This window comes from Tenrec ecaudatus, chromosome 7, assembly GCF_050624435.1.
Source record: "Tenrec ecaudatus isolate mTenEca1 chromosome 7, mTenEca1.hap1, whole genome shotgun sequence".
NCBI classification, from domain to species: Eukaryota; Metazoa; Chordata; class Mammalia; order Afrosoricida; family Tenrecidae; genus Tenrec; species Tenrec ecaudatus.
The window spans coordinates 36,751,406-36,819,995 of NC_134536.1; the positions used below are offsets into that span (position 1 = coordinate 36,751,406).

General features: G+C 41.0%; 5 protein-coding genes and 1 non-coding gene across 6 annotated transcripts; 2 read left to right on the top strand and 4 right to left on the bottom strand.

The window, feature by feature from the left end:
* Positions 1 to 12,873: 12,873 nt before the first annotated feature.
* LOC142452698 (trace amine-associated receptor 4) lies at positions 12,874 to 13,917 on the top strand. Its single transcript, XM_075553920.1, has one exon. It carries the CDS (start codon positions 12,874 to 12,876, stop codon positions 13,915 to 13,917), a length of 1,044 nt encoding a protein of 347 aa, XP_075410035.1.
* A 10,951-nt stretch (positions 13,918 to 24,868) lies between these two features.
* Positions 24,869 to 25,879, top strand: TAAR5 (trace amine associated receptor 5; the record flags this gene model as incomplete). Its single annotated transcript, XM_075553922.1, is given in 1 exon segment — positions 24,869 to 25,879. A coding segment is annotated over 1 exon segment (1,011 nt), but the record flags the coding sequence as incomplete, so codon positions are not given.
* A 10,784-nt stretch (positions 25,880 to 36,663) lies between these two features.
* Positions 36,664 to 37,713, bottom strand: LOC142452332 (trace amine-associated receptor 6-like). Its single transcript, XM_075553715.1, has one exon. The coding sequence runs from the start codon at positions 37,711 to 37,713 to the stop codon at positions 36,664 to 36,666; it is 1,050 nt and encodes a 349-aa protein (XP_075409830.1).
* A 15,338-nt stretch (positions 37,714 to 53,051) lies between these two features.
* On the bottom strand, positions 53,052 to 53,176 carry LOC142454141 (U6atac minor spliceosomal RNA). Its single transcript, XR_012785662.1, has one exon. It is a non-coding gene; the product is annotated as a U6atac minor spliceosomal RNA (small nuclear RNA).
* Positions 53,177 to 64,434: 11,258 nt separating this feature from the next.
* LOC142452700 (trace amine-associated receptor 7a-like) lies at positions 64,435 to 65,454 on the bottom strand. The gene has a single exon (XM_075553923.1). The coding sequence runs from the start codon at positions 65,452 to 65,454 to the stop codon at positions 64,435 to 64,437; it is 1,020 nt and encodes a 339-aa protein (XP_075410038.1).
* Positions 65,455 to 66,517: 1,063 nt separating this feature from the next.
* On the bottom strand, positions 66,518 to 66,991 carry LOC142452333 (small ribosomal subunit protein eS8-like). Its single transcript, XM_075553716.1, has one exon. It carries the CDS (start codon positions 66,989 to 66,991, stop codon positions 66,518 to 66,520), a length of 474 nt encoding a protein of 157 aa, XP_075409831.1.
* Between the last annotated feature and the right edge of the window lie 1,599 nt (positions 66,992 to 68,590).

Sequence of the window (68,590 nt, forward strand, 5' to 3'; positions counted from 1 at the left end):
CGCTTAACCGCAGACAGAGAGCAAGTCATTTTGATGTCTCTCTCACCGTGTCCCCTGGTGCAGCCCACACCCCCCACCTCAGAAGCAAAGGGGAAACAGACCAGATCCTCATATGCCGTTTGAGCCTTTACTCGGAACTTTTCACTCGGGGTTACGTTTGAAGTGATTTCCTCTGCCTCTGGCTTCTCAACATGCTAGGAATCACAGGTCTCTCTCCTTGTGCCCGTTTCAACCGCTTATTCCACACGTTTTGTTTGTTTGTTTGTTTCAGTTCTCTGCCAAATAAATTATATCTATAGCCATCATGCCTATCATTTAATCTGATTGGTGAAAATCTTGCCAGTGAGTTTTCTGCGGAGCATTAAGATTCACACAGAGGTTGGAAAATATCTGAGTACATCTAGCAATCATGTTCACATGCCTTTGGGTCTGAAAATAGGGTGTGGAGGGAGGAGAGGAGCAAAGGAAGGAGGCTTAATCCCTGCCCCCTATCCTGAATCACAGGTGACCATGATGTCAAACTCTGAAAGAAGACATTCTTCCGGTGGCTCTTTCCAATCTTTCTTCAGAGCTGCTTTCCCCAAAGACCCACATGCCCTGTGCCCTAGAGTCAACGAGAACATTTCTTAGAGTCAGTTTGCCTTCTGAAGGGCATCTGAGTTAGTAGGACCTACCTCAACTTTATCTCTGATTAGGAGAAAAATATACGTGCATGTCATATGAGTAGTTGTGAAGTAGATTCGTGCTTACAAGAGGACATGTCATAACCCAACTATCGGCCTCCTGTGAGCAACCTCGGCGCTGACTAAATGGATGCCAGCGAACAGACTCCAGCAGCTATCGCACCAGTTTCTACTCATGGTGATCCTACCTTTGTCAAAGGAGAACTGTTCTTCTTTTTAAAAAATCATTTTATTGACTCTTACACCTCTCATCACAATCCATCAGTTCATCCATTGTGTCAAGCACATTTGTACATTTGTTTTCCTCATCATTCTCAAAACGTTTGCTTTCTACTTGGGCCCTTGGTATCAGCTTCTCATTTTTTACCCTCCCTCCCCATCCTCCTCCCTCATGAACCCTTCATAATTTATATATTATTATTATTTTGTCATATCTTACACTTCCCGACATCTCCCTTCACCCACCTTTCTGTTGTCCATCTCCCAGGGAGGAGGTTATATGGAGATCATTGTAATCGGTTCCCCCTTTCTACCCCACCTTCCCTGCACCCTCCTGGTATCGCCACTCTCACCACTGGTCCTCAGGGGGTCATCTGTCCTGGATTCCCTGAATTTCCAGTTCCTATTTGTACCAGTGTACATCCTGTGGTCTAGCCAGATTTGTAAAGTAGAAATAAGATCATGATAGTGGGGGATGAGGAAGCATTTACAAATTAGAGGAAAGTTTCATGTTTCCTGCACCCTGACTGGCTCGTCTCCTCCCTGAGACCCTTCTGTAAGGGGATGTCCAGTTGCCTACAGATGGGTTTTGGGTCTCCACTCGACACTCCTCCTCATTCACAATGATAGGATATTTTGTTCTTTGATACTTGATACCTGATCCCTTCAACACCTCATGATCACATTGGTTGGTATGCTTCTTCCATGTGGGCTTTGTTGCTTCTCAGCTAGATGACCGCTTGTTTATCTTCAAGCCTAGATGCAATATCTTTTAATAAGGAGAACTGTTCTTCATGGGTCTTTTAATGACTGGTTTTCATAAATAGGTCACTACACCTTTCTCCCAAGGAGGCTGTGATTGGACCTGAACCTCCAACCTTTTGGTTAGAAGCCAAGTCTTTGACCAATTGCCCCAGGCAGGGAACTGAAGAGAGAAATGTAAAGTGTGGATGCTGCTGCCAGGCTCTTCTTTCTGACAATCTTACAGAGCTGGAAGCCCGCTCTGGTCCACGGGCCTGGACTGCATCCCTGACTCACACCCTCTCCCTGCAGAGATGAGGACATCACTTACCTTATGCTGCTGGGCACTTACAGTTTACACCCAGGGATCCTTTTTATGCTCTTTGGTTTCCTCTCTGCTCCTGATTTTAAAATCCTCTTTCTTTCTCTAGGAGCCCTGGTGGTATAGTGGTCACCCATCGAACAGTGATCCTCAAGGCCTGCAGTTCGAAACCTCCTAGGGAAAAAGAAAGGGCTTTCTATTCCCCAAACAGTTACAGTCTCAGAAAGTCATAGGGGCTGTCCTACCCTGTCCTGTAGGGTCGCTATGAGTGGGCATTGACTTGATGACTGTACAAACTTCTCTCTCGCTCTCCCTTTTTCTCTCTCTGTGCCCATATGCCTCTCATGCCAGCACGTTAGTTCTCAGAGGAGGACAGAAGCAGTACAGTAACAACCAGCATTAGTATGTAGGACATTGGCATATGCTTGCTAGAGTGTTGATCTCTGGAGCTATAAATGGGGCACTCTATTTGGATAAATTTTTAGCTAGCTAGTTGCATAAAATAGATAGCTATTGGGTTATAGGAAACCTAAGTGGAAGCCTGGAGATAGGTATTGAGTCCTCAGGAAAGGATTCACCTCTTCATTGAGAGATTTGTCCATAGGGGCTATCAACCCCTCCCACCTATACTGTTACAGTCTGCGTGCAGGGCCTCTTCGTTTCTTGAACAGACCTTAGTATCCCTTTGCCCATGACTCATCTGCACTCCAAGTTTAGAGCCTTCCAATCTACCCCATATTTGAACTAGGCTCTTTACTCTTAAATATGTTACTGTGATGGTTTCTATGCTAGATCTCTACTTGTCTCCATTCTGCTCAGCGCAGAGGGCTGACCTGTGTAACTAGATTAAAGGATGTGCCTGGCTCTGGGGGTTTGGTGGCCTCTTACCTATGGGAAACACCTGCAAGAGAGCAGAGGGTGGAATAACAGAAACTTTAGTCTCTGCTCCCGGGAAAGTCAACAGCCCCGGGTCCTATGTCTACGGAGCCTGTGAGTCAGAACTGAGTCCATGCAAGTGCATTATCTCGGAGTAAAGGGATCATCTCGCTGGTTGTACGAAGTAAAGGTAAGTACTGATTTATTCAGCAGCTTCTGCCAAATGGACAAAGGCCTGACTGGGTTCCTGACAGGTCTCCTGGAGTCCCTCCCCAAACAGCTTCCCTGTGGAAATTCCTGCAACTTCTCCTCCTGCCACTTCTGAGCTCTGGTGGTGACTCCTCCCCGATTGCTGTCCCTGGTCCTTTATCGTTTCCTTAACTACTGCCCAGGCCTTTGTAAATAGTACCTTTGTTAAACTCCCTTCAATCACGGAGTGGATTGTATTGTGCCATCTGTTTCCGGTGGACAGCTGACTAATGTTGGTTTGCAGGGCTCTCAGACCGTGTTTTGAAGTTTTCTCCACGGCATCAAGTCCTAGACAAGCCACACTTGGCCTTCATTCGCATCTCCACAATGAGTCACTCAGTCTCCATGCTCCTCCAAAAGGGTCATTGGTTCCCCAGTATATTTTTCACCCATTTTCTCTATCTCAACAGGTCATTCCTCCTCCACTTGGCAACTTGATTATATTTTTTTTAACAATTTATTGGGGCTGATACAATTCTTTTCACAGTTCATACATATACATACATCAATTGTATAAAGCACATCTGTACATTCTTTGCCCTAATCATTTTTTTCTCTTTTCTTCTTTTACATTTTATTAGGGACTCAAACAACTCTTACCACAATCCATACATATACATACATCAATTGTATAAAGCACATCCATACATTCCCTGCCCCAATCATTCTCAAGGCATTTGCTCTCCACTTAAGCCCCTTGCATCAGGTCCTCTTTTCCCCCCCCCTCCCTCCCCATTCCCCCCTCCCTCATATGCCCTTGGTAATTTATACAACGTTATTTTGTCATATCTTGCCCTATCTGGAGTCTCCCTTCCCCCCTTCTCTGCTGTCCCTCTCCCAGGGAAGAGGTCACATGTGGATCCTTGTAATCAGTTCCCCCTTTCCAACCCACTCACCCTCCACTCTCCCAGCATCGTCCCTCACACCCTTGGTCCTGAAGGTATCATCCACCCTGGATTCCCTGTACCTCCAACCCTCATATGTACCAGTGTACAGCCTCTGTCCTATCCAGCCCTGCAAGGTAGAATTCGGATCATGGTAGTTGGGGGGAGGAAGCATCCAGGATCTGGGGGAAAGCTGTGTTCTTCATCGGTACTACCTCACACCCTAATTAACCCATCTCCTCTCCTAAACCCCTCTATGAGGGGAACTCTATTGGCCGACACTTGGGCCTTGGGTCTCCACTCTTCACTTCTCCCTTCACTTAATATGATATATATATACATATATACATATACACATATATACACATACATACACACACTTATATCTTTTTTTTTGCATGATGCCTTATACCTGGTCCCTTGGGCACCTCGTGATCGCACTGGCCGGTGTGCTTCTTCCATGTGGGCTTATTTGCTTCTGAGCTAGATGGCCGCTTGTTCACCTTCAAGCCTTTAAGACCCCAGACACTATCTCTTTTGATAGCCGGGCACCATCAGCTTTCTTCACCACATTTGCTTATGCACCCATTTGTCTTCAGCGATCCTATCATGGAGGTGTGCAGTCAATGATATGATTTTTTGTTCTTTGATGCCTGGTAACTGATCCCTTTGGGACCACTCGATCACACAGGCTGGTGTGTTCGTCCATGTGGACTTTGTTGCTTCTGAGCTAGATGGCCGCTTGTTTATCTTCAAGCCTTTAAGACCCCAGTCACTATCTCTTTTGATAGCACTTGGCAACTTGATTATATTAAAAAAAATTTTTTTTAAAGATCAGTCTTACCAGTTCAGTGGGAAATTTCCGGAATCCCTAAAATTGTTTTTTGTGTATAGAAAAGATTATTTGAGGAAAGCTAGATTGTAAAGATTAATGTTATATTAACAAAACTGTTTTAAAACCTGGATGTTCCTCAAAATTGTGTTTCCCTTATAGCCTTTTGTGTTAGTCCAGGTTGACTAAAGAAACACACTCAGAGACACTCATGTGTGTAAAAAATAACTTTATATCAAAGTGTAATTGTACAATAAGAAAACATCCCAGCCCTGTCCAGGTCAAGTCCACAAATAAGTACAAAATTAGTTCGTAAATTCCTCTTTGACTCACACACCACATGCAATAATGTTGAAAGCAAGAAGATCACAAACTGCTGGGTGGAAAGTCTTGTGGATCCAGTGGGAGTGGACACATCTCCAAGACTCTGGCTGCCATCAGCGTGGCTCCTTGTGGCTTGTCAACAGGAAGGTCTAGCAGTGAGAAAGAGTTCCCAGAATCCTCATGAGAAGGCCGTGTCCACAAAGAGGGATTGTCAGGCTGTGACGTGATTGACAGGCTAAACTTCACCCCTTCATTCTTTTATTAAGTTGACATGAAATTATGTAACTACCACACGTTTGTTATTCTAATATACATTTAATAACTTTGAACAATAAAAAAGCTGTTGCTGCCTAGTTAATGGAATTCCTTCATACTTTATTGAATTAAAATTTTTCATTAATTTTTTTGTCAGACTAATACATAAAAGCCTCCCCAATGCTTAAACAATTTTTATAAACTTAAGGCATTACTTAGAAGAGTAGTAAATTTTATAATTCATAACAATTGTAATACTGTTTATAAAGTTGTGAACTGGTATGCTTGTGCCTTTCACCTTAGAAATCCTGTTAAAATCAATTACTAGTCATCCACAAGTTACAAAGTTCATCCTTCCCTATCTACACACATTTGCCCTTTAGTACTACGTGTGTTAGTCTGGCGTGACTAGAGGAATATATTCATAGACACTCATATGTGTATAAGAAAGAATTTTATACAAAAGAGCAATGGCATATTAAGAAAAGATCCCAACCCAGTCCATATCAAGTCCATAAGTCTGATATTAGCCTATATGTTCAATACTAATCTATAAATTCCTCTTCAGACTCATGCAACACATGCAATGACACCAAATTCAGGAAGATCACAGGCCAGCCAGTGGAGAGTCTGTGAATCCAGTGGCAGTGGAAACATCTCAACGCTGGCAGGAGTCTCTATGTGGCTCCTTCAGCTCCTGGGCTCTAGCACAGTTCCATGTGTCTTGTCAGCAGGAAGAGGAAACAGAGAGCCTGTGTGTACGTGGTCTCCAGTGAGGCATTTATCTCCTTAGTGCCTCCAAATGAGGTCATCAAGCTGCGACCCGATTGATAGGCTAGGCTCCACCCCTCCACAAATGACACCAGATCATGTAACTACCGTACTTCATGTTGCTATCGCTTTGAAACAATTGCCTCTTGTGTTGAGAAGCTATAGTAGCATCACATTTTGATGTTTGTTTAATAAAAGTTTCTATGATTTTGTAGCAGGACTTTCTGCTTGACCATGATACGATACATCTGGTCTGAACCATTTGAAGTTTTTGTATTATGGTTTAGGTGGTGAAGGTGGTTTACATTTTAGATAATCAACTCTGCGTTTAACAGTTAACAGTTTAACACTCATCAGTCCCCACCCCTGTAGTCTTTCCCACAGCCCCATTCCTGAGTTTTCTTTTCCCTCTTCTGAACCACTGCCTCCTTTACACCCAAGACTGTACCTTTCAACCTCCATGTCAATGGTTTACCCGCCCACCCTCGCTTGGGAACCTACAGTCTCTTCCCTTTGGTATGCCAGTCTTTGTCTGGTTGTTTATCCTTATAATGGTCTCATATAATGTTTGTCCTTTTGTGAATGACTGACTTTGCTCCTCACAATGTTCTCTAGGTCCATCCATGGCTGGGAGTACTTTTTGAAAATCATGTGAACTATCATTATTTAATGCATGAGGAAAATTCTATTAATATTTTAAATTTTCAGTGTACGAATACCTGTTTGTTTTGCATGTGCACTTTGTTATTATTTTAATGAATTCTTTACTTTGTTTACTTTTAAAAATGATCTGTTCACTATACTATTTCTTTTATTTAACATGAGTTTTATTTATACTTTATTCTTTATTTCTTGCTTTATTCTTATTAGATAGTAAACAACTGAGAGTAGTTTACTGGCAAATAATACCCATAAAAGAAAATATTGTTACATCAGAAGAACATATTGGAAGAAAAATACAGAACAGGATTTCAAACTCTCAAGGAATTCAGAACTTGTAGAACCCTGAAAGTTATATGAACCCCTGAAACTGTTGCCCTGGGCTAATCCTTACAGCAAACCAAAAATTATCCACTAAACCTTTTATAAATTAAACAATAGTCTAGTTTGACTCCTAAAGCAGGTCTGTGTTAGGATACAAGAGGAATGTGAGCAAAAAAACAAAGGAGACAGAGGCAGACATGGGGAGAAGTGCAATATTTAAGTCAAAAGAGATAAATGCTGTTACACATGGAATAATGATGCATCTATGTGATGCATATTTAGACGTACAGGCTGAGTGAGTGTGGGCGGGAGCATGGGACGACACTCGCAAATGTATAGGTATGCTTGATAGAACATATGGATCCATGCACATGTACCTTTCTGGCAAATATATCCAAGAATGTGGTGGGGCAGAATGATGAAAACATTTTCGCTATAGACAGAAAGCTTTAAACAATGGGTTACTGGCTCATGGGCTTGGTGGACACCAGGATCAGTGCTCCTAACTTAGTCTACAAAGACAGTGCTCTACATCCTACTTTGATCAGTAGCCACAGGGGTCAGAAATGCTCCTGAGCAGCTACGTAAGACACAACTATTGGTCTTTGTTCTTCCAGCACAAAGGAAAGTGAAGATGATCAAAGACACCTGGAAACAATCAATCCAGATGGACAGATGGACTACATAAACAGTCTCGACGACCCGTGACGAGCACTAGATGGTGTCTGACTACCCCCACCAGGTGTTCTGAAAGGGATTATGTTCATTTGATGGCACACAACTGAGCCATGGGGAATCTAGTGGGGTGCATTTCTACTCTGGCATCCATGGTCATCATAAGTTGGAGTTGACCCCATGACAACCGGCTGCTTGGTCGGTCCTGAACACATGTGACATCACTGATGGCTCTCTGCTAGTAGGAAATGCATGTGAGTCTATTTGTGAACAATTCAGAGCTGGCTTTTTTTGTACAGTAATTCATACCCTACCCTTTAACAAAGAAAGAAATATAAATCTCACTTCCAGGAATGAGGAATCCACAGCAGTCGGGCAACAGCCTCACTTCCAAAGTCTGAGCATCAGCCCTGAGTCCCCATGCTCTATTTCCAGGTTTGGATAGCTTCGCCACCTCTGTTATGTCCAGGTTTAGACGTCTATGCTTCCTGCAGTTACGGTCCCTGTTACCTCAATGTTCCATTTTTGCACTTTCTGTTTTCCATTACCTCTTAAAATAATTTTCCGAATTTCTTTCTGTTAAAATAGCAACTTCCCTTCCCATTTACCTCACTGGATCCTGGCTAATGCATTACAGAGTAGAACTCTTTCAAAGCACTTTCATAGATAGACTCTTTCCGGGGGTGGGAGGGAATCAAGAGATCTTTTTTCTTGTCACTCTACTGGGAGGGTCCTTGCCATTAACCTCTCTCTTTTTTTCTTTTTTAATTCCTTCTTATCTTTGGTTTTGGGGGGCCCCTTCTGAAGTCACTCATGATGTCACAAGACAGAGCTCCTCTCCTGCAGCCAATTCTTGGAGGACTTGCAGCCATCAGGTTGCCAACCATGCACTGAAGACAGGGAAAGGGTGCATCACTGGAAAGCAGGACCCAGGGAGGGCATCCTCCAGAGGCCCGGCGTGTGTGTGTTAAATACAGGTGCGAACACAGCCTGCTGGAGGCCTCCCTCCGAGAGTGTGCCATGGCTCTTCCCAGGGACCCGCAGGGCAGAGAAAGATGCAGCGCACTGTTCACTTGAAAGGTAAACACTGATGATAGCACAACAGATCATTCCTGTCCACATGATCTCGAATCAAAGTTATCTAACCAGGGAAAGAAATCTGGCAAACCCAAAGTAAGTATAGTGGATGAGGATAGGAACAGATTGTGTGTGTGTATGTGTATGTGTGTGTGTGTGTGCATGTATGTGCTGAGAGAAACCACATTCAAAAGAGTAACAGATAATAATTCTAGACTATTTTAAAAAAATACTGAAATTCTAAAGAGATGATGATATGAAGTCCTATAGCAAATCTTCACAAGTCATCTCTTATCTAAGATATTATTATGGGCATCATCAAAGCAAGATGCAAAAATTATTTTAGCTGAAATTTCCCCAAAGGTGGAGTATTTGGAGTGTGTAAACCATAAGGAGAAGAGGAATCATGCCCAATGAAACAATTTTGATGTGTCTTTTAAAATTGCTTACCCATTTAATTTGGTATAAATTATTGAACCTTAGTGAATACTTTTATTTCTTATTTGAGGCAAGTAATTATACAGCAGCTAATGTAAGTTTAGAAATTTGATGAATAAAGAAAAATTATGTAACTTCTTTTCATCTTTTCTTTGGAATCCTCAGGAATTTTACATTTTCAGAATAATTACTTTAGATAAAATTCTTTTATCTGTTCCCTGATTATTTCCAGATTTACATGCTTTATATACTTTTTAAAATGCTATGCAATTTTGCCTCCTATTCAGAAATGTTAACCAATGTCTCGTTCTTCTTCCTGGAAGAAATTAATGACAAATTGATATTCTTTCATGAAATGATGATTTGTGAACCTTATCATCAACTCGGTCATTTGTTGCTATTGGAATTGAAAAGTCTTACTTGATTTCCTCTTAATCTAGCCACTTAATGTTTAAACTGTCCCCCATGGAACAGTTGATGGAGCCATGTTGCAGGGACAGAGAGGATCCTATGTGTGCCTAGCAGAGGCAGCAGACCGTGCTTTGAGATGTTTTTGAGTTAAATTTACTTGGCAGACCTCAAGAGGTACATCAGTCCTTTCAGGAATTAGGTTTTCAAATGCAAAACTTAAAACTTCAAAAACTACACAAAGAAGTATTGGGGAGTGCTATTTTGGACAAATGCTTTTATAATGTGGTCATTGTTACCTGTCAATAAAGATAATATTACAAAAAAACCACCAGAAGTTAACATAAAAAATAGAATTAGATGTCTCATATTTTATTATGGTCAGTATCTTAGAACTCAAGAAGTTATCAAATGATTTGTGCTCACATTTATTCTCAAATACGTGATCAAATAATTTGAAAGCATATAGCCTTCAATTGATGAAGATGCTGATTAAGTGTTTGGATTTTTTACTTGTTGCTTCTTTCTGTTCCCTATATTTGGCTTATCTGAGTTCCACACAATTGCTTAACACCTGACTTGTTGCAATTTAAAATTATATAAAGAAAAATGCTAACTAGAAACATGAAAATTACTATATCCAGAATAGATAAAATGTGCCACAATATTAAGATTTCAAATAATACAGGCATTGGAAATGTTTATTGAATTACTGCTTTCAATGTTTCTTGTATTACAAGTCCATATGGTGAGGACGTGCTTGTGGACTCATCTCTGCGGATCTATGGACCAGTGAGTTTTAATCTATCCTCAGACCAAAGTCCACTTCACCTACCTGGCCTTAGATCTCACTAATGCTTACCGTTGGTCATCGGAAGTAGTCATTCAGACCCAGCACTGGAAAAACAAATCCTATTCATGTCATCCTGTGGATGAGTCAGTCTCATTATTTTTACATCATAAAAACAACAGCATAAATTCTAGCAAATGAAAGGTTAAGCAATGGACACACTCACGTGTCAAATCTGTTTGTGAAGATAGAACTTGAAATCTGTAGACCAGAGAATCTCAACCTAAATTTAAATTCATGAGTGTAGCTGTTAAGTCACAAAATTGATACAGGCTATCACTTGAATTATTTTCCTTCTTTCTGAGATTATTCACGTGTAAATTTGTAACCTTTAGATATTTTTAAGGTACCCTCAGCTGTTCTCAACCTGTGGGTCATGACCCTTTTGGGGGTTGAACGGCTTTTCACAGGGTTACCTGATTCATAACAGTAGCAAAATACAGTGATGAAGAAGCAACGAGAATAATTTTATGTTAGAGGGTCACCACAACATGAGGAACTGTATTAAAGGGTCATGGCATTAGGAATGTTGAGAACAACTGAATTGCTCTAAATCCCTATTTTATGCTGTATACACTAGGGAGAGAAATAACAGTGTCAAAAGAACTTGCAAATGCCCACAAGTTAAAAACAAACAAACAAAAATACAATCCTAAAAAGGTAATTATTATTTAAGTTAAAATCGAATAATAACTCCCCACTATCATGACTCCAATTCTGCCTTACAAATCCGATTGGACCAGAGTATGTACATGTGCACAGGTAAGAGCTGGAAGCACAGGGAATCTAGGTCGGAAAAACCCGTGAAGACCAATGGTAAGAGTAGCAAAACCAGGAGGGGCAGGGGAAGGTGGGGGGGGGGGAAAGGGGAAATCGATCACAATAATCTACATATAATCCCCTCCCTAGGGGACAGACAACAGAAAAGTGCCTGGAGGTATATATTGGTCAGAGTAAGACATGACAAAATAATAATAATTTATAAGCTATCAAAGGTTCATGAAGGAGGGTAGGAGGGAAAAAATGAGGAGCTGATACCAAGTGCTCAAATAGAAAGAAAATGTTTTGAAAATGATGATGGCAACAAATGTACAAATGTGATTGACACAATGGAAGGATGTATGGATTGTGATAAGAACTGTATGTGATAAGAGCTGTGTTAGTTTGTGTTTGTTGATAGAGAAACAAATGCACAGACACTTGTGTATAAGAAAAAGTTTTGTGTAAAGAATAATTGCATATTAAGAAAACATCCCAGCCCGGTCCAGATCAAGTCCATAAGTACGATATTCGCCCATATGTCCAATACCAGTCTTTATATTCCGCTTCAGACTCACACAACATATGCAATTATGCTGAATGCAAGAAGATTACAGGCCAGTGGGTGGAACGTCTTGTGGATCCAGCAGCGGTGGAAGCATCTCAGCCTTGGCGTGGGTCTCCACCTGGCTCTTCCAGCTCCAGGCCTCTGGTTCCATCAGGATAGTTCCATGTGGTTTGTCGAAAGGATAGTGAAGCAGAGAGTGTGTCTCCTGCCTCCAGGGAGAAAGACAGGAGTTCCCAGAATCCCAAGGAGATGGCCATGCCCACAGAGAGGCCTCATTGACAATGACCTGATTGACAGGCTAGACTCCCTTCCTTTGCTCAAGTTGACAGGAGATTATATAACTGCCACAATGACTAATATGTACGCACAACAGAACAGAACATCATCTGAAGCTGCGCAGCCTATTCACCAACCCATCTCATTGCGGACCCTCGACATATCCGTTTCCAGGCACTAGCCTTGCCCCTAATAATACTTCAGTTGCTTCTACTCAAAATAGTGGTTAATAGAAGTGGTGCAGGTACAATTTGTGATTTTTCTTGGGGTTTGGAATGGGAATCACCTGAGAGATACATGTTAGAATAATCAGAGCATGCACTACTTAGGTTACTCAGGTGGCTTTAACTCAATTTTCCTTTAGCGACTAACTACTCCAGGGGTGGTCCTTCAACTAACAGCTTTGGCATCTTCTGGCATACACAGACACCTCAATGCCCCTCTCTCCCAAACCAGAAGCTGGGTTCTAAAATGTTCACCAGGTGATCATGAGTGTCATTAAGGTTTGAGGAGCACAGTTTCTAGCAGGCAATGGATTTGAACTTAGAATCACAGACTAGCTTGGTCTTTGTGTAAAGATTCCCTGCCAGTAGTTTTTCATTATTTGTCCTCTTTCTTTTGCAGAAATAAGAGGAATGCAGAACTTTCTAGAAGGACTCACTGTCTCCATGGAACAAAGAGAATGAATTCACCCGATCCTTGGAACCCACCAGAAACACAGTTTTGCTTTGCTTTTGTTAACAATTCGTGCCCTAAAAATGTGAGAAACGTGTTCAGTGTGTTCGCCATGTATGTGGTCATGATTGGGGCTATCGTCATGACCATGCTGGGCAACATAGTTGTCATCATTTCTATTGCCCACTTCAAGCAACTCCACTCCCCAACCAACTTCTTGATCCTCTCTATGGCCACCACCGACTTCTTGCTGAGCTGTGTGGTCATGCCCTTCAGCATGATCAGGTCCATAGAATCCTGCTGGTACTTTGGAGACCTCTTTTGCAGAGTGCACAGCTGCTGTGATATCATGCTCTGTACCACCTCCATTTTCCACCTCTGTTTCATCTCAGTTGACCGCTACTATGCCGTGTGCGATCCTCTACATTATGTCACCAAAATTACCGTTCCTGTCATAGAGGTGTTTCTATTTATCAGCTGGTCTATCCCTATCTTTTTTGCCTTTGGCCTGGTGTTTTCAGAATTAAATTTAATTGGCGCCGAAGATTTTGTTGCCGCCATTGACTGCAAAGGTTTGTGTGTGTTGGTATTTAATAAGCTCTGGGGCGTGTTGGCCTCCTTTATAGCGTTCTTTCTCCCTGGCACAGTAATGGTGGGCATCTATATACATATCTTCACAGTCGCCAGGAAGCATGCCCAGCAAATTGGCACAGGTCCTAAAGTGAAGCAAGTTGGGTCCGAGAGCAAAACAAAAGTCTCATCCAAGAGAGAGAGCAAGGCCACCAAGACGCTCAGTATCGTCATGGGGGTGTTTGTCTTGTGCTGGTTGCCCTTCTTTATCTTGACGATCACAGACCCTTTCATTGATTTTACAACCCCCGAAGACTTGTACAATGTCTTTCTTTGGCTGGGTTATTTCAACTCCACCTTTAATCCCATCATCTATGGCCTGTTTTACCCTTGGTTTCGCAAGGCCTTGAGAATGATCGTCACAGGGATGATTTTCCATCCGGACTCCTCCACCCTAAGCCTGCTTCCTGCACATGGTTAGGTGATTCTCCCCCACGCCCCGTAAGACTCTTTGGGGGACAGAGAAACCTGGATGCAAAGACGTGGACTAATTTAGAAAAGACACTCTTCTAGTAAGTGTGTAAGCCACCTAAGTCTGACTCATAGGTTAAGAATTCCAGGTCAAAGCTAAGCAAGTAGTTCATGTCTACAGTTTTGAGGAATGGTAACTCCAATGAAATAGCACTCTGTCAAGGCTTACTGGTTTCTGAATTACCCCAATTAGGGATTTAGACTTTCACTCGGTGGTTTAAGTCAAACAAGGGTTTTTCTTCTTTAACATGTAAACAACATCAGAAAAGAAGGTTTAGTAAGTCTTCCCAATAATTGGCAGCCATGCATAATTGAGACTATATATGTCTCTGTTTCATGTGTTTGTTTTTTCACTTTACTTTGTTTTGATTTCAATGTAACATGCAGTAAAAGAGAAAAAAATGAACGGGATTTATTAGCCTTCACCAATCTTTCTTGAGATGGTTTGAAAATATCTTAGAAGTCTGTGTTATGGAGCATGTGATTGGCACTGTTGTTCCTTCCAGTTTTATTGGTTCTGACTTAAGCATTTGTTCCTCCCTCCTCGCCCCCCCAAAAATTATGTGAGGTTTGTGATATTTTGAAAAAATGAACTGTTTTATTTTTTAAAACGAATGAATAAAGAAGAAGTTTAGGGAAATAATTTTCTTTCAGTCAATACATACTTGTCTTCTGTATATAAATTCTGCCTGTGTGTACACATACAGGTGGTGTCCATGCCTAGGAGAGCGTGCACGCACATACTAGCTATCCAAGAAGAGTAACTTCATTCAGAAAACTCAAGTCCTTTACTTCTCTCAGAGTTTTAGGAAAACAGTTGTATTTACTGTATTAATGAATCTCTTATCTATTTCCTTTCCCCCTCCTCATATACCATACATATATTTCATGACATTCTGTCCTATATTATAGTCTCTGAACTGAGAGAATTTACCTTTGGAGCCATCTGGCCATGCCTGCAGACATCTTTGGGTGTGGCTGATAGTTTCAGTGTAGAGGCCAGGGATCATGCTAAGCATCCTACAAAACTCAGAGCATCCCCCAGACTCCCCCACCGACAAAGAATTATTTCACTAAAAAATCTATAGTGCTACAGCTAAAGAACTTTAATCTGATCTACCCTCACAATTTCCTTTGCCAACTCGATGGCACCTAACAACAACAATGAGCCTGTGACGGTAGGGGATGGGAGTGGCGTTGTGCCAATAATTCCCAAACACGCGGGGAAGGAGTGTGTGCTCCTCTGATCACTGAGTTGGAGAGCCTGGGTTTTTCCCACTGGCAACAGCCAGCATTTGAGGCCTTATTTCACAGTGGTTACATATACAAAGTTACATATACACAGTGGTTACATATACAAAGTTACATATACACAGTGGTTACATATACACAGTTACTCTATGTCTTCTTGGGGTTGCCCTGACATTGTCTTCAGGCCTTCTTATTCCCCCTAGGAACATCATCAGATAGAGGATAAACGAAGGGTGAATTTATGCTGTGATCATTGCCAACTCTTATCTTACTAAAAGGCTTTAACAATTTACAAAGAGGGCTATGAACATTAGCTCAATTGTTTTTCAAAACAGCTTTGCATGTTCTTCCTAGGCAAGGCCAAGAAGACCTGAAGGACACTACCAGCTTTCCTAGTCCAATCATCCCATTTTTGAGACTCACCTAAGTTGAATGGAGCGCTCAGTAGCGCAAATTGACCTCACCCCTTTTTGCATTATTAAAAATAAAAACCCTAGGCTACTCAGCAGAAGATATTTTTGGACAAAACAACAGCTCACAGTCATTCGTTGATTCTGACTCTTAGTAACAGTATGGACCATAGTGCAACCCCTCCTGTGTGTGTCTGAGACGGCAATTCTTTACAGGAGCAGAGACCCTCATCTTTTCCCCGTGGGACTGCTGGTGTTTCGAACTGCTGACTTTACACTTAACAGCCCAATGTATAACCACTACATCACCAGGGCTCCTATTTTTGGACAAGGGAGAATAAAATTGTCAGAAAGATAGAAAGGTGGTTGTTCAGGAATTACATCTTTCCGAGATACGAGATGGTGGAGAGGGCATGGCTTTAGGGGTAGCACATATCCAGACCCCAACTTGATTCCTTACTCATTGATGGACGATCTTGGACAAATAATTGCATTTCTAAACCTTCAGTTTCTAATCTATAACATGAGAATAATAGTACTTTCTATGTTATTACAGCAGTCACGAAGACTAGACGTTCAGTAGATTCTTATCATTTATTATACCTCTTTTTCTTAAAGACTTAATAGAGCTATTTTTCAAAGGAGATGTTTTTCCACAGATCCTTACAAAAGTGAGATAAATTGTCAAGGTTTAGTAGTTCTTCTAAAATATTTAACAAGCCATTGAATTAATTATCACTCCCATGTCTCATAACTGATTTTGTGCCTGGGAGTAAGAATAAAAGCTTCTATTTAAACACATATGATTGAGTGGTGTATTCTAAGCCTTCTTAAAATGCTTGCTTATCTAGGACATAATCAATCATATTCAATATGTGATTCTTGTGTGCCACGCATGATTATAATGGCATTGGGTTATAATGGCAAGTCACACAATCCGTCGTTTCAGGAAAATTATAATGGATAGTAAATAAACACACACCTGCAGTCCAGTGTCTCAGGGACGACTATAAAAGTGAGACATACGGAGCATGGCACCCACTCATGGGACTTGTAACCCGTTCTTTGGGAAATAAGGACTGATTATTGCAACATGTGTGTGCAGTGTTTAGGTGCTATCAACATATAGTGGAGGGGTTTTAAAGAGAATTTTTAAAATTTTATGCAACATACATGGTTTTTAGCACACTAGAGTAAAACATGAATTCTTTAAAAGCCACTTAAAGAACATTATGAAAAAGAAACTTAAAATAAGTATATATTCAATGCAGGGTAAAAGTGCAGGAAGATGCAAGATACAGGAAATAGCTAAGTCTGCTAATATTCATTTGCTTTCTACCACATTCTAGGAGAGTGGTGTCATTTACCTTATTTAAAAGTCACAACAGCTCTTACGGCATCTAAATCATAGCTGATGATCCTCAGAGAAGTCAGACTTTTTAAGGATTATACAGCTCCCATGTAAGAAGCAAGATTCAAACTCGGGTCTCTCTCAGCAAAGTCCATGCTATTTGCATTATATTATTTTCTCCATCATTTACATTTATTTTTATCAATATTAGCTTGCAAAGAGATTTCTAGAATCCTAAGGTTGTTTACTCCCCATAATAGTAAGATCTGATACCCATTTGGTGGGCCAAGATTCTCCTATGGAGTGATCTAACATAATGTGGTCTGCCCCATGGTGGGCCCTTCTGTGAAGCAGCCAAGCAATTGGGGGAAGAATAGGGTAGAGTACTACTTCCTTAAGCTGGTCACAGCCTTGATATAATTGAGGGAGGGTTTATTCAAGACATGGCCTACTCTTAGTATAAACTTAAACATACTGGCATCAAGTTGATGCCAACTCATGGGGCCATATGGGACAGGGTATCCCTGCCTCTGTGAGTTCCCGAGGCTGTAACTCTTTACTGGAGTAGAGCCCCATCTTTATTCCACCAGAGAGGCGGGTGGTTTCGAATTAGTGATCTTGCAGATCACAGCCCAACTTGTAATCACTACACTACCAAGGCTGAACATTTTGTGGCAGGTAGCGTATTTCTTCTGCTGGATCTGGACCCTGCATCTGGCTTGTCTACCTCTGCATCTGTCTTGCTTCTTTTCCATCAGCCACTAAACCTCCAGCTTGAACCAGACTGGACTTATCCATTTCTACAATTGTGTAAACAATGTCTTGATATAATCTATCTATCTATCTATCTATCTATCTATCTATCTATCTATCTATCTATCTATCTATCTATCTATCTATGACACTGGCTTTGCTTCTCTGAAGAAGCAGACTAACATACTCCCAAAATAGGATCTGGAATTACTTCCAGTTCTTTAGGAGAATTGTTTTTTTCTCTTCTTTATGTTCAAAGAAGAAGGAAAAAGGAATCCCTTTGTCAACTCTGGGCTGACAAAAGTGGATTTCTGTTTCAGATCACAAATGTTGACAAAGTTAATTATTGGGAACTGAGTCACTAACTGCCTATCACAAATATGATGAGGGTCCTCAGCTACATTTTTTCCTTAGAATACTCCTCTCAAACTTTCTTACCCATGACCAATATTCAGAGCTTATTTCATGGGACTTGGATATTTCCCTGCCTGGAGAAACCCTAAAAGAGCATAAATTAGCCATTTTGCATATCCCGCAAATAACTCCCTTCCCTCATTCCCCATCCCCCACTTGTTGGTCAGTTTCACATACTGTGGTGGCATGTGTGTTGCTGTGATGCTGGAAGTTAGGTCACTAGTATTTCAAACACCAGCAGGGTCACCCAAAGTGAACAGGGTTCAGTAGAGCTTCCAGACTAAGAATAGGATATGAAGAAGAAATAGGCTATTCACTTTGGAGGAAGTAGCTTCTGAAAACTATATGCACAGAAGCTAAACACTGTCAGACTCTGAAAGCATTAGAAGCAGTATATCAGAAACAGGGCCCAAACGCGAGCCCCTCAGTTTGGAAGGCATTCAAAACATGTCTTCAGAAAAGCTGCCTTGTCAAGGTACAGTCCGTAATGAGGTGGATGGAGGAAAGACTCTGCAAATAAAACCTTCGGAACCTTCATTTGTCCATGAGGCACAACTTAAACTGAGAAGAAGCACTTCAAAAATCTACTAATAATCGGAACTTGGTATGTGTGAAGTATGCATCTATGAAAAGTAAGCGTTGTAAAAAAATGAAATGGAACAATAATGAGTTGAAATGCACTGGTGTTGGAAATTTAGTTTCAGAAAATCATATAGTTCCTCTGCTCAGAATGAAGATGGATGAGGAATGGCATCGTACTCATCATCGTCAAGGACATGTCAGTGTCAATCCTGAACTACAGTGCTGTCTGTGTTAGGATAATATCTATCCTCATACAAGGAAATACAATGAATATAATTATTATTTAAAACATATGCACCAACCACTAAAGCTAGGGGTGCAGAAATTGAATTTTACCAATGTCTTTAGTCTGAAATAGATGAAACATGCAATCAATATCCATCGACAATTATTGATTATTAAAGTGCAAACATTGGAAACAAAGAGGAAGGAACAATATTCAGAAAATATGGCCTTCATAATTTAAACAAAACTGGAGCCCTCCTGGTAAAAAGTTGCAAGATCAACAACTTCTTCATTGCAAATACCTTTTATCAACAACACAAAAATTGACTACACAGTGGACTTCTCCAGCTGAAATACAGAGACATCAAATTGACTATATCTGTGAGGAAAGATCATGGAGAAATTCAGCATCAGCAGCTAAAAAGCCAAGAGCCAACTGTAGAATAGATAATCAATTGCTCATATGTAAGTTCAGATTGAAGCTGAAGAAAATTAAAACAAGCCCTTAAGAGCCAAAATATGGTTCTCATATGATATGAGTATATCATATCTGAATTCTGGAACATCTTAGGAACAAATTTGATGAAATGAATATGAGTGACAAAAGATTTGATGAGCTGTGGGATGTCATCAAGTAAATAGAACATAAAGAAATAAAAAAGTTATTGAAAAGTCAGAAAGATAGAAAATAGCATCATCAAAGAGGAGTTGATACCAAGGGCTTAAACAGAAAGAAAATATTTTGAAATTGATGATGGCAACATATGTATAAATGTGCTGATACAATTGATTTTTGAGCGGTAAGAGCCCCCAATAAAATAATTTATAAGTTAAAAAAAATAACAGCAGCATTGGTGTCAGAACAGTCTCTGAAATTTGCTCTTAATTGCAGCACAGCTAAGGCAAATGGAAGAAATTGTGAAGTAAAAACGCTAAACAGAAAAATCTCAAATGACAGCTCAAGAAGACCACATAAAATATTATCATGAGATGTGCAAAGACCTAGCATCACAAAACCAGAAAGGGAGAGCACACTCAGCATATCTCACACAGAAAGAACTGGAGAGAAAGAAAATCAAGACTTGAGTAGTCTTATTGGAAGATTCTAGGAAGAACACCAGTCTGTGTGATCATGAGGTGTCAATGGGATCAGGTATCAGGCATCAAAGACCCAGAACAAAAAATCATACCAATGTGAATGAAGGAGAGGGTAGAGTGGAGATCCAAAGCCCATGTGTAGCCAATTAGACATCCCCTTACAGCAGGGTCACGAGGAAGAGAAGAGCCAGTAAGGGCATAGTGTAACACCAATGAAACATACAACTTTCCTCTGGTTCTTTAATGCTTCCTCCCACCTACTATCGTGACCCCAATTCTAGCTTACAAATCGGGCTAGACCAGAGCATGTACATGGGTACAGAGAAGAGCTGGAAACACAGAGGTTCCAGGACAGATAAATCCCTCAGGACCAAGAATGAGAGTAACAATTTCAGGAGGGGAAGGGGAAGGTGGGGGAGAAAGGAGGAACTGGTCACAATGATTTACATATAACCCCCTCCCAGCAGGATGGGAAACAGAAAAGTGGGTGAAGGGTGACATTGGTCAGTGTAAGACATGAAAAATAGTAATAATTTATAAAATATCAAGTGTTCATGATGGAAGGAGGGTGGGGGAGGGAGGGGAAAATGAGGAGTTGATACCAAGGGCTCAATTAGAAAGAAAATGTTTTGAAAATGATGATGGCAACAAATGTACAAATGTGTTTGACACATTGGATGTATGTATGGATGGTGATAAGAGTTGTACAATCCCTTGATAAAATGATTTTTTTAAAGAAAGTTTCTAAGGGAAAATATTGAATGATGCAGGAAACAGCAAAAGAAGATGGAAAGAATATGCAGTCACTTTACCAAAAAGCACTAGTTCAGATTCCACTTGCAGGAGGTAGCATATGAGCAAGAACTGATAGTACTGAAGGAAGGAGTTCAAGCTGCACTAAGCTCATTAGGCAAAAACAAGGCTCCAGGAATTGATGGACTACCAATCAAAATGCTTCAATAAGTTGATGAAATGCTCGAATTACTCACTCATCTATACCAAGAATTTTGGAAAACGAACTGACTGGAAGAAATCAATATTTGTACTCATTCCAAAGAAAGGTGACCCAACAGAATATTCATATTATAAAACACCAAGTAAAATTACATCCAAGTAAAACTTTGTTGAAAATCATCCAAAAATGATGACAGCAGTATATTGACAGAGAATTGCCAGTTCAGGCCTGATTCAGAAGAAGACTTGGAACAAATGATATCAAATGAATCTTGGCTCAAAGCAGAGAATACCAGAAAGATGCTTTCTTGTGCTGTTTGACTATGCCAAGACATTCAACTGCATGTATCATAAAACAAAAAACTATGGGTAGAAAAATGGAATCCTAGAATACTTCATTGTGTTCATGTAGAACCTGAACTTGGATCAAGAGGGAATTGTGCAAATAGAATGAGGGAATACTGCAGTGTTTACAATCAGGAAATGTGTGTGTCAGGGTTATATTCTCTTACCACACTTAGTCAATCTCTGTGCTGAGCAAATAATGAGAGAAGCTAGGTTATATGAAGCAGCGTTCAGCATCAGAATTGGAGGAAGGCTTATTAACAACTTGTGATATGTAGATGACACAACCTTGTTTGCTGAAAATGAGGAGGATTTGAAGCACTGGCTGATGAAGTTCAAGGATTTCAGCTTTCAGTAGGGATTTTGACTCAATGTCAAGAAGACCATAATCCTCACAACTGGAGCAATAGGTAGCCTCATGATAAATGGAGACAAGGTTGAAGTTGTCAAGGATCTTGCTTGCTTAGTTTTGCTTGAATTGATTGCTCTACAATCGAGTCTTGAAGAAGCAGCAGTCAAGAGATCCAGCGATGTATTGCACTGGGTAAATCTGCTGCACCTGATCCAAGCCATGGTATTTTCCATATCCTCATATGCATATGAAAGTTGGACACTGAATAAGGAAGACCAAGATTCTTCAATCAATGTATTTGAGTTATGGTGCTGGAGAACATATTGAGAGCACCATGCCCTTTCATTAGGTGATGTTCAACAGATCTCTCTTGGAAGAACTACAGTCAGAATGCTTTTTAGGAGCAATGATGAGGAAACTTCATCTCAAGTACTTTGGACATGTTGTTAGAAGAGACTGGTCCCTGGAGAAGGAGAGAGGCACAGCAAGAGAGAGAAAGCTCTGGACAAGATGGATGGACACACTGGCTGTATAGATGGCCCAAAGAGAAGAACAGGTGTGAGGACGGTGCCGAACTGGGCCGTGTTTCCTCCTGCTGCACAGGTTGGTGCTGAGATGGAGCAGCTTGAAGGCACCTGACAGCAGCAGCGACGGCATTTTTCATTTCTAAACTACATCAATTCCTCGACAGAGGCTGGCTTTTGTTGGTGCATCCATGAATCCCCAGAGTATGGGTGAAAACTTAGCAGATATGGAAGCCAGTTACTCTTCTGATTGTTTTGTCACCGAAATGCATTCCTGAAGGTCAATGGACAGAGGTAATAAGGACCTTCATCTAGGAAGATGAGTACAGGAGACTGTGGATTTGCATGATTCTCTTCCTGGCTCAGTATACTATGGGTCATCATTGTCATCAACAGCTTCTAGCACTTCATGCATTTTAGTTAATGAATCTTCACAATAATCACATGAGACAGTTGCCAGTATGTTTATTTAATGTCTGGACATAAAGGAATTGGGTAATATCTGACAGTGACCATATACTTAAAACAGTTTTATAAAATTCTACATTCCAAAATGAGCTGATGATTATATAATGTATCTAAGGAGGTTTGAGGAAATTCAATCCACGGCCTAAATCACTTTTCAAAGTTTTTATCTTTGGGCTTTCTGCCAATTATAGGACCTTATGTCGATTTTGCACAGATCCTTGGTGAGATTAAACAGCGCCATAGGATTTCCTGGCTGATGGTATGTGGGTTATCAGTGGTACCCTAAAGAAGTGTCACCAAAAAACAAACTCACTGCCATCATGTCAATGCTGATGTATAGCGACTCCATAGGACAGGGTAGAACCATCCGTGTGAGTTTCTGGGACTCTAACTGTCAGGGAATGGAAAGACCTGTCTTTCTCCCAGGAGCTGTCATGGTCCATGATAAAGTGACACTCACCTTTGGACTGATTATGTTATAGAGTCAGAAATGGAAAACATGTGAGTTAGCACACATTTTCCAGCAGCCACTGTTCACAGGATGTTTGTGCAGAAAAGGGGGTTGTCTGCTAACCCCACACAGTCTTTGTGACTTGCCCCACTTCCTCACACTGGCCCCACTTCCAGACGTAATCTTTATATCACCTTACAAAATGTCACTTTGGCAAGTGTCCATTCCCCATGGCCGTGTAGAGTCCTTCTCGGATCTGCAGGCTTTTCCAAGAGACAGAGTCAGCAGAAGAGAATGCATCATTTTTTCTTGGATATATATATATATACCTGTGAGCTGCAGGCAGGTGGGTATAACTGTCTGTACTGTCACCATAGGGGAAAAGAGGGATAAATAAGTTGGCTGATTGGCACAGGAAGTGAGAGGAGAGGATTGTAATGTTTCTGTTCCAGATGGGCCACTTCATCTACTAGGATTTCTTAGAATAGCACAAAACACACACGTTTAAAATGGGTGTCACAGTAACTCCAGTCTGGAGAGTCACACACCTTCCGTTCACAATCAAAAAGGCTCATGACTAATTGTTCTCAAATATTTTTCATGTTGGAAGAAATGATCATAATTAGCCCCCAACATGTAAGGGATATTGGAAACACACTGAACATTAAAGAGATTAGGTAAATCAAGTTGGTGGTGTTTGGTTTTTTATTTCACTTCTAATTAATGGTCAGAATAAGTGATTATGTATTGAGACTACACTCCTGAACAACGGAGACTTGTGAACAGTGCAAACTAGGTCCCTTGATACTCCGTTGATGCACCTTTGACATCACATTCCATGTGGAGCAGCAGTTTCGCTTTAGCGTATAAAAATCATTAACTGATTGCACATCTGTCAGCTCTGTGGATGGAAGAGTCCTCTATAGCCAGTGTGTCCACCTGCTGCGAGAAGGGCTTCCAATGCAGCGACTCTGATTCCTACCTCTGTAAGTAGCTCAGAAACGGAACTAATCCGGGCTTCTCTAAAACTGCACAGACTGCGGGGAAGATAGACAACATGCTGTTTCCCTATCAGATGTGTTCCTCCACGATGTGTAAACAAACATTGATCGCTATCATTAGAATTTGCAATAATTAAATATGCGGCAACCAACATAGAACAGCTCCTTATTATTTTATCTTGGGAAGAGTCTACCTAGTAATTAAAGACTTTAATCTGCTGATTTTATTGTCAATTTGCTTATTTTTTAAAGGGGGGGAGCTTAGAAATTAATTCTTGTACAAGCAATGATTTATTCAACAAAAATGTCTTCATTTATGTTAGACTTAGGACTTTAAAATATTACTTTACCTTGACAACAGGTACCTTATCAAAATGCAATAGACACCTCTCATCATTCTGTGTTGCTGATTGGGACATGGTCATAACTTTCTTTGGAAAAAATTAGATGAAATTGTTTTCCTCTTAAGGAGATTGTCTAAACTAATTTCTAAAGTTCTTAGTTCAGATGAACCAAACTAGCAGAGATAACTCGTAAAATCTCGAATCCCAGGCTGCATTTAATTTGAGAGCATATTTTAATCAGAACCCACGGAAATACTTACTTGGTTCCAAAATGCTCTTGAGTTTTCACCTTTCACCGCATTGTCTGATGATTTCTTTTTCTTTCTTATTTTTGTGAGACAGACGGCCAATTCCCAGGGAGAGGAAGAGTAGAACATATAAATGAACACTGACTCAGGTGCTGAAGGACAGTCCCAGGCATTCTGCTACCAGGTGAATGGGTCTTGTCCCAGGACTATCCATCCCCTGGGCATCCAGTTGGCCATCTACCTGGCCTGTGCAGTAGGCATGCTGGTTACGGTGCTAGGGAATCTGTTTGTGGTGTTTGCTGTGTCCTACTTCAAAGCACTTCACACTCCCACCAACTTCTTGCTGCTGTCCCTGGCTCTGGCCGACATGTTTCTGGGTCTGCTGGTGCTGCCTCTCAGCACTGTTCGCTCCGTGGAGAGCTGCTGGTTCTTCGGGGACTTCCTCTGCCGCCTGCATACCTATCTGGACACCCTCTTCTGCCTCACCTCTATCTTCCACCTCTGCTTCATTTCCATTGACCGCCATTGTGCCATCTGTGACCCCCTACTTTACCCTGCCAAGTTCACCGTCAGGGTGGCCTTCAGGTACATCCTGGCAGGGTGGGGGGTGCCAGCAGCTTATACTGCCGTCTTCCTCTACACGGACGTGGTGGAGAAAGGACTCAGCCAGTGGCTGGAAGAGATGCCGTGTGTGGGTAGTTGCCAACTGCTGTTTAATAAGTTCTGGGGCTGGTTAAACTTCCCTGTGTTCTTTTTCCCCTGTCTTATCATGATCAGCTTGTACGTGAAGATCTTTGTGGTTGCTACCAGGCAGGCTCAACAGATCAACACCATGAGCAAGAGCCTGGCTGGGGCTGCCAAGCGGGAGAGAAAAGCTGCCAAGACCCTGGGCATCGCTGTGGGCATTTACCTCCTGTGCTGGCTGCCCTTCACCATAGACACGCTGGTTGACAGCTTACTTAATTTCATGACCCCCCCACTGGTCTTTGACATTTTTATCTGGTTTGCTTACTTCAACTCAGCCTGCAACCCCATCATCTATGTCTTTTCCTACCGGTGGTTCAGGAAGGCACTGAAGCTCATTTTCAGTCGGGAGTTCTTCTCCCCTCGAACCCCCACTGTCGATTTGTACCAAGAGTGACTCCTGCTATGGCCTGAGAGGACTGGGAGCAGGCGAGGGATGGGCTTGTTGGAGGAGACGCTGAGTGCTGCTGGGGCAGCAGGCTGGGCGTGTCACAGATGGGTCTGAAAGTCATGGTACCGGAAGAAAGGGGAGAAAGGGAAAAAGAGACCGAACTCCTTCATCTGGAAAGAAGTGCAGTACTTTCTTCACTCACTCTTTACGAGCCAAAATGCTGTGTAAAAGCTTGACTCCTCACCCTCTGCTTCTTTTGAAACCACTCTGGCAGATGCAGTGAAAAGAACCCTGGGGAGGTGGGGTGGGGTGTCATTGTATCTGAGTTTCCATCCTGTTCCTCCAGCCACTTGTCAGCAGCGGGGTGAGACTGGAAGAGTGCTGTCCTCCTCCCTCCCCACTGCCATAAGCTTTGCTTATCTGTAAAACTAGGTCACTGGACTGTGTGACCACATGTTGTATCATCTTGCATTGGAAAAGCGTTTTGTTCTTTAATTATAATTTGACTCTAGTCCATAATAATAGTCAAGGGTTTGAAATGTCTCTTATAAAAATGTTTGTTTGGTAATCCTGACTCTTAGAACTCCATGCAGGAGGAAGATTTGTAAAGTAGGTCTGTCAATTTCAAGGATAGCTGAGTAGATGTGTAATATTTTTGAAGGAACTCTTTTTTTTTGTAATTATTAGAATTTGGAAATATTTTATAAGGGGTAATTTTTCACAACTGATAATTTCATTAATTCCTTCTTGAAATTTCTATTATCCAAGTTAAATCATTGACTCCAAGAATTCTAAGCACCTGCCTTTCTTTGGAAGACATGTCTGTGCCACGTGCAGGCTCGGAACTGAGCCAGCATTTCTCAGGAGCCCCCACGACTGAAGGTGTTGACAGCTTTCATGGACACCTTGCTTATTCTGCCAGAATCAGTCCTAAAAGTCACCTTCTATTGACTTCTCCTACTGATCTTTTGCCTCCAAATCAATGCTTGTTTCTTGCAAAATATATTTGTAAATTAATTTGCAATCTCTGGAATAAAGTGTAGAGGAGGAGGCTTCCAAAATTAATGAGAATATAGAATTAAAAATAATTTGAATATATTTTTATGAACCTTTGAGACCCCCTTGTGTATGCACACACACATCAATATCAATAAATAAATGTATACAGTGAATAAGGGAATGTACCTCAGAAATAGTTCATGTACTAACTGCATAAAGTATCACCACTAAATAAATTTATTAAAAGAATCATTAACTTGTGAATTATAATCTTTAAAGGAAGTAAAATTATTTTATTAATTGCATTAGCTAAACAGTGTTTATTTCATTTATTCTTATCATATGTACATATCTGCATATATGTACATTTTTACAGCTATATCTTATCTCATAAATGTTCTTTTTGCCAAGGATGTAACATTTGATGATTCTATATGCTATCCTTTTTCTCCTAAAAAATGTGTGGTAGAATATGATTTTTGTACACTAAATTTTATATATTCCTTCTTCTGCATTTAACTTTTAAGTATTATTGCATAATTAAAATACTGCTTAAAATTAAATATATTCTGGTATCTGCATTTTGGAAACATTAAGGAGCTAGGGACACATCTTAGAAAAAGCAAACTGGAATTATTTGCAAAAGCAGCCATGTATTACTTAAACACACACATACTTTCTGACTTTCCTAGCATTCCCACTGGCCATGGCAGTACGGGAAGTAGGAACACCAGCTATGTCACAAGGAGACAAAACATAACAGTTGCTGTCGCAAAAGCAGAAAACGAGCCTGCCTCATTCCCATCTCAGAGTTTTCTGTCAGGTGGCAAATGTTGCTACCAAGTTAATTCCTTGTAGAAGGATCAGCCCAAGGCTGGTCCCAATGAGGTGGAGGTTAAAGACCTACTCAAGGTTCTATTTTTCCGAAATGCTGTACCATTCCATCAGCTCTGCTATCAACCACCACTTTTCCAATAAGTATTCACTTTTTATATCCTAAGCTTTCAAAATTCACTACAATGTCTTACAGAACTCACAAACTAGCATGCAGTTGTGAATGCTGGCAAGCCCCACATCTGTAGTCAGCCATCAAGCAGAGAACTCGCATGACCCAAATGGCTCATTTAAAACCCAGTAGGATGGAAAAACTAAAGACTTGAATGAGCCATGTCAGGTAAGCCGCTGTGCCACCATTGTATTGGCCAGGATAGGCCTGCACAATGAAGGGAGGGAAGAATGGAAAGGGAAAAGACAAAAGTTCACTGAGGATCCACGGAGTTCTGCATCCCACGTAATGCCCACTAATTCTTCAATCAGGACATTATCAACCCATTTCATAGATGTGGCACCAAGAGATCCATTAATTTGCCAATGTTCTCCCTTATTTGAGAATCATTAGTATATCTACGATAACCTTACTTACTGACAAAAACTGGACCGCCAATTAGAACTGACATTAAAATGAAAGTTAGTGATAGAAGACTTTCACTCGCATTGAGATGTAGGAACACAAGGCATCATGGTATAATGGTTACATGGCTACATCGCCTGCAAACGAGGATGGAATGAGAAAAAAGAGCCACATCTGCTGGGGCCACCACAACGAGGCGCAAGTCCTTATGGGTGCAGAGGTCAGGAGCCTCGCTCAAGGAATCGAAGCCCATCTCGTACATCGCCTTTGGAATGAGGACAGGATGAAAGAGACGAATCTGTTGCACACAGGGCATCTATTCAGATCCTCAAACAAGGGAAACCTGCTCTCAGTGGGATTCCCCTGAGAACTGCGTAGGATGTCCCTACTAATGTGTCTGGGGGGATAACAGCATTCCCTCACTCTTTAAAAAATAATTTTATTGCTGTATACCTCACTATCACACACTTTAATTGTCCAGTCATCTTAAGATGTGCAGCCATCACCACAATCAATTTAGGAATCAATGTTCTTCTCATACTCATTGTTAGCTCCACATTTGTCCCCATCCTGCCCTGCCACGACTGTTACTGCTTCTATAGCTCTACCTCCCCTGGATTTAGAATCTAGATTATAGAAAACATATAGAAAACCATACAAGACACAGATGAAATAAGCAAGCAAGCAAACAAAAACGAACAACAAAAACGACTAAACAAAACAGAAAAATCTCAATCAGAAGAAAGTAGAAAATATGGAAAACTGAAACAACTTTAGAAGGGGTCAAAGGGGAGATCGAGTTCTAACGTGTTGCGTTTTACCCTAGCCCCATCTCCCATAATCGACTTTGCAATGCTCTCTGTCCGACAGCAAGTCTGATCACATCCCTAGAGTATGATCAGAGGGGGTCACTGAGCTCTAATTCACCTGGTGACCCTGCACGTGGATTTGGGGCTCCCACTGCTATCCGTAACTTTTGCAAAGCAGGGGTTCACGATTTATGCTCTGATGCCATTCCCTCCTTCAGATTTGGATTTTGTTATTCACCTTCTTTGAACCAGAGTCTGATATGCTTCTCCCACGTGAACTTGGTTGACACCCCACCTTAATGGCTGCTTGTTTGAAGACCAACCTTTAAATCCCAGACACTTTTCTTTCTGAGAGCTGGGCACCAGCTGGTTTTGTTAGGTAGATAGGCAAGGATGGGATGTCCATTGACGCATGCCCAAGAGAGCCAAGCACATGAACAAAGGGCGGCGCACTGCACATGCTCAAAGGCCTAGGTTTTCCCGCAGTGGGCATGGCATGGGTGGGCGTTAAACCTGGATCGGCCCACCTGGGCCAGGTGATTGCAATTCAGCCAATGGGGTCGATCTGGGGTCATCCACCATGCCTCCCCCTGGAATCCTTGAAAAGGCAGGAACCCAGAGGGAGAGAAGTTTTTTTTTGAGGAGAACTTGGGAGAGAGATCTTTGGTGACACCGAGCAGTCTCTGCCAGGCTGCATGGTCGGGAGGAATCCTATGGGTGCCCCGTAAAACCTGGAACTTCTAACTCTCATTAAACTCACTTGGATCATGAGCCAGTCTTCAGCGTGAATTCTTTCTCGCGCGGAGCCAAGGGCCGAGGTGTAACTATATCCCCAGAGAGATCTTACAGTTTCTTCAGCACATGCTGCTCTAGCACGCGTATCTTTAGTGATCTCTGTATGAGGGCAAGCGGGAGCAGGGCCATGTCATAGAATTCTTAGATTGGGGCTAGAATGAAGTCTTCACTGACTTTTGCTTACCTTCAAAATTGAATAAAACAATGAATTATCATTAGAGATGAATGAAGTCTGTTTTCTCATTGAATAAATGGCATAGGGGCTACATCTGATCCTCTCTGATCTAAGTCGGGGAGGAAAAGCCATTTGCACATCATCCCAAAGTGAATTTCCACAGGCAAAGATTAGATATGCTTCCATCCTGAATCGTTCATTTATCCGACTCTGATACCAAACTTTCCTCCCTCAGCACTCTACCTCTCGGTTGAGTTTGATAATTCATTGCAATGGCCACTGAGATAGTTAACGTTTATTGTGCCAATATAGCCAATGAACACATGTGGGATTAATTGAAGGGCATAGAAATTAATGGCTCAGTGAGGCTCGCCTTTCTTGTCTCTTGCTCTTTGATCATTGGACCAGTGTGCGGCTGCCATGCTTGTTCTGTGCCTCAATTTGCAAGCTACACTACCTGTGGGATGCCTAACCCAGGGACTATGTCACTGTAATTTGAGGTCCTTCAAGACCTGTTTTGCCACACTATTGGAATTTACATCTCTTGAGCTGGGGAATGTTGGACCCTGTCATCTGGTTGACTGTTGGTGACCTACCTGCCTTGCTGTTTGTTGCCTGTGCCTGGATAGCCTGAGTTTCTCTACAGAGGACTACCCAATGGCCCTCAAGATTCGAAGGACTGCCAGTGCCTCACAGGTGTCTCATGGTGGTGAGTTGCACTGAGCCATTTGTACTGCTTTATAGATTAATTAACTTTATTTCTTATGTTATCTTTCTATGTAGCTAGATGAATGTGTGTGTGTGTGTGTGTGTGTGTGTGTGTGTAATTATTAGCATTCTGGTTTTGTTTCTCTAGAGAACCCTGTCTAGCCCACAATGGTGGGCATTCTTTAGAGACTGTACACAGGCTACTGCAAGCCAGGATCAGAAACCATCAAGGACGCAGTCACTGGTTGGCCCACAGCAGCTCCTCTCTTCAGCGGGCAACCAAATCTCTCTCTGACCTGCAGCTTCTCCGTGAGGGGTCCATGCGTTTCTGCCTCGGTGGACCAGGGATCCCATTGCAGTGTGGTCTCAGCAGCACAGCTCCTCTGCTCTGATGCCTCTGGGCTCAGCATGGCACGAGACCCAAACTTCTTTCTCTCTGTTCTTGCTTCTGAGCTGGCTCTCTTGTACTCAGAGGAATGGTGAAACCGACTAGTCCTGGAGTTAGAGCCTGCTACACTTTATTAGCCTAGGCCCACCCAATCATGTGGTGGGCGTTATAAACAAATGGAGAGAAGAGCCATATTTAAGCTCCTATAAGTCCAAATCAATTCAATGGCAGTGAGTTTGCTTTTTAATTTATCTGGTAAAGAAGGTTTCCATGGCTAAGCAAATTTTGAAAATGCATATGTAAACAAAGATACATTTTGTTTAAAATGCTGCTTCTCTTTTTACAAAAAGATTTTATATGCCAGTGTAAACTGTTACTCTCCAAGAGGAAGATATGTAGCAGCTACAAAATATTTTTAATATTTTCATTGGTGAACTGCATATGAATATTAGAAGACCCCACTTGGGAAAATTGGCCTAGAAAACAATGATAGGAGCTGGGAAGCCAAATGAATCCCTTTGATGTGGAATACCAGAGAGGCCTCCAAGAGCAGGGCAGGATACATTCAGAAAACAGCAGACAGTGGGGAATAGCGTGGGTCTAGGAGAAATGACTATAGTACAGGGGAAATGAGAGTCCTGAGCAAGTTGCAAGCCACAGCACCCAGTACAGGGAGAGATAGGAATGCCCAGCTATGGAGAACATTGTATGTACACCTCCCAGGAAAGTTTTAACATGTGGCTACTCTTTTTTTTTTTTAAACATTTTATTAGGGGCTCATACAACTCTTATCACAGTCCATACATATACATACATCAATTGTATAAAGCACATCTGTACATTCTTTGCCCTAATCATTTTCTTTTCTTTCTTTCTTTTTTTTCCTTCCCTTTTCTTTTTTTACATTTTATTAGGGACTCATACAACTCTTATCACAATCCATACATATACATACATCAATTGTGTAAAGCACATCCATACATTCCCCGCCCCAATCATTCTCAAAGCATTTGCTCTCCATTTAAGCCCTTTGCATCAGGTCCTCTTTTTTTCCCTACCTCCCCGCTCCCTCTTGTGCCCTTTGTAATTTATACATCGTTATTTTGTCATATCTTGCTCTATCCGGAGTCTCCCTTCCCCCCCTTCTCTGCTGTCCCTCTCCCAGGGAGGAGGTCACATGTGGATCCCTGTAATCAGTTCCCCCTTTCCAACCCACTCACCCTCCACTCTCCCAGCATCGCCCCTCACGCCCTTGGTCCTGGAGGGATCGTCCGCCCTGGATTCCCTGTGCCTGTGGCTACTCTTTTGATGGTTATTCAGTGGTTTTATTTCCATTTTCCACATTCCCTGGGTCTCGTGTGTACTGCTCAATCTTTGTGCCCATGCCACCTTTCCTTCCTCCCTCTCCTACAAAAAACAAAAGCAAACAAAACTGATCCACTAAGTTACGCCCAACTCAGATGCAAGGATTTACTTGGTGCCTCTTTGTCTTCTATCCACAAGTGGCTTCCTCTGCGTCTCTCCCCCACTTGTTTCACTCTTTTAACCTGCATAGATTCTAGCTTACAGTTGCTGGCATGTTTATTTTTCACACAAGATATTCTAAGTTCCTTATTTTATATAAACCTGATAGCTATAAACCCAGCTGGGGAGTCCTGGTGGCATAGTGGTTATGCATTGGGCTTCAATTCACAAGGTCGGCAGTTTGAAACCACCAGCCGCTCCTCAGGAGGAAGACGGGGCTGTCTACTCCCCTAAACATTTATCAGAACCTCATAGGGCCAGTTCTTCCTTGTCTCATAGGCTTGCTAGGAGTTGGGACTGACTCAATGGCATGGAGCTTGGATGTTTTTGGATAAACCCAGATAGCTCTGAGCTTAGTGGGACATGTTCAATCTTTAAACGTACTTGTGAAATGGGTAAATGGAAGGATGAGTTTAAGACTAAATGCCTGGTTGTTCTCACCGAAGTAGGTTGACAGCTTCCTCAAGCAGGAATTGTATGCACTTTTTAAAATGACAGGCTGCTTTAGAAGAGAGGTAGATTTACAGAGCAGCTGAGCAACATCTGTGGAGGTCGCATACTCCCCACACCCACGCTCCTCTCTGGCTGGTGCACCACATGCATAGGGGTTTATTTACAATGAAGGAACCATTTTATTAATGCACCTCAAACCCACTGCCATCAAGTTGATTTCAACCCCTAGAGAACCTATCCAGGGTTTCTGATGCTTTGTCAATATTTACAAAGGGACAGGGAGCCGCCTCTGTCCCTGGTGGAGTGGATACAGGGTTTGTGCAGTTACAGGTATAATGTTTTCCAACAGCATCACCTGCGCTCCCATGCACCAACATCCTTACTTTCTCCAGGCTTCTTTCACTTACTGTCCTTTCTTTGCTCCCAGATCCCATCTGGAACGCATTAGAGCTAATTTTCAAACTTCTTTCCGCTCCTTTACAATGTGGCAGTTTCTCAGACTTCCCTTGTTTGATGACCTTGGCAGTTTTGAGTATTGGTCAGCTATTCTGTAGGTAGGATGCCTCGTTGTTGGAGTTTATCTGGGAGCTTCCTCGTGAGGAGGCTTGACTTATGCGCATGCTGGAGGAAGACCACAGATTTACTGTGCTGCCTTTCATGATATGGTGCCAAGGACACATGGATATCAACATACCTATTGATCTTAACCTGGTGGCTAATATATTGCTTGCCATGTTTTTATTTCCCATAAGCATTACTCTTCCCAGACTCAATGCTTCTTTAGGGAAGATGTGGGACTTTATCTTTGCATGCCCATCATTTGGCACTGATTGCCATACAACATAGGGATGTACTTTATGTTTGGTAAATGCGGGAAAACCTGAAGAATACCCCAAAGCCTTTATTGAGGTGTATATTCAGGGATAAAACAATTAAGAAGCAACTTTACTTATTTTAATGCATGGCTCCTAAAACTTGTAAGTACTTTGATATAATAATATTTATTACAATAAAAGAAACAAGAGAGCTCATTCAAAAGATATTTTTCTTGGATGAACGAGTGGCGTGTACTCTGTGTGAACAGACCAAGGTAACATAGCATACTCTCCACACCCACGCGGTTTACACAGTTTCAGGAAGAACTCGGTGGCACCAGGAGCTACCCTGGCTTCTACTTCTGAGGTCTCTCAGAGTGAATAGGATCCCATGCCTGGATTGTAGGAAAACATCCCATCTCTTTTCATTAGCAATTAAGCACATTAGATTTAACAGCTACCAGGAGACTCCCTGGGGAAAGCAAGCGCCCACTGAAGGCTGTTCACAGGTGAAAACTTTGACAGCTAGAAAAGATGAGAAACCTGTGTAAGAAAAAGAGTAAAAAGAATCAAGGAACATAGAAGTCACCCCAGGGCAGAAAGCAGTTAGTGGACTAGAAGGAAGTGAGCAAGTCAGCAGTTTGAACCCACAGTGACTCCAGAGGAGATCAAGAATAATATAAGGAGGCTTTCTACTCCTCCAAAGAGCAACAGTCTTGGAAATCTACAAGGGCAGACCACTCTGTTCTGTAGGGTCAAGGTGAGTCCCCACAAACTCAATGGTAGTGAATGCTTTAGAGCAGTGGTTCTCGACCTTCCTAATGTCTCGACCCTTTAATACAGTTCCTCATGTTGTGGTGACCCCCGAACCATAACATTATTTTCGTTGCTACTTCATCACTGCCCTTTTGCTATTGTTATGAATTGGGCGACCCCGTGAAAGGAGCGTTCAACCCCAAAGGGCTCGTGACCCACAAGTTGAGAACCGCTGCTGTAGAATAACTATGTTTAGTAAGTGTCTCAAGTATGATGATTGACTCTTTTGGGATCAGATTGGATAATTAACTAAAGTTATCAAGCCTGAAAACATTGGTTTATACCAGGGCTGCTCAATACCTCAATCGCGATCTACTAGTCAATTGCAAATACAATGTGGGTAGATCACATGACATTGAAAAAATAGACACAAGCCTATCATCAATCCTGTCCGTTAATTGCTATACAACGCTGCCAATCAGAAGCAATCTTAGAGGTCAAACGCATGCACAAACAACTGCGCGAAGTGCAGCAAACTGACAAACTAGCACCAGTTTTTAGACTTTGTATTTCTTTCTCCTAAACGTAAGAAAGCGTGTTAAAATGAGTGGGGGAACTGGACCAAGTAAGAGATAAAAACGTATCACTTTCATATGGAATGGGAGATTTTGACATTACAAGCGGAAATTCAGCTGAAGTCCAGAGCACATGAACAGTTCTGGAACTTACTCGCAGAGGGAAAGTGCCCAAACCTGAGGACATGTGCTACCTCCTTGACTGCATTATTCGGCTCTTCTTATTTATGTGAGTCAGCCTTTTCCCACATAAAGATCATTAAGTCCAAGTACCGTTCCACCATGACTGATGATCATTTGGAAGTGTGATTGAGGCTGGCTTTCAGCAGCTACTGTCCGGACTATGCATCCCTGGCTCATTCCATTCAGTGCAAGTCATCAGAGCAAACTCAGTTAATGACAAAAAATCTACATAATTAATTGTGTTATGTTGTGCAGTATGGACTCATGTGGTTATGCAAGGTACATAAACATACATTGTACATGTAAAGAATTCTCAATGCATTTGCGAATAAATGTATTAAATAAATAAAAATATATGTTTTGCATTTTTGTAGTTGGTAAATCATTTTGACTTGATCATTTTCTAAGTAGCTCACATGCTGACAAAATGTGAACACCCCTGTTTTATACTGTTTTTTGAAGAACAATTCATTTTCTCTTGCATTTTAATAGTCATTTTAAAAATGCCATTTTGCAATTGGACATTCCCCCAACAGAAGGGTTACAAGGAAGGGACAATTCAACCAGGGTGCAGTATAGCATTGATAAAACACACATCATTCCTCTAGTTCCTGAATGCTTCCCTCACCCCCACTACCATGACCCAGTTCTACCTCACAAACCCAGCTAGACCGGAGTACACATATTAGTACTAGACACATGGAATTCAGCACAGATAAAACTCTCAGGAATAGTAATGGGAGTATTGATATCATGAGGGTAGGGGGATGTTGGGGTTGGGGGCGATGAGGGGAGACAGGAGGAATCCATCTCAAGGTTGGCTATATAGCCCACCTCCTAGGGGACAAGTAACAGAAATGTGGGTGAAGGGAGACAACGGACAGTGTAAGACACAAAATAACAACAATAATATATAATTGATCACGGATTCACGAGGGTGGAGGGTGGGAGAGGTAGGGGAAAAAAGGAACTGATACCAAGGGCTCAAGTAGAAAGAAAATGTTTTGAAAATGTCGATGGCAACATATGTACAAGTGTGCTTAAAGCAATTGAATAATGGATTGTCATAAGATTTATAAGAGTAAAATAAATAAATTTTTAAAAATAAGATTTATAAGACCCACCAAGAAAATGAAGGGAAAAAAATTCATTTCATTTGGAAATTATGAGGATGTCTTCAACTTCTTCAATCCAATGGCTTACATTTGGTTAGAAAACAAATTCCTTCTTGCTGAACCATCCTTTAAAACTTGGCCACTGACAATTAATTGTATGGCTTTCCTAAACCATGGGTAAAAGAGAGCATAAATTAGAGGGTTCACAGCTGAGTTATAGTAAGCACACCAGCAGCAGATCTCATAAACATAGGCCGGGGTGATGAAACCCATGTAAGCATCCACTAATGAGTCAATGCTGTACGGCAGCCAGGAAATCATAAATGCCACCACTGTGACCCCCAGCGTCTTAGCTGCTTTTCTCTCTCTCTTGGCAACTCTGGCTTTGTAAGTTTCTGAAGATGACTCTGTTTTGCTACTAGTAGTTTCAATCTTTTGAGCCTGTTTTCGAGCCACAATGAAAATATGACTATAGAGAATGATCATAACAAGGGTTGGTATAAAGAAGGATAAAAAATCTATCACCACCCAGTTTTGATTGACAACAGCCTGACAACCACCTACACAGTTGAGGTCACGGGCTAATTCCTCTAACCCATCATCGTTGGCTCCTGTGTAGAACAGGGCACCACTGTACACAACAGGCAGGATCCAGGAGATGCTGATGCACATTCCTGACACAGACACAGTGAACTTGGTCGGATAGACCAGAGGGTCAGTGACAGCGATGTACCTGTCGATGGAGATGAAGCACAAGTGGAAGAGAGAAGAGTAGCAAAAAGCCGTATCACAGCATGTGTGGAAAGTACAAAAACTGGCTCCAAAGTACCAGCAGCTCTCCACGGACCTGACCATGCTGAAGGGCATCACGGTCACTCCCACTAAAAAGTCAGCACAGGCCAGGGAGGCAATGAGGAAATTGGTTGGAGAATGCAGCTGCTTGAAATGAAGGATTGAAATCATCACCAGGAGGTTTCCAAACACTGCAAGCACCGCCCCGCAGCCAAACACCACGTACAGAAGCACGCGGGGTCCCGGTGAGTAGGGAGACTTGACACAGGATCCGTTCATGTTCTCGTAGCAGAGCTCCAAGGGGGGAGGTGGGGACTCACTGCTGCTCACATTGGGATGCATGCTGTCCTTCTTGATTATCACAAAAAGTATTAGATTCTAATTTTCAATACTCCTTTTAAAATGCACACAAATAGCTGCCAGGTGCTTCAAGACGGAGGCTTTCTTCTTCAATTTTACATTTTAATTATGGAAATCAACTGGTTTCCATAAAAAAGAAAATCTAACAAAATGTATGCTGCATGAGATTACTGGGAATTGTCAACTAGCATATGCTCAGTCATTTTAATTTGATGACATTCTCTTAGCTATAAGTACTTTGTTTTTATTTTTTACCTCTGAAGATCCTCTTTGCCACAGCCACTGATCTGAAATGTAATCTCAGAGCCAAAGGACCACCTCCTTTTAGCTTCACCTCTATGTTTGACCTGAATTGTAGCCTGAAGCTCATAGTCCTACCAGCAAACATAAATGCTACCAATGGGGAAATTCCCTGGGTGGAATCCCCATAGTGTAAGGTGAGAACTGATATGATTATTTTCAACTGTGATTATTAAGAGACTAATTCTGCAAAACAACTTTTACATGAAATTAGACTGGCTGGTATAGATTTTAGCCCAAAATATTCATTTTGCTTTTCAATGTGTTAACTTGAAACATTATAAGACATCATGCCCTCACCCAATTCTGAATCATGAACCCCGCCCCAGTTGTATTGAATGGTGCTACAAAGGTACACGAAATAAGGATTAAGAGTCAGACACGATGCTGTTGTTGGATTGGGGAGAGGAACATGAGCTCACCTTGGGCGCATGGAAGAATTACGACCAGTTGAGATGCATACACGGCAAAAGGAGTTTATTTTTCTAGCTCGAGCTAGGGCTTTTTCCCTCCACTGCCCAGCGCAAAGGGGAATCAGCCCCGAGTTCTTTGTTCCCTGGGCTTTTATGGGGCCAGGGACCGGGGGCAGTCCAGTGTTGCTGTTCTTTAAACTTATTGGAGAAAACTTCTGGCATCAGCGTTGTCCAGTGGTGGTTGGCGAGTAGTTCCGTGCGTATTCTCTTGACTGGTCAATTGGGGATGGTGGTCGCTGCTCCCTACTGGTCAGTTTGGGACAGGTGATGCCTTCTCGGACAGAATTACCTCAGTGTCCAGGAATCTGAAATTAGAGCTTAAGCCTTCCCCAGACATTGGTTTTATACGGCCTGTCATGGTGCTGGTGCCGGCAGTTGTAATCCAGGACCCCACATCCATCTCTATTGTTTAGAATTATTTTAGCTTCTCCCTTGGGTATAAATACACCGAAAATATAACATAGGAGGGGCATATTGAGATGATGTGATACATGAAAATGTTCAGTGTCTAGATGCACCAGCATTTCTGAGACACCTCAACAGGCTTCAGAGTTAGTGAGGTGTCCTAGTGGTGCAGTACTCAGCTGGTAACCACAAGGTGAGTGGTTCAAGCTCACCAGCTACTCCAGGGGAGAAATGGCAGCCTATTTCTGTCTAGATGGACAGCCTCAGAAAGCATATGTGACAACTAGCTTCTGTCTTTCAGGGTCTGGCTATGAGTTGGAATTCAACTTGATGGAATGGACTTGGGTTGGCTTTTGGTTTCAGGCTTGGTAGAAAAGAGTTTCTTGGTGACAACATTACCATTTTATAGATATGTAAATGTTTCTCCACCCATGTGAGGAATCGTTAGTGAACACATGGACAACATATGTATTTGTGGTCTTAAATAATTGCATTGTCATTCCCAGTCATAAATCATGTGAGCAATAATGGAAAAGAAGCTGGAAACTGGAAAGATATTCCTAGAGAACTGACATGCTGGAGGGCGTTTGACACATAACTCAGGGGGAAGAGTTGGAATTTTTCTTCATCCACATCATACAATTCAATAATGCAGTCATATCAAGAAGAGTTGCACAATCATCACCACAATGAATTCTAGAACATTTTATTCTTCTTAGTACAATTCATTCTTATTTTAGGTCCTGTTTCTTGCTCAACCTCATGAACAGATTACTAGAGATTTGGGTGATGTAATGTGTGGTGAAGAAACTAGATAGTGCTTAGCTATCACAAAGAATAGCATCTGGGTTCTTACAACCTCATCTTCAAACAAGCAGTCATCTAAGTGAGGTGTCAATTAAGTCTACATGGAGGAAGTACACCAATCTGTGTGAGCCAAATATTGTAAATAATAAAATTGAAATCCAAAGGAAGGAATGTTAAATTGTGAACACCTATTTTGCAGAAGGCTATGGATAACCCATTGTCCATTTGCAGTGTGCCCACATGGAGTAAGCCTTCAGTGAATCCTCTCTGACTACAGTTGAGGGATGCTGTCCAACAGAAAGCATTATGGAAATAGAGGAAAGAGCTAGGAGGCAAAGGGAATTTATAGAGGTCTAGACAAAGACATGCACATATGCAAATACATATATGAGGATGGGGAAATAGATCTATGTGCCTATATTTATAGATTTAGTACTAAGGTGGCAGAAGGACTTTAGGCCTCTACTCAAGCACTCCCTCAATGCATGAATACTTTCTTCTATTAAATTGACATGCTGTGATGTTCACCCTCCCGACACAACTGCTGAAGCCAAAGCGGGTGAATAAGCAAATGTGGCAAAGAAAGCTGATGGTGCCCGGCTATCGAAAGAGCTAGTGTCTGGGGTCTTAAAGGCTTGAAGGTGAACAAGCAGCCATCTAGCTCAGAAGCAACAAAGCCCACATGGAAGAAGCACACAAGCCCATGTGATCACGGGGTGTCAAAGGGATCAGGTATAAGACATCATCAGAAAAAAAAAGAAATCTTACCATATTGAATGAAGGGGGAAGTGCAGAGTGGAGACCCAAAACTCATTTGTTGACCGCTGGATATCCCCTCGCAGAGGGGTCTTGGGGAGGAGATGAGTCAGTCAGGGTGCAATGTAGCACTGATGAATAATACAGGTTTCCTCCAGTTCCTAAATGCTTCCCCTTTCCCCTCCCACCCCCCCCCCCCAACTACCATGATCCGAATTCTACCTTGCAAGTCTGGATTGAGCAGAGGATGTACACTGGTGCAGATAGGAGCTGGAGGCACAGGGAATCCAGGGCGGATGATACCTTCAGGACCAGGGGTGTGAGTGGCGATACTGGGAGAGTAGAGGGTGAGTGGGTTGGAAAGAGAGAACTGATTACAAGGATCTACATGTGACCTCCTCCCTGGGGAACAGACAACAGAAAAGGGAGTGAAGAGAGACGTCGGACAGGTCAAGATATGACAAAATAATAATTTACAAGTTATCAAGGGCGCATGAGGGAGGGGGAGCGGGAGGGAGAGAAAAAAAGAGGACCTAATGCAAAGGGCTTAAGTAGAGAGCAAATGCTTTGAAAAGGATGAGGGCAAAGAATGTACAAATGTGCTTTATACAATTGATGTATGTATGGATTGTGATAAGAGTTGTATGAGTCCCTAATAAAATGTTTTTAAAAAAGAAATTATTATGAGGTCGACTATGGAAGATGCCATTAGGTTAAAATGCAACGTCTTATCATTTGATCTCCCTTTGACCCTTTTTTAAGTTGTTTCCGTTTAAAAAATAAAAAAGCGAAGGGGAACTGCATGTGGATTACGCCTCTGGTGTACTCTGTGACCATAGACCAGTGATATGAAGGGCAGGATGTTTTGTCAAGTGGATTACCACAGGTGCAGTTAGGCTAAAATGTAACACCTCATCACTTGATTTCCCTTTGACTCATGTAAATTTGTTCCAGTTTCTTTTATTTTTCTGATTTCTTTTCAATTGAGGTTTTACATTGTTACTGATGTTTCTTTTTTAAAAAAAGTTTCTCTGTATATGAAATCCAGGATCTGCAGATCTGTGTAGACAGTAACTGGACTAATGGTCTCTTGGGAGCATGACAGGATAGGTTGGGGGGGAAATGGTCATTAATAACAGTGAATATAAGAAGGAAGAAAATGCTCCAAATTGGATTGTGGTAATGATTGCACAACTCTGTTTAGTGTCATTGTACCATTGAATTGTATATGTGAATTATATTCCAATAACATTTTAAGGTAATCATATAATACTGTGAAGATCTATGCTCCAATAAATTTGGAAACCCTGAAGAAATAGACTAATTTCTAGAAACATGCTTTTGTACTGACCCATAGCAAAAAGAGAAATTGATCTGGCCTTTAAGAAATTCTCTGGCCCTCTTAAAAAAAAAATCACAGCCAGACAGCATCACCAATGAATTTGATCAAACATTCAGAGAAGAGCTTGACACCAATTTTACACAAACTACTCCAGAACATAAAAAATACTGGTAAAATGCGTTGATGGTTTTTTTATATCCTTTCTGGGCAAAAATCAACCCCTTGTTGGTTTTCAAAATTAAAAATAAATTTTAGTGATGCTTAAACTTAAAAAAAAATCTGGAGACAACAGTTTTGCACCTTCAGAGGGTTGTCACTTTTAGGTGCTTTTTCATCAGCTCTGACTCCTAGTGAGCTTGTGTACCGCAGAGTGAAACATTACCTGCTCCATCACCAGCCTCACCATTGTTATGTGTGAGCTCCGGTGGCAGTAGCCGTGTGGGTTCAGTGTGCCGTAGAGAATAGACATACTTCTAAGAGAAAGGAGGCTGGAAAAATTGTTAGAGTTAAACTTCTTATATTCAGAATGCTTGGCACTTTTGAGAAGCATACTTTCTCGTGTTCATTTTCACTATGGATTTGCTTTTTGAGATCCAAGAAGATTATAAATTGATCTTAATTAGAAATAATTTCATCTCAATGACTTAAATGCTGAATCTATATGCACATGTAGCATGGATTTGAATGGGGAAAATTTAATTTCTCAAAAAACAAAGACACATTTTGAATAAATTACTTTCTATGAACATTGATATGCACCACACATACCTGTAATGTTGTTCTGGGCCAGAACTTTGTAAACGTCTCCCCAGAGCTGCGCAGGTCACAGCTGCTGAGTTGCATGAACCTCTTTCAAGTGTAACTAAAACGTCCTTGAGAAGGCTTTGAGAACAATGGTTAAGTCCTCAGCTCCTAAGCAAAAGGTTGCCTGGCTGTTTGAACTTGGTGGTTCTAGAGGGCCATGGGGGTAGGAGGCGAGCTAGAGATGTGTTCCCATAAAGATTAAAGCCTACAGTGACTGTGAGTAAAACATCAACTTGACAACACCTAACAACGTTTATTTCATCTTTACTACTTGTTCTCAAACTTAGTCATCAATACTTGTTTACTACCGAACTGGAGTTTGGATGTGAAGTTTATATTAATAATCAACTTTTGATTAAAATTAAGTACCGATGGTGTACAACCAAGCTTGAGAGACACTGACATACATTGTACAGAAATGGATTGTTATCAGGAGCATTAACCTTTTCTGAAAGCCAGAGTTTGTGACATCCTGTCAATTGCTCATATGGCTTCCAGGACAGACTTTCTCAACCTCAGCACTATTAACATTTGCAATGGAATACACGATTCTTTGATGTAACTAATGTAAGATCGTTACTTTCCCCTTAAGTTTGTAATACTATAGCATTTCCCTCTCAGCTCTCTGTTGGCAACAACCAACACGTGTTGATAGATTGTGCTTCCATTTACCTTCGGTTAATAAAAATTTAATTCTCTGCGTGATTTTTTTAATGTGTGCTATCTATATATCTTTATTTTGAGCATTTTCTGAGTATCTTTCTATTTTCTATTTCTAGTTTAATGCCATTGAGGCGGTCCTTTTGAGACTGAGAAACATTGGTTGAGTTTTATTTAATTGCACAGAATATGTTTTGTCCAGTTGAATATTTCATCTATACTTTAGAAGAATGGGGTTTTATTGTATTTCATAAATTAATCTGTTCCTGCTGTTGGCTGATTCACATAAATTTCAAACTCATGGTAATTCTATGAAAACAGAAGAAAGCTCTGCCTGATTCTGTGACATTCCCCAAATCAGCTGTAGATGGGATCATTGGGATGCACAGAGAGTTCGGCGGCTGCTATCAGAAGGAGATTACCAGGTCTTTCTTTCTAGTCTTTCTTAGACAGGGAGCTCCACTGAAACTTGTTCAACATTGTCCTCATTTTTTAGTACTGCTGTGACAGAAATATCACAAGTGAAAGGGTTAAAGAGCAGAAATTTATTTTCTCACAGTTAAGGAGGCCACAAGTTCAAACTCAGTTCTCTGACTCTAGGAAAATACTTCCTCTCTCTGTCTGCTTGAAGGGACAGCCCTTCCTTATTTCAGCTTTTGTTCAATGGTTCATTGACAATCACGTGCATTTGTGCTTGCTTGCTTCTGTGCATGATTTGATCTTTTTATATCTCAACATAATGGGATGACATTAAGAACTTATCCCACCACAAGACACGATGTCCCTCACTGAACCAACATAGGGTTACAGGGGACAACACTGAAGACACAGTGCAGGAATTGTGCCCAATCTGACCCCATCACACGGGGTGTAACACTAAGGACATGCAACAGAGCAGCAAGGGGAGCAAAGTGTTGAAATCCTTGGGGAATACCAAATATAGACTTTGGAAAACAGGGTGAGGCACCCCATCAGACTCAACTGGAAAACACTTATAAAGGCCTACAAACAGACCTTGAACTATTTATAGGCAATTTCATTTTTGTCAGTGACTTTCTTTTTGTTGTTATTATATTGCTTTGTTTTCTTATTGCTGTTTTGTTGGATTTTTACTTCCTTGGTTGTTTTGCTTGGCTTTGCCTGGTTTTGTGCTTATTAATGTCTTTGCATATCTATCTAGATAAAATAGGCAGGATAAACCATTCAGAGAGAAAAGAACAGGACAGGTGATTCTGAGGGCGATACCATAGAAGGGGAGGTAGAAGAAAGGAAGGGGGATGGGGCGGGAACCAACCCAGGGACAAGGGAACAACAAGTGAATTAAAATCAATGGAGAGAAGGGTATAGGATGCCTAGTGGGGCTTAATCAAGGGCAATGTAGCAGCATGAAATTACTAAACCTGAATGAAGGCCGAACATGATGGTAGGACAAGAGGAAAGTAAAAGGAAATAGAGGAAAGAATCAGGAGAAAAAGGACATTTATAGATGTCTAAGTACAGGCATATATATGTAAATATATTTGAATATAATGACAGGAGAATAGAACTATGCTCATATCTATATGTTAAGAATTAAGGTTGCAGATGCACATTGGGCCTTGACTCAAGTATTCCCTCAACACAAGAACATTTTGTTCTAATAATCTGGCATTCTGTGATGCTCACCTTCCTGACATGATTGCTGAAGACAAAATGGGTGCATAAGAAAATGTGGTGAAGAAAGCTGATGGTGCCCAGCTATCAAGAGATATACCATCTGGGGTCTTAAAGGCTTGAAGGTAAACAATCGGCCATCTAAATGAGAAGCAACAAAGCCCACAAGGAAGAAGCACACCACATGTGTGCTCATGAGGTGTTGATGGGATCAGGTATCAGGCATCTAAGACCCAGGACAAAATCATAACCCATGTAAAGGTGGGGTGGCATGGAGTAGAGACTCAAAGCTCATCTGTAGACAATTGGACACTCCCTCACAGAAGGATCACAAGGAAGAGATGATCCAGTCAGGGTGTAGTATTGCACCAATGAAGCACATGTTTCCTGTATTTCTTTAATGCTTCCTTCCCCTCACTATCATGACCTCAATTCTACCTTACAAATTGGATGAGACCAGAACATGCACACTGCTACAGATAAAGACCACAACACAGGGAATCCAGAAGAAATAAACTCCTCAGGGCCAATAATGAGAATAGAGATAGCAAGAGGGTAAGGGGAACATGAGGGTAGAAATAGGGCATTGATCACAAGAGGCCAGATAATAGAAAAGTGGGTAAAGGAAAGGTGACCAGATTTTAACATTGGTAAAGTGGGCAGGGGTAGGGATGGGGATGGGGTGTGTTCTTGACTAAAAATTTGATCTATATGGAGCAACAAAAATTTTCATAGAATGCAAAAAATAGTATTGTAATATATATTTTTAATTTCAACACAACTGCAATTTACAAATATAATACATTACAATTATGTATAATATTATTTCATTCTTTGGCATATTTCTCATTTGAGTGACTTTTTTTAGTAGATTGCTGTCGTTTAAAAGGTCATGAAAATTTTCACAATAATTTGTTGAATTATATTTCACACATAAAATGGCTTTCAAAGTCTCAACACTTAATTGTGATTTTTCTGATGTCCACACTTCATTTACCATCGGAAAAACATGTTCAGTCGCAGCATTATTTCCTAGTAAGGACAGCACGTATTCCACGATTTTTAGTGCATTATTGTAGGGAACATGGTTTGTTGCAAAATGATGAAATATTTCTAACCATTTGTTCTCTATTGTGATTTTTGCTGATGCCCAAGATTTAACCTTTTCCTTATCAATATATATTTTAATAATGATACCTCATTAAAAAGATCATTTTTCAGAAATATTACTATATGAGAAATTTTGAGTAATATAATTGAATGATTTTTTCACATCATTCCAATTAAGTTCTTGTTGTAATGTAATCCAATGAAAATGTTTAATATCATTGTAATGTACCATCCACTCTTCTAAATAAGCTATGTAGTTAGTATAGAACTTTTTAACGTGACTCATGATATCTGCATGATTTATTGCACCTAGCTGGCTTATACTATTATGGAGAGTTAATGGAAGAAAATTCTTTCTAACTGCTCTTGACACGGAAATTTTAAATTATTAACTTCATTTGCTACTTCAATTACCAAAATTTTGTCACCTTCAATAAGTTTTATAGCATTTTGTAAAAGAGGTACTTGATTGTGTACAAACTTTAGCCAAATTTTTGAAGATTCTTTTTCAAAAAGTTCTTCTAAAATTCTAGGACATTTATCCTGTGATAGAAAGTAGGATTTCAAAAGATCATATATTTTCAAAATTCTTACAACAGCTGGCAAAAGAGCTAACTAGCGTGTTTTACTGTATCCAAGTATTTTCTGATATTCGACTTTTGCAGTTTCACAAAATTCTTTAAGCATTTCAATGCGCACAGTGTATATATAGAAATAAGAATATATTTTGGTAACAATATTTCCCACATCTACGGCCAACAAATCAGCAGCTGCTTGAATGGTGTTATGTATTATGTGCACTGCACAACCAACATCCATAATGTTTTGATTAAGGTTTTTGTTTAATTTATAAAAAATATTATTTGTACTTCTCACTTTTCCTCCAAAATTTGCATTTGTGTTGTCTGCACAAAATGCAATCACTTTATGTTTTAAATTGTTTTTTTTCCCAAAATATTAATAATGGAACTGAAAATTATTTCAGAAGTTTCTCAGCACAAAAATGAAATCTAAAATTCTAATTTTGATTCCAGTTTCCGAATCAAAAAATCTAATAATGGTTGGAAATAACTTTATCTTTATGTTTAGATGCATCATAATATATGGATATAAAATTATTTTTTTTCTAGATTTTTGTTTAATTCTGAAAATGCATATGGGTAAAGCACATTACACACAATTGCCTCGGATTTTGTTCTAGCACAGGCAAATTTTTGGTTGAATAACTTTTTGATAACTTGTGATGTACAATCCATAGATCTGAAGGAATGATTGTGATTAACAGCATGAAAATACATAAGTCCTTCTGCTAAGGCTAATTTCTTTTCTTTGTCTTCATAAGTTGTTTTCTGGAAAAAATCCTGTATTTTGGAGGAAGATGCAGTAGTATTTAAATATCTTTTATGTTTCTGTGTCTCCAAGTGCTTTGAAATACCATTCTTCCCGTCATGTGAAATAGAAAATTCACCATTACATTTCTCACATTTTACCATGTAATTGCTTTTGGCTTTTTTTAATAAAAGGAAATTCACTTCTTAGATCATCATTGAATTTGCATCCTCTTTTCTTACTCATTACCAAAAAAATTAAAAATTATATTATAAATTATTATGTACATATTCCTTAAAAACACAGCAAGTAAGTACATAATTACATGAACATATTTTATTGTTAGTTTATAAATTAAATTGATTTTATTATTATAGAGTAACTATATTTTAAAAATTATTTTAATTTTAACCTTATATTTCTTTCTAAATAATAACAATAATAACTTGTATTATTTTTTTCTGAATTTGCCATAACGTAAGTCGTAAGTGTCACTTTCAAGGCCGGCGCTAGACTTTTTGCCACCACTGTAAAATATATATAATACGAGTACTGTCTGCTAAATTCAAGAAAATTTATGTAATCATTAAAGAAAGAAATAAATTACCTACCTAAATTATCTGAATAGCTGATTTATTGGCATCACTTGTTTAACGAGCACTAGCATGCAGTGTACGATGTGTATCGTCTGAGTGCTTTCATCGTTGCAGATGCCAAAAAAATACCATTGTTTATTAAGTCCAAACAATGGTGGTCGAATTCTAATGACCAATCAACAATGAGAACTTTGATAAGCAGTTCTCGATAATCAGTTCTCAACAATTATTTGCTATTATTAAAGTTTAACATTACAAAATTAACAAAAATAATATAAAACTCATATCCTGTCAAAATAGCCACATGGCAGCTGAAAACCGTATATTCCCTTCCCATTCTGCTGTTCCCTAGCGTGTCGTGCATTCTTCCTCCAAATTGGGACTTTTTAAAAATGCTGCGGGACGCGGGACAAAGTGCTAAAAATCGGGACTGTCCTGCCAAAAGCGGGATGTCTGATCACCTTATAAGGGAGACAGTGGATGGTGTAAGATATGAAAATAACAGTCTATAACTTATCGAGGGTTTAGGAGGGAGAGTGGGTGTGGGAGGGAGGGGGAAAGTGAGTTGCTGATACCGAGGGCTCAAGTAGAAAGGAAATGCTTTGAAAATGATGATGGCAGCATATGTACAAATGTGCACGACACAATGGATGAATGTATGGATTGTGATAAGAGATGAAAGAGTCCCCAATAAAAGTATTTTGTAATAATAATAAAGAACTTACACATGAAGTCATTATGCATTTTCATGATAAAGATAGGAAGGATCAAAGTGGATTTCAGAAGACATTTTGAAAGTTGAAAGTAACTAATGTAAACTGAAGGAGTGATAGCACTGAAGAGCTAACGGAAGATTCCAAGAGCAGCTAGAGAAGACCCAATAAAGAGTTATAATGAAGCTTGCCAAGACCTGGAGTTTGAAAAGCAAAAACGGAAAACACACTCACCATATATTAAGCTGGAGGAACTCAAGAGAAAAAAAAACCAAGCCTCAAGTTACAATATTGAAGGAATTTACAAGAAAATTTTGAAAGATTAGAAAGCATCCAAAGAAAATGTAAAGAATACATAGTCACAGAACCAAAGAGAACTAATTAGCAGTCAACCATTTCAAGAGGTAGTGTATTATCCAGAGCCAATGATACCGAAGGAAGAAGTGCCAGCTGCACTGAAAGAACGAGCCACATACAAGGTTCAGGGATTTATGGAATAGTCATTGAAATATTCCCACAAGCCAGTGAAGATCTGGAAGTACTCATTCGCCTATGCCAAGAAGTTTGAAATAGCTAACTAGCCAACAGACTGCAAGAAATCCTATTTTTACCCACTCCAAAGGAAGGTGACCCAATAGAATGAGAAAATGATAAAGCAATATCAATAATATCAAATATCGGTAAAATTTTGCTGAGGATCATTGAAAAACAGTTGCAGCTGTACCTTGGTGGGAAACTGACAGATTCAGAAGGGTGGAAGAAAGAGTGTCAGTGCTGAACTCAGATGACTCTTGGCGGAAAGCAGAGGATATCAGAAACATGTTTACTTGTATGGATCCCAACAAAATCTAGATACCATGGAGAAGAACCCCTTCCAGAATACTGCATTGTACTCATGTGGAACCTGTGCATGGATCAAGAGGCAGTTGCTTGAACAGAAGAAAGATATATTGTGTGGCTTAAAAGGTATGTGTCAGAGTTGTATCCTTTTACCCTATACTTCTGTCTGTGTGGTAGAGTGAAATCTCTTAAAACAACTGCTTTGTCTATGTCTCTGTAACTCCCACCATATGATGGAGTGGGACCATGCAAATAGGGTAGTTGCGACACTAATAGAGATTTGTCGGTTTTAGTTACCACCCTCCACCCTCCCACCCTATGTATAAGGATGAAACATCTCTGAAGACAGAGCAGAGAGAGAAATCCCAGGACTATCAGACAAGAGGACATTTGGAATCTGAGGCCAAGATGGCAGCTACCAGACACTATGGCACATAGACTACAGGACAGGGCAAAGGAGCCAGGCAGAGACCAGAGGTGGAGGCAAGGAAACCACGAGGCAGAACAGGTCTAGCATTGTAGGACTGTGAGGTAGAGAGAGCTACCGGCCCCCAGATCCATGGAGAACCCAAGGGACCATCATACAAAGAAGCTGAGAACCAGACAGAAATTTGACTGCTGACTGAGGAGAGTTGTTGCTGTGGACAAAAGACTGTATTTTTAATGTTTATTGATCCTAACTGTGGTTATTTGTTGACTTCCCTAGTCACACCCCATAAGTGTGATTTTTTTCTATATTTTCTATGTGGCCATCAAACCCAACAAGAAGTAGAATGTGGTGGGAGGAATGGAAATGTCAGAGTAAGTAAAGAAAGATTTAAGATGGAGACATGTCTTATCTCTGCCTGTGGCAACAAAGAAACCAGAGGAAGTCATGAAGGGCCCCTGTGTCATTTATTGCAATATACTGAGCAAATAACCTGAGACCTAGACTACATGAAGAAGAATTTGGCATCAGGATGCAAGGTTTATTATCAACCTGTGATATGCAGATGGCACTGTCTTTCCTGCTGATAGTGAGGAGGAATTGAAGCACTTACTGATGAAGATCAGGATTGTAGCCTTCAGTATAGATTGCAACTCAATGTCAATAAAAATAATAATAAATCAAAGTCCTCACAATTGGACCAAGAGGTAAGACCATAGGGGAAAAAAATGGAAGGTGTCAAAGATTTCATCTTGCTTAAATCTGCAACAAATGCTCATGAAAGCAGAAGTCAAGAAATCCATGTACATATTGCACTAGGTAAGTCTGCAGCACAAGACCTCTTGAAAGTGTGGAAAAAAAAAAAAAGTGAGGACTAAAGTGTGCCTGGCCCAAGCCATGATAGTTTCAGTTGCCTCATATGCATGTGAAAGTTGGACACAGAACAAAGAAGACCAGAGAATAATCAATACATTTGAATTATAGTGCTGGGGAAGAATCAATATTATCAGTATTATCAAAATATTGAAAGATAATATTGAAAATATTATGGGCTCACCAAAAACCACATGCAAATCTGTCTTAAAGAGATAAAACCATAATGTTCCATGGAAGTGAACATACTGTGGACATGTTATTAGGAGAGAACTGTCCCTGCAGAAGGACGTCATACATGGTAAAATGAAAGGACAGCAAATGACAGGAAGATCCCCAACAAATTGCATTGAACCAGTGGCTACAGTTATGGACTCACACATAAACACAACAGTGAGGGTAGTGTAGGACTGGGCAGTGTTTCTGTTACAAAGGACGTCTCTGGGTAGGAACTGACTCAATGACACCTGACAACAGCAAATCTCCAAAGTGACTGGCTGAAAACAGAGTCTACATAGAAATTACTTCATCACATAAAAAGGGCAATCCTATTGCCACATAGGATTACATCCACATGTACAGAGGCTAAGATTTGCCACCTGTATTTCTGGGAGATATCGCAAGCACCATACCATCATGCAAGCCAGCGGAGGTTGTGCCTGAGGTCTATGCGTGGCCGAGAATGGAACCCTGATCTCTTACGAGGAAGGCAAGAATTCTCCTGTCAGTACTTCAGAAAGACATGCATGGTCTCAATTAAGTCAGGTTGCCTAGTAATGTTCAATTCTTCTTTATCACTCCTTTGTTTCTGCCCTACTAGTCGCAGACAGGAAAATTGAAAGCTCAAACTATAGTTAAAGACATGTCTGTTTTTGTGCTATATTGGCTTTTGATTAGGAGCCCTGCTGGTGTAATGGTTCCACATCAGGCTGCTGGCTGCACGTTCGTTCAGCAGTTTGAAGACAGCAGCTCCTCTGAGAGAAGAAAGGAGACTGTCTATCTCTCCTCGTAGAGTGACGGTCTCAGACACTCACAGAGGCAGTACCACCCGTCCCACAGGCATTCACTCAATGCAGTGAGCATGCTTGATTTTGAATTACCCAAATTTCTCACATTAGGCACATACACGCTAAGGATGGTGATGCCCTTCTCGAAAAATGTCACCGCTTTATTATGCAGTATTTGTCTATTTCCTGGTCAGGTTGTGCACCGTAAACTCTCTTTTATCTGATATTAATGCAGCCGCTGAGATCTTCTCCTCATTACTTTGTTGATGGCTCTGGTAAATTTATCTCTCCCCATCCTTTGCTTTCACCTATGAGGGCTGCGTAAAGAGCATATTATTGGATCTTGCTTTTAGAAAACATCTAGTCTTATCTGATCATGCCACAGGGGACAGTATAGTTAGGGCCTTGACTAGGATTTCTTTGAATCTATGAGCTAATTTGGATAGAAGTATAATTTTTATAATAATCAATCTTTCAAGCCCATAAACTTGTATAGCTCTCAATTACTATATTTATTTCAGTTTTCCCTTCTATCAGTTGGCTACAATTTATTTCCCATGGAAGTGTTGGTCATGTTTTATTAGATTTATTCATAAATCCTTCATATTAGTTTATATTAAAGCTAATAGTATTTTCCTTTAATTTTATAACTTCTTTTCTGGTATAAGGGGTTATGGAGTTGTTAGGTGGTACAAATGATTAATGCGATTGGCTGTTAATGGAAACTTCGGAGATTCAAATCTACCCATGTTAGCTAACCTTCAAAGCCCCAACCAAATTTACTGCTATCCGATTCATGCCAACTCCTAGCGACCCAGGAGGACAGGGTAGAACTGCCTCTGTGTGTTTAAGACTCCAGCTCTTTACAGGAGTAGAAAAATCCTATAAATGTAAATTTATTTGGAATAGAGGCCCTTTCAAGTATAATTAACATAAGAATCTTGAGATAATTGATCTCAACTATTAGGCTCCATGGGTGGGCCCTAAATCCAATGGCGAGTGTCCTTGTAAGAGGAACAGAGCAGGCTTTGTGGAGAGGGAGCTAGAGAGTTCCAGTTTTGCTGTCAGAAGTCAGTGAATGCCTGGAGCCACCAGATGCTAGAAAAGGCAGCAGTCTTCTTCCCCCTTATCTGATTGTCTATGCTTTGGAGTACGTGTGGAACTTTCCATTTCATAATGATGACATTTTGTGGAGATGATATTTTATATTACTTACAAATAATATAAAAGCCTCTGACTAGATGGCACAAAGTAGGGGCAATGCCTTAACCAGGTCTGTGTTGTGAGGTCCAAGGGTCTCTTGAATCCTTGTCAAGAGGAGAGTTACCCTTATCTCCTTTTGCACAACATAGGATGTGTTCTTTCAAAACGTTTAATATACTGCCTAATTCATAGCAACTGTTATATTGAGAGGTGCTGGAGAGAATAGCTGGATGCCAGGCGTTGAAATCAATGAGGAAAAGGACAGCAGGACTTTGGGGTCAGCGAATGACCCAGGTGAAGAGGAGCAGGGATGGTACAATCTGATGACCTGAAGGTTAGCACAGGAGTTTTTAGGAGAAGGGACAGAGGGAGAATGCTCCGAGGTAGCAAGGAGTGGCCACCTCCCACTCTGCCTGCTGGGTTCAAGAAGGCACAGGGACTCCGCACAGAGGAGATATGCTTCTAGTGTGATTTCTAAACATTGAAGCATTTCCATTGCTACTTTTGAAGTTTTAACCCAGAAATTCCCAAATGCCACCGGCAGTTGGCTCTGATCTACAGCAAGCTTTTCACCGGGAGAGGGAAAATGCAAAAATGGCACCGTAGAACAGGCTTTTCATAAGGCACAGTTTGCTCAGCTCAAAGGATGATTTTATATTCTGAGATTTATGTCTTTTCCATGCTTTTGATATTAAAATATTCTTTTCTCTTATGAAAGGATGCCTAAGAAAGAGTGTTCTAGCCATTGTTATCATGATATCTTGAGTTGGTAAAATAAAATTTCTGTCACTATTTTATTATTTCTGAAATACAAATTTTTAGGAACCACTGTCATAGCCAATTCATAGTTTTAATAGCAAAAGTAGTATTTTTAGGGCCCAGGGAGGATAGTGGATTATGTTGGTTAGTAGTTTAAATCCACCAGCCGCTCTGCAGAAGAAAGTAGAGGCTTTCTCCTCCCACAAAGATTGACAATCTCAGAAATCCAAAAAAAGGGACCGTTCTACTCTGATTGTGATGAGTCAGAAATTAGCTTTATAATAGGAAGTTCTCCCCCAAACCCCACCTCTGGAAGTCTTATTAATCTACTTTTATAATGCAGTGAAATAAAATGTCCAAAGGATAATCCATATGAAAAAGAAACAAAGAAAAATTTCTTCTGTTAGAAGAAAGGAGCAGTTTGTGCTGTGTTATTCGACTTTAAAAACAAACAAAAATAAAGTACAGCATGTAAACATAAGTCTGGGGACTCTTGTTCAGCATGTTTGTGGTTACTCAACAAAGACCCAGTAACCCAGCACTCCATCTGGATCGTAGTGGAGGCTCTCCTGAAAGCCTCTAAAATTCTAACAGATGTACAGCTCTTTCTATTTTGCTCATAAGGCCACTTTATGCTAATTGATTATCATTAGAGAAAATCTTTGGCATTTGATTTAGCAGAAGTAGTTATTTCTCTGGGCTTTGTGACCCTAACCACCTTGGTCAGGATTTGGTGGCAAACTTTTGGTTCGTGTTGCATCAGATTAGGTTTGGGTCTCAGAAAACTTTCTGTTTACACGTTATAAACTCCTCAAAGACATTATTTCTGAAATAATGGTCCACTAACCCAGGCATCTCCCCAATGACTAAAAGTGTGAAACACTCGTCATTATGACCAAGTTGGGAGAAAGATGTGTTGATGATGGCCTGTGGCCTTGCCAGTGATTAACTGAAGTTTTTAATGAGAAGGGAGGGAAATGTTTTGCACTCTTGTCTCTTTGGATTAGAGGCAGAAGTCAACAAACAAATGCACACCCCAACTGTGAAACTGTAAATGAGGCCCAGTGGGCACTGATTACTCTCAATTAATAGATCTAATTAATGGTCTGAGCAAGTTAGTGTAAACCTCAGTTTCCAACTTGAATCACTACATAATTACATTAAATAGGCATATATCAGTGTTTAATGATGATTTATTAGAAATGCATGATTTCTTGTGTCTTTTCTTCCTGTTTTGGACTAGATTAAATCTTCTTGGAATGATATAAAATTATTCTTTCTCTATTCACCACCTCTGAATGCGTTCTACCAAATGTTCCTTTTTAACTCCTAACTCATTCAGACAGAGCTTCTGGCTGTTCAGTCTTTTTGAGTCTTAAACCGTTCATTTGGTCTACTCCAGTTTAAAACATCAGATGCTATATTATTGAGGGCCCCTGTTCTTGTTCCAAGGGCTAGGCGGTCTATGCTTGAAAGGCCTGTTTCAGGGAATGACATGGCTACTCTTTCATTCCTCGTTGCACCTTCCTTTTCTGCTCCTGTTTCATAGGGAGGACCCGGGAAAGGGAGAAAAGGGGCAAAATAGTATTTTACAAAATGCGATCGACTTGTAGCTTTGCTTGGTATTTGTGACCTCAGTTTAATAAACCCCCAAAGGCTGTCTGGAGAATGCAGTGCCGATCTGGTTCATGAGGCATCTATGCAGAAAGCACCGCCAGCCCCAGGCCCCTGATGTCTGGGATACACTGTGGTTTGATCTCTTCCAAAATCACCTGCCCCCTCCGTAGGCACAAACACTTGGTGTCTACTGAAATGGGCTCCTAGTAGATGGCCTTGCACGGGTTCCCTGGCCCACATGAATCTCATGCATCCTCACCACCTGAACGGGTGACAGTGCGGGTCTCTGGCCTCCTCCTGGCAGTCAGTTCATTGTAATGATCTCTTCTCTTACTGCCTTACACCGAGGGCACATCAATAAGAGGAAGGTTTGAGTCACTTTGCCGGCATTTTCTTCAATGGAGTGATCCCCAGGATCTAGGAATTCCAGAAGCAAAAGCTTTTAAGATTTCCGCCCAAAGACTGGCCCTAAAGATCAGTAGGGAAAGATCAACTGCAGTGGCTTACCCACACTGGGAACTTACCCAGGGGGCGGGCTTCCCCACAAAGTTTTCATCATAGAACCAATAGTTGGACACTTGCCACAATGTGGGCACTATGCAACATTACCAGGCATGAGGGGGAAAGGTCCCATTATCTTATATTCTCTCATTTCCTTTCCTGCTTTTCCCTGGATGTTGAGTGCGCCTACAAACAGAAGCAGAGAATGGATGGAAGAGCCGTAGAGCAAGTTATACCCCTCCCCGCTCTAGGCCTCTAGTGCCCAACACTGCATGGCACTGGGGCAGGAAAGATGTGTCGACTACACTGAACAGTATTTTGAAGTTTAAATCTGAATTAGAATAGGCTTTAACTAATTTATTCATTTTTTATTGTAGTTTGGGTAAAAAGGAACCTTGGTGGTAACTGCCATCCACAAGGTCAGCAGTTCAAAACTACCAGTCACTCCATGGGAGAAAGGTGAGACTTTCTACTCCTGCAAAGATTTACAGTCTTGGCCCCCACCATGGCCACTTCTGCACTGGTCCATAGGGTCTCTGTGAGTTGGAATTGACCTAATGGCAGTGAAGCTTGGTGGAAAGTTTACAGAGCAAATCCGTTTGTCATTCAACAGTTTATGCATATTTTGTTTTGCACTTTTTTATTAAATGCTTTTATTGGGGGCTCCTATATCTCTTATCACAATCCATACATTCATGCAATGTGTCAATCACATTTGCACATATGCTGCCATCATCATTTTCAAAGCATTCTCTTCCCACTTAGGCCCACGATATCAGCTCCTGATTTCTTCCCCCTCCTCCCTCCCCCTGCTCTCACTCACAAACCCTTTGTAAGTTATAGATTATTATTCTCATATCTTACATCATCCTGTTTCCCCTCACCCACTTTTCCAGTGTTCGTCCCCCTGGGAAGGAGTTATATGTTGATCCTTGTGATTGATTTCCCCTTTGTCCCCCCACCCTACCCTAATCCTCCAGGTATCTCTAGTCTCATTGTTGGCCCTGAGGGGTTTATCAATCCTGGATTCACTGCATTGCAGGTTTCTATCTGTAGCAGTGTGCATGTTCTGGTTTAATCTAATTTGTAAGGTAGAATTGAGGTCATGATAGTAAGGGAAAGAAAGCATTAAGGAACTACAGGAAAATTGTGTGTTTCATTGGTGCTCTACTGCACCCTGACTGGCTCATCTCTTTCTTGTGACTCTTCTGTGAGGGGATGTCCAATTGTCTACAGATGTACTTTGGGTCTCCACTCTATCCCCCCGCCCCCTTCACATTTGTTATGATTTTGTTCTGATGATGCCTGATACCTGATCCCATCGACACCTCATGACACACATGTGGTCTGCTTCTTCCATGTGGGCTTTGTTGCTTCTCATTTAGATGGCTGATTATTCATTTTCAAACCTTTAAGACCCCAGATGGTATAACTTTTGATAGCCGGGAACTATCAGTTTTCTTCACTACATTTGTTTATGCACCCATTTTGTCTTCAGTGATCGTGTTGGGAAGGTGAGCATCACAAAATGCCAGATTATTCAAACAAGGTGTTCTTGTGTTGAGGGAGTACTTGAGTCAAGGCCCAATGTGCATCTGAAATCTTAATTCTTAACATATAGATATGATTACATAGTTCTATTCCACTTTTTGTATATAAATATATTACATATATATGCCTGTATTTAGACCTCCATAAATGTTCTTTGCCTCCTGATTCTTTCTTCTATTTCCTTTTACTTTCCTCTTGTCCCACTATCATGTTTGGCCTTCATTAGGGTTTAGTAATTCCTTGCTGCTACATTGCCCTTGATTAAGCCACACTAGGCATCCTACACCCTTCTCTCCGTTGATTTTAGTTCATCTGTTGTTCCCTTGCCCCTGAGTTGGTTTCCCCAGCCCCTTCCTTTCTCCTACCTCCCCTTTTCCCATATCCACCCCCAGAACCATTGGTCCCGCTCTTTTCCTCTCCGGATTGTTTATCCCGCCTGTCTTATCTAGATAGACATGCAGAGACATTAATAAGTGCAAAAACCAAGTCAACCAAAACAACAAAGGAAGTCAAAACCAACAAAACAACAACAAAACCCCCAAACAAAACAATAATTTTTAAAAAGCCACTGACAAAAATGAAAAAGCCTATAAATAATTCAAGGTCTTTGTTGGCGTTTACAAGTGTTTTCCAGTTGAGTCTGATGGGGTGCCTCACTCTGTCTCTAAAGTCTATTTTTGGTATTCCCCTGGGATTTTATCACTTTGCTCCCCTTGCTGCTCTGTTGCATGCCCTTAGTGTTTCACCCCATATGATGGGGTCAGATGGTGCACAATTCCCATAATCTGTCTCCAGTGTTGTCCCCAGTAGCGCTCTGGTTTAGTGAGGGACACTGTGTATGGTGGTTGGGCCAGCCCTATTATCTTCTCTGTGCATTGTCTACTCTGAGCTGCAATATCGTCCTCAGGGCTTGGTGAGCCAGGATGTCCTCCCTTCTCTCCCCATCCCTTTTTGTTTCTCCCGCGTGCTCTAATAAGACACGTCCCTGCCCAAGCTGTAGCCCCAGAGCTGTCCCATGAAGTGCATTCTGTGGGGGTTGTGGGGGTGTCCGCATAGTTGGGTTGGGGCCGGCTTGTTTTGTAATGTTAGTTGCAATCCCCGTAATGCAGCAGCACTCTTTTACTTCCTCTTGTGTTTATTGTTTCTATTTTCCTTTCTTTCTTATTCCATTCTGCATTCTGAGCCTTGTATCCAGACAAATGCTGCCCTTTTGATTATTCTAAGAGGTGTGGTAGAGAATATCCCCCCCCCACACACACACACACAAAGCAGAAAAGAGCTGTGCAGTGCATTGCTTTCGTAGTATTTATGTTTCTTGCCAGGCCAGCATTGAGCAACTCACTCTGAGTTAGTGCACCAAGTGGCATCATCTGGGCAGGTTCTCTCTGGCCACAGTGAATTTTTTTGTAAGAGTAGTTTAGCTTGAAATTCATTTTTGTGTGGTGACCAATTAAAAGAACAGTGTGTGGCTGTGGACTTTTGTTTTCTTCTCATGAAAAATTCTGCAGAAACTGTTGTGATGTTGAACACAGCTTACGAGGACAACGCTATGGGAAAAAGGACACTAAGTGTACAAATGGTCTTATTTCAAAAACAGTGAAATGCTGATCGATGGAAAACCTCATTTTGGACATCTGCCAACTTCCTGAATGGATGAAAACCTTGACAAAATTTATGCCCTTCTTCTTCTCTAAAACCAACGGACCGTTGAGGAGATGGGGACGCTATCTGGATTATCTTGGAGCTCGGTTCAGTGAGTTTTAATGGAAGATTTGGGAATGAGAAGGGTTACTGTGAAATTTGTGCTGCGGGTTCTGACTGACCAGGAAAAAGAGAGTTGAGTGGAAACATGCTGTGCTTTCAAAGACCCGCTCCAAAGCAACCCAGCCTTTTCCCCAAGGTCATTCCTGGTGACAGACCTGGTGCTATCTTATGGCTCTGAAAGCAATCACCAAACAAGCCAGTGAAGACACCATCGTCACCTTGCCCCCCCCAAAGCTTGCTAAGTGAAATCAAAGATCAAAGGGTGAGAAGGATAGTGCATTTAGACTTTGTTCCACAATACTGTTAATCATGCTTTCTATTTGGAGGTTCTGAAAAGATTGCCTAACAGTGTGTGACAAAAAGGCATGATTTGTGGCAGATGCGGAACTAGTTTTTCCACCACTATAATGCCACCTGCTCATACTGTCATGTCAGTGCACCGATTTTTGGCAAAGCACAGCACGCCTCTCTTGCCCCACACACCTGACTCACCCGACCATGCTCCGTGTGACTTCTTTTGGTTTCTGTGAATGAAACGCGACATGAAAGGAGATGTAGAAGAAGTGAAGAAAGAAATGAGAGGTGCTGTCAGCCATTCAAAAGATGAGCTTTAAACAGTTTCAAGAATCAAATCATAGATTTGACAAATGTATTAAGTGTAATGGAGAGTCCTTTGAAGGTGATATAGTTGTTTTGTAAAAAACATTAAATACGTAGTTTAGGAAAAAAATCCATGTTTTTGTTTTGTTTTGTGTTGTTTTGTTTTCCGTGTGTGTGCGTGTGTGTGTGCGTGTGTGTGTGTGCGTGCCCGTGCGCTCCCCCTCATAGCCTCCCTAGGGTTATTACTCCTCTTACCAGCTTGTCTAATGTTTGGTTCAAAGTTGAGTCACTGGGGTGGGTTGAGTTCCAGCTTGAAGGGTGACTAAGAACCATAATGTCAGGGCTTGCTTCAGTCTCTGCCAGGCCAGTCAATCTGGTCTTTTTTCTCATTTTAAATTTTGTTCAACTCCCCCCCGCCCCCCCCCCCCCACCAACACACACTATCCAGGCTCTTCTACTGTGACCTCTCTCTGAGCAGTTGGTACCGGTAACTAGATATCGTTTAGTTCTTCTGGTCTGCTGGTACTAACATCTTCACAATGTCACGCCTCCCCATCTATGAGCGTTATATGTTCGTCAATTTGTTTAGGTATCTTCTGGTTTCTATGGATTCCTGGTATCACAGTGGCTTGCTAACCAAAAGATCAGTGGTTCAAACTCACTAGTCATTCTATGGGATAAAAATGAGGAACAGCCTGCTTTTTTAAATGACTTTCTGTTTCAAAGACCCCGTGAAGTAGCTCTGCTCTGTCCTATTGAGTTACTATGAGTTGGAATTGATTCCAGGCTAGTGGGATTGGTTTTGCTTCTTGTTGGTTTCTTGTGGTAGTTTTTTGTAACTTTCTTTATATGAATATTTTGTGTTTCTGGTTAGACTATTTATTTCTTTGTTTATTTATTTATCTTTTAAAACTTTATTCCAGTTTTCTTCCCCAGCAGTTTTATTCACAAGTAATTTACATATCATATAACTCAATAGTTCAGTGATTCAATAATATAACAGAGAGTTTTACAGTCACCCCAGGTTAATTTTAGAGCATCTCCCTGCCCACGGTCAAATCGCCTTTATGAGACATCATGCAATCACAGCCAGCTCTAGCGCTCCCTCCATCTTACCTTCTTTACTAATTACTCCAGAAACCCCCTTCCTGTATCACCCAGCCCCCGTGTTCCCTGTATCCCCTTGCATCCATTACTATTATTACGCACTCACTCCACGTGTGCATCACGGCTGGGAGACCCAATAGGAAACACAATTGCTCTAAGGTGCTAAGGGTGAAAACATAATGGGACACAGACAAAAATACAAATAATGTGTAAGAAGGAAAACACTCCCAGCAATAATCCAAAGACCAGGCAAGAAATTTCTTTCATGGAACAAGTAAGAGATACTTGCACCCAGAACAAATTCAGTTCACGTCTACAGGGTGGTCAACTGGGCAAGTGTCAAGTTCAATCTAATATAATCAAGCTCGCAATGGTTTCTGCCTGATAGTGAGCCTTACAGAGGCTCTTCCCTGTGGCTAGAGCAGATCTAGTGGCTCAGTCTGACCAGATGCCCTGCAGATGGGTTTTGGTCTTTCACTGTCCTCCATACCCATTCACAAATTGGGTGTTCATAATTTTGCTTTGCTGCTTATGTCTTCACCATATTTAAGTTTTATAGTCATTATCTTTGGATCACACAAGCTGATGTGCTTCTTCCATGTGGACTTAGTTGATTCCTCGTTTAGATGACTTCTTGTTTGAATACAAGCCTTTAAATGGGGGGGGGGGGATGGCATTCCTTTGTTTGGGGAATTTTTCTGTTCCTCTAATTAACCTACCAATGTTCAAAACTTCACACACGTGGATGCAGAGAAAACTAAGTTTTATAATTGATCACATTTATATACCTGAAAATTAACTCACATGTTTTCTGTAATTAAAAAAATATGTTAAGATTCTTACACATGAAGACTGAAGAATAAGGACTCACATTTATTTAATATGATGCGCTTATTCTTATATAAACCATTTCTATATTTGACATTTCTTGAATCAGCAAAAACTTATTGACTAGCTATTAGGTTCCATAGATAGTGGAAGTGTCATGCTGGAGATATGGATATAAGCAGGGGAAGTTCTTTCTCCTAAGGAACTCGGCCTGGGGAAACGGATATGCACAATGGATCATTTCATGTGAAAAGCAGAGCCGTAGATCCAGAGCACAGAGGGGCTCCTCAAACAGAGGAATGGCTACTGGAAAGATACCCACAGTATTTTTAAAGCTATTTTACATAGAAAATAAAAAAGACACTCTTCAGTGCACTTCTAAATACACAAGCTACTAAAACTCTGATCGAAACTCACTGCCATCAAGTTGGTGGCGCTGTGGTTTTCTAGTTCTGTAACTCTTTACAGGAGTAGAAAGCCCTATCTTTCTCCCTGAGTCCCTAATGATGCATACAATTAGCAAACAATCATAAAATAATAACCTACTATCCATAGAAAAAAGTAATTTGTTCAAATACCTCTTAACCTCAACCCACTGCCATGATACCAGCCCACTGAGTCATACCACCCTTGTAGGACACAGTAAGTTTTCAAGGCTATAAATCTTTATAGGAGCAGAGAGCCTCATATTTGTCCCATGCAGCATCTGGTGGTTTCAAACTGCTGACCCTAAGGTTAGCGGCCAAATGTAACCCAGTATGCCACCAATATTGAGGTAAGATAAGGTGATTTGAAAATACTATTCCTGACAGAGAGGAAATGCGCAAAGAAATTGAATGATGAAGTAACATAAGCAATACAGTGATGATTTTCTTGGTGGGCTGACCAGCTCTGCCTTAGTATTGCAGCTGTTATATGGATGAAGCACCCTTCAGATGTGGGGAAAGAAGACAAAGCTGAGAGGAAATGTATATATTAAAATGTGGCATCATAGCATCCCCCCTCCTCCCACCCCAGTCCTGAGCACCACCCACCTCCACTCCTTTGAAATGATTTTTGGATAAACTGTGTGTGCAAAATGCTCTAAACAACTCGAGTGCAGGGTCTGGGGCCCCTTCTCCCTACTTCACACACTCTCAGACTCCCTAGGTGTGGATATTACTGTGTATAGGGGGCTTCAAAAAGCTCATGGAAAGATAAAATTGGAAAGTAATGGACTTTTCTGTGCACTTGCCAAAGCCCCTTCATAGGTGACTGTGGGCATCGGACATGCTCGAGGCTCTTTGTGCGTTGGTCACCTCACTTATGAAACACAAGTAAAAATACTACCAATTTTGTACATTAAGTAAGGCAGCTAGAACAGTCCCAGGAATAAAATTAGTACTCAATAAGCCTAGTTGTAATCATCATTAGGTTTAAACTATTTTAATTGTTTATATTATTATATAATATATAAATGCCAGACTCATATATTACAGAGGAATAACATTGTTCATTGAAGCAAAGATGGACAGATGAGTCAAGGTACAAATAAAGCAGTTCTCATGAAAGAATAATGAGAAGTAGAATGTTTTCCTGTTACATCAAAAGTTTTCAAATATTTATACATATAGGCAAATTGTATAATTCTGAATGATGCTCTAGGAAAGAAACAGATAAAACTAGATAGTTCTCCTAATATATATGAAAAGTGCAGCTACAAAAATGAAAATACAAGGATAAATATATTGAACCAAATGTTAGATGTTAGAAGTACTTGTTCCAAATCAAAGCTTTATGATTTTCATTGAAATTTTAAACATTGTGGTTTTAGATCAATCATATTTAAATATGGATGTATGTTCTTATTCTACAACTCATAGAACATGTTTAGAAAACATTATTATGAGTAAAACCACTAAATAAAACTAAATGAATGATTTCCAATATCTGACCTGAAGAATTATGCAGATCGATTCTAAGTTTAAATTGGTTGCCATGGAGTTGACTCCAACTCATAGTGACCCCCTAAGTCAGAGTTGCACGATGCTCCAGCGAGCATACAAAGTTAATTTTTCCAGAAACTGGTCCTAAAGCCTAGTGGTGTAAGAGGATATGTGTGGTCTGCTAACCAAAATATCCCACTTGGAACCCATGGGCCACTCCCCAAGAAAAAGAGGAGGTGATTTATTTCTGCAAACATGTACATCCTCACAAACCCACACAGGAGCATTTCTCTGTCCTATATGGTCACTTAGGGTCAGCAACAACTTGATGGTAGTGGGTTTTGAGTTTTGAGACGACTGCCTCATCACTCTTCTTGGGAGCAGCAGATGGATTTGAACTTTCAACCTTGCATTTAAAGCTACACAAGTTGACATATTGCACCATCGGGGCTCTTTGAAGAAATTATACGGAAGTGGTTTTAGGCAGAAAATTCAAGGGAGATCATGGTGCTCAGTGGCAGAGCTGGCATTGGAAAACAGGTATTTCTGTCTGCAAGGGTTTGCTATTTCCACAGCAATTAGGTTTCAGTGTTACATATCCTAAAGAACATTGATCTCGAATTTTAGGGGTCCAAGTCCAAGCATGGTTAAAAGAGTTTACATTCAAAGGTCTTTATATTTATGACTCATTGTTCTCCTCATGATGAATCCATTGTGCACCTTCTCCCAATTCCCCAAACAAAAAATCAGAGCTTAATCAGAGAATAAACGTATTGCTGAAGAATTCCCTCTCATGACTTTGCCAGTGATGATTAGTTTGATGGCTTTTCGAAACCAAGGATAAAAGAAAGCATAGATCAAGGGGTTCATCGCTGAGTTGTAGTAAGCAAACCAAACCAATATTTCATAAATGTATGTGGGCGTGATGAACCCTAGGAAGGCGTCGATTATTGAATCAACGAAGTAGGGTAGCCATGAAATCAGAAATGCTACCACCGCAATCCCCAGGGTTTTAGCTGCCTTTCTCTCCCTCTTGGCCACTCTGTCTTTGTAACTATCTGATGATTTCTCAGCCTTATTGCCCATACTTTCAATTTTCCTAGCTTGTTGTTTAGCTATGAGAAAAATCTTGGAGTAAACAACTATCATCACAAGTGTAGGGATGAAAAATAGAGCAAAACTCACAAATACCCACTTTGAATTTACTGCAATTTGACAGCCTCCCACACAGGAGAGAGCACTGACTAGGTCCTCCAAGCCAGTTTCATTTGCACCCGAGTAAAGAAGTGAGAAACTGAAAGTAATTGAGAAAAGCCAGGAGAAGACAACGCAGAAGCCACAAACAGAGGTGGTGAACCTGGTTGGGTAGATCAGAGGGTCAGTAACAGCGATGTATCTATCCACAGAAATAAAACACAAGTGGTAGATAGATGCATAGCAGAATGATCCTTCAAAACTTGAGTGAAATTTACAGTAGATCTCCCCAAAGTACCAGCAGCTCTCCACAGACCTCACTGTGCTGAAGGGCATCACGGTCACTCCCACCAAGAAGTCAGCGCAGGCCAGGGACGCAATCAAGAAATTGGTCGGAGTGTGCAGCTGCTTGAAATGAAGGATCGAAATCATCACCAGAAGGTTTCCAAACACGGCGACCACAGTCCCAGAGCCAAAGACCATGTACAGAATGACCCTGGGCAAAGGTGAATAGGAAGTTTTGACACAGGATCCATTTAGATTCTCGTAGCACAGGTGCACAGCTTCATCTGCGCTCATGATCCTCCTGTTAGAGACCTGCAATAATTGTCATACGTGGTGGCATGTATGTCGCTTTGGTGTTCAAACGTCCTGAAAACAAAGATGATATACACGTATTAATTCAAAATTTTAGAGTACCTTCTATCCCTTTTTCTTTTTAACTGAAAATCCTAATTCACACACTTAGAAAGCAATCAATGCCATCTTTTCATAAAATAATTAGCCTCCAAGTAAATTTATTTTCACCAATTAATTTCACCATTACATAAAATTCTGTTCAGTTTTATTAAAGTACCTTTGTTTGAGTTACCTAGGTTCATGTCTGAAAAGCATTTGTCTATAAAGAACAATGAACCATCATATGATGCAAGTTTAGGTACCTTCTTATATAGCATTCTCTTCTTAATTTATCATAACTTTAATGATGCATAAGACACCCAGGCTCTCAGAAAAGGAGCTAAATAAACCCAAATACCCAAACCCCTCAAGACTGAATCCCTATGGTGTGAGGTAAGTAAGATATTTTAATTAACTATTATGTTTATACTTAAAATAAGTTTATCCCTGTGAGTTTGCTGCTGACAGCCTTTTCATGAAGTAGAAATTGAAATGCATTTGTCTTCATCACACTTTGCTCACAATTGAAACATATATTGCTTATTTCTATTTACTACTGGAGATTGCCTTCGCAATTTCATGGAAACCATTAATCAGCAATTCCCGTGTTCATAACCATTGGGACTTTTTGAAATGGACTTTTACATTCATTCTAGTATGAGTTTATGTTAATGAATTTAAATGTAGAATTGTATTTTATCACCCGGAATATGGCAGGTTTGATTTCAATAGCTTGGTATGGTAGGAGGGGAGAGGGGGGGCATATTCTTTGCTCTTTTAGAATCAATGCTTTTCATGTGTGTTGTCAGATGGCAGGGCTTACTTGCGCTCCGTCAGGCAGAGCTCCAGCCCCAGGCCCTCTGTTCCACCGCGGTCCCGGCCATGAAGCCGTCCATGCAGACGTCCATCCTGCTGGAGCTGCTCCTCCGAAGGACGGCTGAGGTTTGCATTCTCTATCATTTCATCATATTTCTTTCTGAATTTCCTGTGATCCTTTTGTGCTTTTCTGAATTTCTGTGATCCTTTTTTTACTTAATATCTCTCCCTCTTCAGAAGCCAGGTTAGCCCCTTTCTTATAACCTAAAGGCAGTGCACAGTGGGACTCGTGCCGCTGCTGGTAAGGTGTGCTGTCGATGAGAATGATGCGGTTCTTCACCAGGGTCTTGGTGCGGACCCTGAATGCACTGTTGAATGCATTGTAGACAAACTCAATGACCCTTATTGTGAGAATACGAGACTCAGAGTCGCAGAAGTTCCCCACCCCAGCCGTAGTCCCTGTACTTCTTGTTGTCTCCTCACATGAAGCATGTGGATGCAGCCGGGCCAGTCTCAGTGTTGGCAGCCGGGTGTCCCAGCACCACTTGGGCTTCGTGTGGCAGGGCACGTGCTCGCTCTGGGTCTTGCAGCACTGATGCCAGCAGTCTCGAGAGATGCCCATCACTCAGCGCTAGCTGGAAAGACAGCGGGTTTTCCTATGTGAAAATACAGACATCTGGCATACAGAAAAAATAGATCTTTCCAAATTACTGTCCACGTGCTAGTGTTTTTCACTGGAACTATTTGGAAGGTGCTAAAAAGTAAAATATAACCACAATATTCAAAACATGGGGCGCGAATTCTAATACGAATTTCTTTTCCAGCTTAGAATGAAACTCAAGAAAAGAACTCACATTCGGCTTTGGGAATTAAGGTTTTTCTAGTGAATTATCCGTGAGTGTTCTGAAAATCAGGTTTGAAATATCAATGTATATTTTTCATTAGAAATTTCACTATTTAAAATGTACAGGTGAATGGCTTTTGATGAACATATTCTCCCAGAAATCTGCTACCACAATCAAGGTACCGAATATTTCTGTCACTCCAGAGATTTTCCCCATTTGCAATTGATCTCAGCCCTACCTGGTGCCCCTCCCCCTTCAAAGGAAGCTATTGATAGCCTTCCCATGAGTGTTGATTTTGCATTACCAATTCTAAAATCATATATGAGCAAAAATATACATGAAAATTAGATAAGTAATAGAGAAGGTCCAGGACGCACTGATGCCTTTGAATTATGGTGTTGGCAAAGAATATTGGTTATACCACCTACTTCCGTGAGAACAAATCAATCCGTATTGAAAGCATACGGCCAGAATGCTTCCTAGAAGTGAGACGGCATTATCTTGGCTCAAGGACTTGGCCATGGAATTACTGATCACCAGTCCCAGGAGGAGAACGGCATGCTTAGCATTAGAGAGTCAACAAGAACAAAGACGGCCCTCAGTGAGACAGAGTGATACACTGTTGGCCACTGTGGGCTCAAACCGCAGTAGCTGTGAGGGTGGCAAAGGAGCAGGCGATGTTTTATCCGACCCTAAAGAGAGTCTCCATGAGTGAAATCGACTCAACGGCACCAAACAACCACACTTTTCTGTGTCTAGGTGCTCCATTCAGGTCCACTTCGGGGAGATGGATCCTTGCTGTTAGGCGTCTCAGTGCCTCACTCCGAGCTATTGCTGACTAATAGCATATTATACTCATACACCACAGTGTTTTTAAGTCTCCCGACAATGGACATTTGCATTTTATTCATTTGGGCACTTATTAATAGTGTTATTATGACCATTTGTACACGTAATTTACAGTCATAAGCTTTCATTGGGCAACTTTCCTAGAGGTAAATAGTGGGTAGAACTGCTAGGCCATTTGAGAGGAACATGTTTAACTGCTTTCCAACGTGTTTGCATAACGTTAGTTTTTGACCCCCAATCTGTAAACCCTCTCACCGCTGAAAGCCCTCATCAGCGCTCACGCAGCACTGGCAGTCTTCTTCATCAAGTTCCCGTTGTCGCGAGTGCGTGAAGAGACACGCTGGCAGTGTGCACTGAGGCTAGAGCCACGAACTGCAAGGTCAGAGAACCAAACCCATCAGCCAACAGAAAAAGGCAAGGCGGAGACGCCTGTAAAGATTTACAGTTTCTGAAACCCTACGTGGGTTGGCTATGAGTCAGTATGGGCTCAATTGCAGGGTATACATGGGTATACCGAATGAAAAACC

Coding starts and splice junctions, on each gene's coding strand:
- LOC142452698 (XM_075553920.1), top strand. CDS start 12,874: ATGAATTCACCCGATCCTTGGAACCCACCAGAAACACAGTTTTGCTTT.
- LOC142452332 (XM_075553715.1), bottom strand. CDS start 37,713: ATGCATCCCAATGTGAGCAGCAGTGAGTCCCCACCTCCCCCCTTGGAG.
- LOC142452700 (XM_075553923.1), bottom strand. CDS start 65,454: ATGAGCGCAGATGAAGCTGTGCACCTGTGCTACGAGAATCTAAATGGA.
- LOC142452333 (XM_075553716.1), bottom strand. CDS start 66,991: ATGGGCATCTCTCGAGACTGCTGGCATCAGTGCTGCAAGACCCAGAGC.